The 71,898-nt window shown below is 45.8% G+C and overlaps 3 protein-coding genes across 6 annotated transcripts in view; 2 read left to right on the forward strand and 1 right to left on the reverse strand.

Moving 5' to 3' along the window:
• Positions 1–1,561, forward strand: part of PLA2G2E (phospholipase A2 group IIE) — a 3,971-nt gene extending 2,410 nt beyond the window's left edge. Inside the window, exon 4 of the mRNA XM_069575104.1 lies at positions 943–1,561. Coding sequence (XP_069431205.1) covers positions 943–1,085 — 143 coding nt within the window. The 3' untranslated portion in view covers positions 1,086–1,561. The remainder of the gene's footprint in view (positions 1–942) is intronic.
• A 10,201-nt stretch (positions 1,562–11,762) lies between these two features.
• OTUD3 (OTU deubiquitinase 3) lies at positions 11,763–40,918 on the reverse strand. 3 transcript variants are annotated; one of them, XM_069575102.1, is made up of 8 exons: positions 40,548–40,918; positions 32,304–32,452; positions 26,993–27,105; positions 20,817–20,939; positions 15,959–16,090; positions 15,181–15,277; positions 13,008–13,186; positions 11,763–12,135 (listed from the first exon to the last, which is right to left on the reverse strand). In XM_069575102.1, exons 1-8 carry the CDS (start codon positions 40,766–40,768, stop codon positions 11,962–11,964), a joined length of 1,188 nt encoding a protein of 395 aa, XP_069431203.1. In that variant the 5' UTR covers positions 40,769–40,918; the 3' UTR covers positions 11,763–11,961. The 3 variants fall into 3 exon arrangements, with proteins under 3 accessions (XP_069431203.1, XP_069431202.1, XP_069431204.1); XM_069575101.1 differs by having other exon boundaries at positions 11,763–12,148; positions 40,548–40,916; XM_069575103.1 differs by having other exon boundaries at positions 11,763–12,148; positions 40,254–40,915.
• Positions 40,919–61,876: 20,958 nt separating this feature from the next.
• Positions 61,877–71,898, forward strand: part of RNF186 (ring finger protein 186) — a 34,236-nt gene continuing 24,214 nt past the window's right edge. Inside the window, exon 1 of one of the 2 annotated variants that reach the window (XM_069575105.1) lies at positions 61,877–62,070. The gene's annotated coding sequence lies outside the window, so the exon portion shown is untranslated. The remainder of the gene's footprint in view (positions 62,071–71,898) is intronic. The other variant, XR_011254126.1, reaches the window with a different exon arrangement.

The following is a 71,898-nucleotide window of genomic DNA, read 5'->3' on the forward strand; positions in this document are numbered from 1 at the left end:
GGGACAGCGCTGAGAGGGTGAGTGAAGGGAGGGGTCAGGTGAATGGGACACAGGTTCGGGGAGCCCCCTCCCGCCGTGTGGCTCTGGGCAAGCGATAGAGCCCCTCAAAAGCTCCTATTTCTTCATCTGTAAAAGGGAGACCTAACCTCGCACTTGCCAGCTTAGCCCAGCTCCTGGGAGCTGACATAGCTGTTAAGCCCCTGCCAAATCTGAGTTCTGCTGAAAGAGCAGGTGAGAGGAGAACCTGGATGGGAAATGAGGCTGACCTTCGCGAGAGATCCTGAGGAAGCCGGATATGTCTGAGCTGGGGGACGTCTTCGTGGGGACAAAAAGGAACCAGAGCCCCTGAGGGCAGACAGAGGTGGTAGAGGCAAGAGGAGGCTTTGGGGCCCCTGGAGTCCACAGAGCTGATGTCCGCGCCACTCCCCAGGCTGGGTGTGGGCGCACGTGGAGGGGGCGCCCTGAGATACATGCTGGGAAAGCGGGCTGCGTCCCCACTGAGGGCGGCAGGCGCAGGCCCCAGCTCCAGGCCCTCTGGGCACACCCAGGTCACCCGGGATCGGGCTGCTGCCGTTCAGTAGTTTTCCTCTCTGGTTCACGGCTGCCGGTACCATACGCAGTCCATTACGTGGGAGAAGGGTCGCCCAGAAACACAGCCGTCCCAGGGCTGGGACAGGTGGTCTCCCCGTGCGGAAGGGGCTCAGGGCAGTGGAGTGGGTTTGGGAAAGGAAGGAGCAGCAAAGATGAATCTCCAGGCTTCTAGCGTCCCTGGCCCCAGAAGGACCTCCGCACCCTGCCCGTTCCCTCACCCAACCCTGGAGCATCCCCCCGGGGAGCGTGGGCTTCCAGGTGGAGAATGTGGACCCCAGCGCGCTCCCCTGCACGTGGCTGGGAGTGGCGGGCCCAAAGTTCCCGGGCCCTGACTGCCCACGTCCCATCCAGCCGGCAGAACCAGCTGCCAGCGACGGACCTGCGAGTGTGACAAGAAGGCTGCGCTCTGCTTTCGCCGCAACCTGGGCACCTACGACCGCAAATACGCCCATTACCCCAACAAGCTGTGCACCGGGCCCACCCCCCCCTGCTAAGGGTGCGGTCTGCCTCCCACTGAGGCCTGCCAGGGCCCCCAGGCCTCGGGAGGGTTAGCACCAAAGGCTCTCCCCACCAGAAAACTCCTTTCCCGTAAGCCCATCCTTCCCTGAGAGGCCCCAGACTCAGCCCTGGACCATCCCTGGCCTCCCTGGCCACAGTGCCCTCAAAAAGAGCCACACCGGGGGCAGAGGGGCCCCTGGAACACCCAGAAGATTCTACAACCCATCCCCTGGGATCTCAGTCCCCTCTTCTGAACATGTGGATAATGTTTGCCCAGGATCCTAACACTGGCCCTCAGATTCTGTCCTAGGGTTTCACCAGTCTCCGGCTTCATTGGCTCCGGTGTTTCCTGAGCGCCCAGCAATGTGCTAAGCACGGGGACACAGCATGGGTCTGGCTCGGGTGGCCCCTGCAGACAGTTCCAACACTCTGTCCTTTGAGTTTTCCATTACAGTGAGTTTCTGTGATTCTCTTTTTTTCTAACGTGTTACTGTCTTATCCAAGATAATAATGGCAGTCTCTAGCAGAAATATTTCTGGCCATATGGCGTAATGTGAAAAGCACGCAAAATACCAGCCTAAAAATATTGTCCCCACCATGTCATCAGGCTTCAAATCCCTCCCATTAGAATTCTGGCTTAGAGGGAAAAGAGGCTCTCAAATTAGCTTATTCAAAGCCCTCCCTTGGCAGAGGGGCACCCCAGAGGTCAGAGAGGGAAGGTTCTACCTGGAGGGGTGTCCTCACTCCCAAGCCAGTGGCCCTTCTTCTTCATGAGTCGGTATCAGTCACTGCCCCTCTGCTTGTCAGCATGAACAACCCAGAGTGCCCAGGGAAGGTCAGCTGTGAGGATACCCATGCCAGGCCCGGCTCCAGATACGGGGAGGGGACAAGGAAAGATTTCTACATCCTACATCTGGCATCCTGAGGCTGACTTTGGAGCCAATTCAATGCACCAAAGGATTCCCATCAAATTGGAATGCAGCCTCCCTGGGAAGAAATAAACTTCAGCAGATTCTACTGCTAAATATAGACATGATACTCCACTGTAAGATGCTGATAAAATCTTCCAGGGTTGGGATAAGCCTACTCAATGAGATAAAGCATGTAAAAATGCACTGCACAGGCAAAGCTCACGGCGGACAGGGAATAAACGTTCACTCCCTCTCTCCATTTCTTGCCGTGTGTGCAACACCCAGGGCTTTGAGGGCAGGAAAGAGCCTGATGCCACCGAAAGGATAATCACCATAAATTTTAAAAGGTGAAGAAGTTCTGAGCTGGCCACACAAGAGAGGAGCAGATGTCTGTGCTTTGCTACTGTGACTGACTCGAATCCTGTGTGAAAAATCACCAGGAGATGAGGTCTTCAAGCGCAACGCGGGTGGGTGGGGAAGAGAGGACCGCGTTTGTTAGGCAGAGTGGTCCTGAGGCGCCCTCTGGTGTCCATTTTGTTCAGGCTGCCGGGAGGAAACAAATTTGGTTTAAACCTGGATTTCCCTTTGTCAGGGAGGGCAAAGTGTGCTTCAGGGCTGGTGAAATCAGTCCTCCCATATTTTCAGTAATAAACAAGCTGAGAAATACTAAGCCCTTAAAGACATCTCAGAATGACGGTGCCACTGCACGAGCGCAGGATGAAGGGTCTGACTCGGGCGGTGCTCTGGGCGGGACCTATCGCTGGGAGGAGGCCCCGGTGAAGTCACAGTTGTTTAACCATCTGACGGGGTGGAAATTAGAACTTGAGGACAAGCCTCGGCACAGCCCGTTTTCCCAGGAATCAATAAATATTTGGTGAACGAGTCGATGATTCCATCTAAATCCTGTTCGTGTGCCTCTATAGCCCATACCCTTGATTTCCAGCTGTAGACTTGGTAGGAAGGACTGAAAAGAGGAAAGCAGAACCCTGAACTTGATGTTGTTGGAGGTTCCAGGTAGAGCCCTCTGCTTTGCCAGTTAGCAGCAGTGTGTCATTCAAGACCTCACCGCTCAGGAAGCTTATTAGAAATGCAGAATCGTGGACCTGATCCCAGACCTGCTGGTTAACAAGACCCCCAGGTGGTTCATCAGTTCAGTTCAGTTCAGTCGCTCAGTCGTGTCCGACTCTTTGTGACCCCATGAATTGCAGCACTCCAGGCCTGCCTGTCCATCACCAACTCCCGGAGTTCACTCAGACTCACGTCCATCACATCGGTGATGCCATCCAGCCATCTCATCCTCTGTCATCCCCTTCTCCTGCCCCCAATCCCTCCCAGCATCAGAGTCTTTTCCAGTGAGTCAGCTCTTCACGTGAGGTGGCCAAAGTACTGGAGTTTCAGCCTCAGCATCAGTCCTTCCAATGAACACCCAGGACTGGTCTCCTTCAGAATGGACTGGTTGGATCTCCTTGCAATCCAAGGGACTCTCAAGTGTCTTCTGCAACACCACAGTTCAAAAGCATCAATCTTCGGCTCTCAGCTTTCTTCACAGTCCAACGCTCACATCCATACATGACCACAGGAAAAACCATAGCCTTGACTAGACGGACCTTTGTTGGCAAAATAATGTCTCTGCTTTTGAATATGCTGTCTAGGTTGGTCATAACTTTCCTTCCAAGGAGTAAGTGTCTTTTAATTTCATGGCTGCAATCACCATCTGCAGTGATTTTGGAGCCCCCAAAAAATAAAGTCTGACACTGTTTCCCCATCTATTTCCCATGAAGTGATGGGACCAGATGCCATGATCTTAGTTTTCTGAATGTTGAGCTTTAAGCCAACTTTTTCACTCTCTTCTTTCAGTTTCATCAAGAGGCTTTTTAGTTCCTCTTCACTTTCTGCCATAAGGGAGCCCCTAGCATAAGCTATGAACCAAGTGTTCAATCAAATAACTTGCTGAATAAGTGGTTAGAAATCAAATCACATTGGAATTTCCGAATTAAAGAGTTCAATTATGATTTCATGGACATTTGTCTGCTTCCTTAGGGTTCCTTGTAGTGTCTGGAGAACTGAATACTATATTAAATCTCATTCTCTCCCTCAATACACTTTCATACAAACTATGCCCCTGGCCCCGCACTGAATGCAGGAGGCAGAGACAAGTCTGCCGTGGCCAACCTCCAGACAGACACCACCAGTCACTCTTCACTGGCGAGTGTTGCAATGGAGCCAAAATCGGGCTCTCAGAACCAAATGTTCCTCAGCCCTTCATTTCCCATCCAGTCCACCAAGCCCAGCTTCATTTCCCAGTTTGATTTCTATCACATCACTCTTCCGCCCTGAACCATCTATGGCTCCCCATTGTCCACCAACCCCTGGCATTCAAGCTTGGTTTCAGGAGCTTTACCCAGCCACATGTATTTCTCTATGCTCCTCACCATTGCCAGAACAGGCCCACCTCCCTCTGCAGCTCCGCAGTAGCTTCCTTCAACCTAGAAGGCTCCCTCTTCCCAGACTCCTTATCGCCACGTTCACATCCGCACGCTTGGAGGCACATCTCAAATGCTGCCTCTTCCATCTTTTTCCACTTGGAGGAGGTCTTGCCCTCCTCTGAAGGACCAAGCAATGTGTTCTTACCTTTCCTAGGGATACTCACCCCAGTTATTTGGGCTCTCACTTTGGGTTCCTCCATGGTGCGGGCAGACTGCCCTGAACTCAAATCTGTGATCTTGGACCCATCATTTATTCCCTCCTGTGTAAGACGGGGACGTGACCATCAACCTCACCGGGTGGTATAAGGTTTAAATGAGACAACTTATCCAAAGTGCCTGGAGCCTCAGAGAGCTCCATCTGTGCTAGGTCACTTTGCATTTTTTTCTCCCCTATTTAATCCATCACATGACGGATGCTAAGTATCTGTTCAACTGAATCCACAGATACATGATCACGGTGATTTTACAGAAGTGGAGTCATACACATGATAAACACTGTACTAATTTGTTTGAACGGCCCCTTGGCTCACTACTCTGAGTGCTCATTTATCTTCAGTGGACATGTGTTTAGAAATCATTAACCTTTTGTGCCCTGAACATATGTCCTACAGAGGCAGTGAGGCAAAATTGGCTCGAGAGGTGGTGCGCAGCCTCTTCCTGGAGGGCCGCTACCTATGATGTGTGCCAAGGTCAAAAACACACACGGAGGCGGACTTGGAACACCGATTGCACGTGGTCAGGAGGCATTGGGAATGCCTGATGTTTGGAATTCATTCAGCAAGCGCAGCAATAGTTTTCTGTAGCAAAAGACATGTGACAAGCGTTTGAAGAAAGGAGTCCCCAGTCTGCCTCCAAATGAATTGTCCCTCCTTAGTAAACTCTGTCCCAAACTCATGGGACATCCCACTCTCCCACTCGAGGGGTTTGATGATGCTGGCCCTTCGATCCCAAAAACCTCACTCCCCATTTACACCTCCTATTTCCCTTTTCATCCCTCATCTAAACGACACTTCCTCCCATCCCTTCTGAACTCGCAGCCTTTTCCTATCAGTACCTCCTATCATGGCCTGTCTTCTCTTGGGTCATAGTTGTGTCCACTTTCACTGCTGGGCTGAAAGGTTTTTGAGGAAAGGTCCATGTCTGATTCAATGCCCAGAAATAAAGATTCCAACACAGCACAGGTTCAGTAAACGATAAATTCCTGGATGTTCGGATTGGTGAATAAACTGAACAAAAACCGAATATCTTGATACACCTAAGTCCCTCTACACAGGGAATTTCAGACAAGTTTCGCCAAGACAGAGAAGTTTTTCTGCTGCCAAACCAGAATCCATGAATCAGCAGGATTGGTCTCGATCCTATTTAATATACAAAGTTCTAAATCACTGCAACACTGCGGTCTGAGTGCCCGCTCGGTCCAGCAGTCTAGCTAAACCCATACTGGAGCAGAGCATTTATGACAAATTGTGGCTGTATCTCAAGGTTGACACACACTTTCTGCCTATCTGGGGAACAGGTAACTTTAATGCTGGGTTTTTCAACCCCTGCTTTCCTCTAGACAACCATGACCAGTTGCCAAGAGGGGACAGGGGAACAGCCGCTTTCCCCTTATGGCATCTCAGCCTTTGACACCATACACTGTCCCTCACGCGGAGTAAGCAACAGCCTGGAGGAAAACACAAACAGCAAACTGTATCCCTTTAATTGTCCCCTCTGAGGCCTGAGGACACTTCCGCCCTTGCAGACTCACCCGACCTCACAGGTCACCAAGACCCAGGCAGGAAGCCCCAGGACCACCATGCAGCCCAGCAGGCGGCCCCCGGCCCCCAGCAAACCACAGGACACCACCAAGGAGGCCATGGACGTTCTCCGCCCAGGGCTGGGGGGGCAGAACCCTACACTGGGGCAGCACTCAGGTCCTAGCAGATCTTTCAGAGAGATTCTCAGTCGGGTGAGCAGGGTCCGGCGTCTGGGCCTCGCGGGCTCAGGAACTGGATAGCATCTGTGTACCCCAAGGTCCCCGGGTCATGGGACGAGGCAAACATCACACAGGGAGGACAGTGATCAAGAGGGAAGGACGGCTCACCAGCTGCTGTGGTCTTCACCCACCCAGGGTGGCAGCAGAGCCCTTTCGGTGTCAAAGTACCGTGGGGCCCACCCACAGGCTGCTGGACGAGCACACAGGACAAGATCAGGCGGGAACCCAGAGGCCAAAACCACCGGCCGCACGGCCGCGGCCTTGGCCTCGGGACCGGCCCCGACGGTCTCACCCAGGGCCCGTGCCTCTGGCGCTCTGTGGCCATGTGCCCCTCCCCGTCCCGAGCACCTCTTCCAGGTAACCTGTGCAGTCACTGCTGCCCACGTGTGTCTGTGGGAAGGCGATCCCTCCTGTAATGGGGTCAAACCAAGCCCCAGAGCTCTAGAGAAACCCTCAGGGCTGCCAAAAGACAGCTGCTCTGTATTTAGACAACTGCTAACTATGAGAGATGTTCTTAAGACACCAGGCAGAAAGTGGAGGAGGCCTCCCAGGTGCGCGGCCACACTCACCTGGACAGAAGCTGCAATCAGCTACTGGAGCTCAGTGAGACCCCAAACGACTGTCCCTGGGCAGAACAGGCCCAGTTTCCTGCAAAGTCTCTGAGAAGGACCGGCAGGCTCTCCATCTCGTGCCATCAAACAGCAGTCAGACAGTGACATAGACGACTCGAAACTGTCTTTAAACTAGAATTTATTGGTATACAAAACTCCAGTTCATAGATAAAGTGGCACATCTCTGCAGCTTCTATTGCACCAAGTATTGAAGGTTAAAGACACAACAAAAGAAAACATTTGGTTTTGGAAACACTGCAAATAGCCAAGTACAGTACTTTGGTAAATAAAAAACAGAACGGTTCAGAGTAACACAACGCGAGGAAAGGAGGAAGAAATGAGCTACGGATGCCAGACAACGGCCACACTTCTCCCTGTCAAGCTCCACGGATAAGGCGAGACTTGCTAAGTCTCTGGGTCATGACCCCACGGAGGTCTTGGGTATCTCCGGACTGCAGCGAGAGCAAGTATAGTGCAATTAGGGGAAAAAGGGAAGGTGGCTGAGCCACAGGGGCTCCAGTATTCTCCATAGACCCACCTGCCCTCCCTCGTCAAGGGACTAACGCCCACCAGCGCCTCCCCGTTGGCACGGGGAACACAGAGGTCTGCCGTTAGGCTCCCAGCCCCTCCCTCCTCCTCACAGAGCTCGCTGCTGGTGGATGCTGGAAGGGTCGCTCCGGGGAGGCCGAGCGCCGTTCCCCCCAGAAGATGAACCATGGGAGGAGCCCACTCCTCCGCTGCGGCCGAGGGGTCGGCACGCAGGCCGAGGTCTGGGGCCACACGCAAACCCCATCACAGACGACAGGCAACGGTGCCCCGGTGGATGCCGAGCTGGGAGAGGGAGGGTGGGCCGCCGAGCTTTTGCCCAGCGGTCGTGACCGCCCAGCACTGCGGCACAGTGAGCACCAGCGGTTCTGGACCGGGGGACGCCCTGCTCACACAAGGTCACCACACACCCGTTCATGCTTTCACAGAAATTATTCTTCACTGGTATCAGCTCCTTCTTGAGTAACTTTGCAAGGATGCTGAACACTTTAATCGAGTTACAAAGTAGTCTGCACTACGAGAGCAGGACTCTAGAAGGTAATCCCTCCGAGGAAATGGTAAGAGCCTGAGGTTTTCACAGGGCACGTTACCCTGGACACACGGGGCCAGGCAGTGGACAGGGCCCCAGTCCTGCCCAGGGCCGGGCTCTGGGGCGCCTGCTGAGTTCAGTACTGGGCACGCACTTTGTGACTGGTGTCAGTGTCTCTGCTGCAAACCAACTGTCCGTCCCCTCTCTCGTAGGCGACGGCAGAAGACTGGCTATCATTTAAAATCGAGATCTTCAACTTAACGAAACATACGATTTGCTTTACAGTCAGAAAGACATATCTTGTAGAAAGTGCCATTATCAAATCACCTCAGAACAACTGTCAGAAGGCCCCAGAGTTTGAGCAACACTTGTTCTGAAAGCTAAGATGAACAAAACAGTGAACAATGAAAACATCAAAACAAACAAAAATAAACAAACTGCATCAGACTCTGAGTCTAAAGGTTTGCCACAGAGAGACAGAGCCTTGAGGTAAAAAGGTGAAGAGCTACGCGTCTACCCCAAGCGGAGTCAGAGGCCCACGGCCACGGCACCGAAACCAAGCTCCACCGTCACGCTGCCCACACTGGCCCTTCTGGCCAGGCTGAGTGAGTCAGCCCTGACGAGGAAGCCGAGTTTCCATCAACCGACTGTGCGTGCTGAGCTGAACGTCTCACAGAGGTAAATTGACGGCGTTCCACGTGGACCCGGTAAAACCCAGGCAGTCTGAGAGTTTCCCAGAAAGAGAGAAGTTGCACACTGACGACAGGGACTCCTACGAGGCGAGCACGGCCTCACGCCAAGTCTGCCTGATCCCCACCTACGGAACACAGGCGCGGCTCCCGCAGTCAGCATCTCCTGCCAGCAGAGCTCCCTGGGCGAGGCGGCGGCTCATCAGAAACCACCCCCTCAGAGCCCGGCCCCGGCTGCCCCACAGCAGAGCTCCCACTTCACCAGCCCTCGGAATCACACAGGGTGTGGAAGTGTGTTCAGAGCTTATAGGGGGAACCACAGACAAGCTCGACCCTTGAGACTCCTTTCTGCCACAATTCTTCAGCCAGACTTCACTCCTAAAAGCATATGCTATTATTGAAAAATCAAATATACACACACAACTTCTAACACCTCCTGGTGGCAACTGTGTTAATTTAGAAGTTGTGGCTCTGTGCTGTTCTAATACATCTACCTCTCGAGTACAAAGCTGTTGCCACTAAAATTTTATTTCTTATTTTGACCTTTAAAAAAAATTCATACAACTTTTATGTACAGCTTCTAAGACAAGTAAGCAGCTATGGACCACCACCCCATCCCCTTTCTCCTGACCAAAGCTACCGAGATAATCCCACAGAACAAACATCTAACAGCCGCAGAGGCTAAGAACGCTTCACTCCTTACTATGCAGTGCCCTGAGCAACGGCACCAGGTAACCACCACCAGGTGGCCAGGACCAATCAACACACCAGGCCCCCACTTGGCTGCCAATAACGTGGTTCTCCAGAGCCTCTCACGGAACCAACTAACACATGGATTCCATCTACCTCATACTTTGGTGGGACGGAGGCAGTGAAGTTTAAATTTAAACCCTTAGCTAGAAGATATCACTAAAGCTGGATACATGTACCCCATCCCTAATAATTAACATACTGAACACAGACCAATTATAACTGAAAAACTGTGAAATAGTAATAAGAGAAAATTACTGAAGCCACTAGATTAGTTTTTAAAACCAGTTACTTTACCCAAGAAAAGGTGAAGCCCATTCTCAGAATTGTGTAATTCATAAATAAATGCACCCAATATTCTATAGTAACTCTTTAGCAACTTCTAAAACCCAGCAGAGCCCAAGGCCACGTTCTTTAACCATGTGAACTAAAGCAATCCTACCACTCCTGACCATGGGTCTCCCTCAGCTATTTCAGACTCCTAACTGCTTAATCGTGTGAGAGGATCTGGTCTCCTGAATCCTCACAGTGCAAACATTCAAGAAACAGTGCTCACTCAGATGCTCGGCCACAGCGGAAAGCCAGGAGAACAGAGCCTGAAGCATTGGCCCGCGCTCCCTTGGAGACAGCGAGGCAACAGAGACGGCTCACCTTCTCACACTGAGCGCCAGAAGCTCTAACTCGGGACCCTGCGGCATGCAAAGAAGAAATGCTATGCCGTTTCTAGACCTGCTTCGTTGATGTACTATACCAGCATGTTCTGGGGGCACCTCCAAGAGGCTACTGAGGCTCCAAGCACAAAAAGTTACCAAAGCCAACAGAGAATTAAAATACATAATCAAAACCGAAGAAAGCAAACCACCTGCTGATAAAGACAACCCACTGAATCCAAAGGCAGCCCACACAATGATGTGTCTACACATGTCAAAACCTTCCTATTGCTTTCTTTTTGCCTTGGAACTCTTGTAATTTTGAAATCTGAGATGGAGGAGAAAACCAGTAGTTCACCTTTCAGTTCAGCATATATTACTTCTTCCAGTATTTGGTCCTCAAAAGGCAAAAACGGTCCAAGATTGGCCACTTCAAGGGTTAATTTTAAAGTTCACATCCATCTAACTCAGTTTGAGGAATGATGCCTCCCACTGCCCAAACCTGACTATTTCAGCACTGCGCAGCCACTGCAGGGCCTCAGCCACAGTGCTTTCTCGGCCCAGCTGGTCTAACCTAAGTCCCTAACGACTTCTAGAGGGTGCTGGAGAGTTTTTCCAAGAGCAAAATCCCAAACAGGGCTTAACTAGAAAGAAGAAAGTGCAGCATTTTATGGGATTTCATTTCCACAATACTAACAAATTAAGCAACAGCTCAAGATACTTTTCCTCTGAAGGACTCTCTCTAAATCTAGAATAGCAAGAAAGAAAGACACTCACTTAAAATGTGAACATGAAAAACCTTAGCGAGTCTTCCACTCTCTCCGTACAAAACAAAAGAACTCTTCAGACTCCTCCTGTGCAAAACCTCAGACTCTCGTGATCTTTCCCTTCACAACTACGGATTCTGGACTGCATGCTTCCAGAATCCCAGACCTGAATCATAAGCAGTCATGCAACACCTTCTTGCCATCAAGAAACAAGTATCAAACACTCAGCAACACTACCAATTTTCCAGCAAGGCCCAGGCCTAATTAACAGTCAGGCCTATTTATCATATGGCTTGAGTACAAATGAACCAGCAGTACCTGCAATCCCATCTGAACACCATGATCAGAGAGAGAAATGTGGTTGTTTAGTTGCCACCCTGACTACAGGCCACAACCTCCCTATCACATTACTTTGGAAAAACAATTCCTGAATTATTCTCTGATTAACCTGGAGTAGAAGAAAGTTAACTCTAAACATGTACCTGAGTTGGAGATCATTTATAAACTATCCTGCATATTAATGTCTGTTTGAAAATGAAACAGAAACAAAGGAAGCTTGTCCTCTGAATGTCTAGCAATTAATCTAAACTATCTCATCCGCAATTAGAGCAAAACGCACCCCGAGTGTTACGGAAAGATCCCAGGGTCACCAAACTCTAAATTCTCAGGGCAAATAAAACCACACTTAAAAGGTTTTTGTTTGTTTTTTACCTAACTATCCACCCCTCAAACTCGGTATTTTAAACACAGAACATGAACGGCTTCACTGCACTTTCATTAAATAAAACACATCACTGGACAAAACTCTGAACAAAAAAGAGGCAGCCGAAGGAAACTAACTCAGTGAGTGACTCTGTGGGTTGGGTTCTGTTCTGTAAAGGACGGCCTCACTGGGAAGCCTGGCACACAGCCCTGCACTTCCCACTCGCTGCGCGCAGCTCCCAGGGGGCCAGACTCAGATGCTGAGAGCCGCGAAGGTCCTCACCAAGGTGACCTGGGCGCCCGCGTCCGCGCCGCCCCTGCTGCTGTCCCTGTGGCCCCTGCTCTCCAGGGCCTTGTGCCGGTGCCTCTCCTCCTGTCGTTTCTTCTTCTCGAGTCGCTGCTGTTCTCGCCTCTGTTTGTTCGTGACCTGAGAAAGGAGACTGCCGTGTGAGTCAGTACAAATGTATATCCCCGTGCTAGGCTAGCAGATAAAGCCAATTCCATTCTCCTCATAAAGTAATTCAAAATAACCTAAAGAAACATGAACCCTAGGCCAGCTGGAGATAATGCTCAAAAATGCCACAGGATGCCTTTCTGTGCGTAATGCCCCAGGGAATCCTAACAGAATCCATACAAGCTTACTGCATCTCACCCTCTGCCTGTGACTTTTTACATTACGTTACATTCTGAGCTCAGAACTTCCTGGTAAAAATCTTAACAAGAAGTCCCAAGTCCAGTAAAAGCCATGGTGTCATATATTGCCTGCGAGAGTTGGGCTGGGAAGGGAGAAGCACAACCTTTCTTGGAAGCATCTTACAACTTTCCAGAAGATCTTAAAAAGATCCACATACCCATGCCCTTTAACCCTGTTAATTCTCCTTCTGGGACTCTAGCCAAGCAAATAATGCAAAAGACAAAGATTTATACACAAGGTGTTCACTGAAGGTGACGGCATCTACAACAAATGGGACGCAGTCACACGATCAGCCAAGAAAGCCACCCACATGCTCTGACATCAGGCAGGAGGAGGAGCCGATCTGTGTTTACAGAGCAGGAACTGAGTATACTTCCTTCCAAGCGTCACTGCAAAGTCCAAACGGGACAGGTGGGGTCTTCATTCCACTTCACCATATACTCCCATGACTCCCCATATTTCCTACAATAACCACTTTATAAAATCAAAATAAAATCACATACGAACACGAGCTCCAAGTTCCCGCCATTGCTGCCAAATTACAGAGCCCCGACTTCACTCACTCACTCACTCCCCATTTACCCTGGCAACCCCATCATGCCTACCTTTGGGAGCTGGTTTTTATTTGCTTTGTTTTCCTCAGTAGGGCTGGCCTTACTGTTCTCAGTCCTGCCTTCATTTACACCCTGATTTCCGAAGATTCTGGTGCCACTGCCACCCTCTTCCCATAAAGGACCACACTGCATCAGCACTCCACCACTGGACTCAAGGTTCTCCTCTGCATCTTTCAAAGAAAGACGGTTTGTTAAACTAAAAACCTAAGATAGTTACACACTGTGACAAGTGTTAAAAGACTCAAAGTACCTGGCTCCCTATATCATTGTCATTCAGAGAGCAAGTTTCCTTGAGGCAAAATTCCAGTATCAAGTCAATACAGTGGGGAACATAAGGAAAAAATTACTGGTAAAATTTGGAAGATAAATTTTAAAATAACCCGTTGACCAGTCCTCTCATCAGCTTCCTACCAGCTGAGTGCTTTGATTCATCAGTTTAAGCCACTTTTTAACATTAATTTTTAGGGGGAAATCTTTCATTTGTACCCCTAAAATAGAAAGGAAATAAGCTCTAAAACTGTACTCTCCAATACAGTGGCTACTAGCCACATGTGGCTGTTTAAATTAAAAATAAAGTTAAATAAAATTTTAAGTTTAGTTCCTCAGTCTCACTTAGCCACCTGTCAAGTATATTCCATACAGAATAGCACAGACTCTATATAGCGCAGCTTTAAAATCACATGGATTAGCTTTCTAAGAAGGTATAACATACATATAAGGAAGATAATAAAATACCCAATCAGAAAACTATTAATATAATGCCAGGAACAGTATCTGGCATAAAATGTCTGGCAATGAGTACTGAAATCATTCAAAATAAATAACTTGCAAAAACAGATATTAACATTTTTTTTTCCTTCCTCTGAATCACAGAATTAAAACTTAGTTTAAGATCATGTATGGATGCGAGAGTTGGACTGTGAAGAAAGCTGAGCGCCAAAGAATTGATGCTTTTGAACTGTGGTGTTGGAGAAGACTCTTGAGAGTCCCTTGGACTGCAAGGAGATCCAACCAGTCCATTCTAAAGGACATCAGCCTTAGGTGTTCTTTGGAAGGAATGATGCTAAAGCTGAAACTAGAGTACTTTGGCCACCTCATGCAAAGAGCTGACACATTGGAAAAGACTCTGATGTTGGGAGGGATTGGGGGCAGGAGGAGAAGGGGACAATAGAGGATGAAATGGCTGGATGGCATCACCGACTCGATGGACAAAGTGAATCTGAATGAACTCTGGGAGTTGGTGATGGACAGGGAGGCCTGGAGTGCTGCGATTCATGGGGTCACAAAGAGTCGGACACGACTGAGTGACTGAACTGAACTGAACTAAGCCAAGAAAAATTCTGAATTATCACCAGTTGACTGATGCTAGTAATGTAAATATTTCCACCAGAAAAGTAATTTTTCTCTCCATTTATCATTTTGGCATTATAATGGAATCTTCTTTCTAAAAGGATAGGTCTTCCCTGACACTGTCCACTCCTCCAAAACTGGCTAAGTGGCCTTCCCATGCACCCCCTAGCACCCTGTACCCCAACTTCATCACATATGATTACGCCAATCTACTCACCTGCCTCCACCATGCCCCTCCACCCCCAGACTACACGCTCCCTGATGCAGAGCTAGCACCCAGTAAAACCCACCTGCAAACACAAGGTACTCAGTAAGCAACTGCTAAATGAGTAAATGACAATATAGTTAACTCCCTGCCAGTTGATTAAAGATGAAAACTCGATACCATCTATTAATGCACATGCATGGAATCTAGAAAAATGGCACTGATGACCTAGTTGCAGGGCAGGAATCGAGACAGACACAGAGAATCGACTTGTGGAAGGGCGGTGGGGCAAACAGAGAGTGACACTGATGTATACACACTAGCTGTGTAAAGAGACGGCTAGCGGGAAGCCGCTGCACAGCACAGAGAGCTCGGCCTGGTGGCCTATGATGACCTATGACCTAGAGGGGTGGGGCTGCGGAGGAGAGGCCCCACAAGGGAAGGATATATGCATACTTACAGTTTAGTCATGCTGTTGTGCAGCAGAAACCAACACAACATTATAAGGCAATTATTCTCCAATTATTAATAAAAATATTAAAATCAAATATTTGAAAAATCACCAACATAATCATCTTGAAAGCTTAAGAATATCAATCACAGACTTACTATTTCTTCTCCCCTGGTTCATCTGCAGCATGGCAATTATCGCAGATTCAATATTATAATTTTCAGCTTCCAGGTTCTGAACTATCAAATTAAAATCCTATGAAAGAAACAAAGGAACACGTCAGAATCTGGGTATACTTTCCTGTCCATCTCTACATCAACAATTTGATACACAAAACGATGTAACTGAGGCAAGGTTTCAAGACTTTCCATCTAGAAAATGTCTTAATATTCTCAGTAAGGTGAACACCTGAAATAATTGTTTAATAAAGTGAATTCATACAAAACTGCACTAGTCAGAAAATAATAAATCCACACACTTTCTTAGGATTTTGAACAATACTGGGTAAAGTGGGGAAAACAAGAGAGAAATGAATGAACAGCTCTCAGTAAGTTACACTACATAACTAAATCAAACTACAAATATCCATGGGCCTGCTTTGGTTCAGCAGGTGTTGGCATGCTAGAGTGAGGCCATAATAGTGTGGCAGTTTCTCAATAAGTTAAACCTGTACAGACGGGTTTTCAACAATGCCTGTCTATAAACCTGGGATCACCAACCTCCAGGCCACGGACCAGTCCCTCCTATCAGATCGGCGGTGGTGTTAGATTAGAAATAAAGTACACAATAAATGTAATGAACTTGAATCATCCCAAAACCACCATCCCCCAGGTCCCCTGGATCTGTGGAAAAACTGTCTTCCACGAAACCACTTCCTGGTGCCAAAAAGGTCAGGGACTGCTGCTAAATCACAGTTACCACATGACAAATACTAACGGAACACCCAGTTGCGTTGCAAACTTTCTGGACAGCATCTTCTACTTCATCTCGCAGGTCATCTTCAAAGTCGACTCCCTTTGCCTTGCTCTTCTCTCTTTTATTTGATTCATCTTGATGAAGCATCTGAAACTGAAGGACGCAGAAAGAGTGATAATCATGGAACTCTAGCACACTATCTTCACAATCTTGAATACAGGAAAACACTCCATCATCTCAAAACATTCAAATATATGAAAAAACATTCAGAAACAATCTTAAAGGAACAGCAAGCACTAAGCTAAATTTCATTCACACAGAGATTCCAGGCCACAACTTGAAGTATTTAAGAAGAAAGGCCCAGGGACTTCCTTATTGGTCCTGTGGCTAAGACCCCGCACTCTAAATGCAGCAGGCCCAGGCCTGACCCCTGGTCAGAGAACTAGATCCCACATGCCACAGCTCAAGAGTTCACAGCCACAACTGAAGATCCTGCAAGGCGCGGTGAAGATCAAACATCCCACGTGCCACAGCGAAAACCTGCACAAATAAATCTGTTTTTTTAAAAGAAGGCCCAGGATATGGGATAAACTGTTCAGTATGGCATTAGAGACCAACATTTTGGCAATGAGTGCTGACTCGGGCAGCACACACCTGTCTCAGCTGGATTCCAGAGCTGTGAGCCTAGTAACAGAATCAGTCTTCTACAGGAGCACCCAAAGAGCTCTTCCAGCAGGACAGCTCACCTTGAAGAGACACACACCCAACTCTCACCTGATTCCCGAGGCCCTGTCTGTTCACCAGCAAGCTGTGGCATGCTGGAGCTCCCGTCCAGACCAGATCATCACAGATGAGCATGACTCCGGAAACTTCCCGTGCTACCACCACACTCCTGGGAGCCTGTAGGCCCAATTCTAAAGCCACCAAGAGCTGCTCACTTGGTATCCACAAGACTGTATGACGTTAGCCCATTTCAGAAAAGCTAAAGTCATCCGTCCATGGCTTCCAATCACTTTATCTCTCTGCTTGCTATTATTAATGCAGTGAGTGGAACATAAGCAAGGACACTTTTGCTTTCTGTCTATAAAAGGGCAAGTGGAAGCCAGCAACGTGCAGTATATTCCATGGAATGTGTAATAAAAAGCAAAACCTATTCTAAAATTTTACCCTAACAGTTTGGCTATGTGTATCAAGATTCTTTGAAATTTATCCAAAGGAAATAATGTCACAGATAGAAAGAATTTATGTAAAAGTGCTCATTCCACTGCCATGAAGGGTGGTGAATAACTGGAAACAACTACAGGTTTCTGAGTGTGGGTGTAGTTAAATTACCTACAGAACAGAGCTTCATTCCCACTCAAGTAAGGAACACAACAAGGATTTTCACTACCACCTTGATTATTTAACAATGTCTTGGAGAACAGCAATGCAATTAGCCCCCCAATAAAGAAAAATTAGAAGTACAAAACTGGAAAGGAAGAAAAGTTATCACCATTTGCAGATAATTCTACACCTTTAAAAGAGAGAGAAAACAAACAAAAAAACACTACTTCAAACAAGAATAATTCTGGAAAGTCATATAAGAGTCTAGTGTCCAGAATAAAGAGCTCTTTAGAACTCAACAACCAAGTCACAAGAAGTCCAGTTAAAACACGGGCAAAGGACTTGAACAGACATCTCTTCTAAGACAAGCAAACGGCCAATGAGCACACGAAAAGGTGCGAAACGCCATTAATCACTATGGAATGGAGACCAGAACTACAAGGTGCCACTCCACATCTTGTAGGTTGGCTGTGATTTTAAAAAGAAAGAAGGAAAAACAACAAGTGCTGGTGAGGATGGAGAGAAAGTGAAGTCCTCCATACACCGCTAGTGGGAACATGAAACCAAACAGCTACACACTGTGGAAAACAGTGCCGTAGTTTCTCAAAAAGCTAAAGACAGAGTCACCACAGGACCCAGCACCTCCCATACACAGCTGACAGACCGGGACTGCGCAGGCCCACTGACACAGACGCTCCCAGGAGTAATGCCTTAGCACTACATGATTCACGACTGGCCAAATCTAAGGACGCAGAACTGTAGATACAGAAGCTCAGATCTGCAAGTGGACTGTAAGTTACACACAGAGTTTCAGCTGTGCATCACTGGTACCCTGACCCCTTGTTCACAGGTCAACTGTACACCCAAAACGTTGAGAACAGGTATTCAAACAAATACTACACCCAAATAATCACAGCAGCACTATTCACAAAAGCCAAAGAATAGAAACAATTCAAAGGCCCATCAAATGAAAGGATAAACAAAATGCGGTGTATCAGTAAAATGGAGTACTGCTCGACCCTGCAAAGGAGCTAAGAAATGGTATGTGCTACAACATGGATGAACCTAAAAACATCACGCTAAGGAAAGCCAGACATGAAAAGCCACACAGTGTGTGACTCCCTTTATAAAAAAAGTCCAGAAAAAGTAAATCCAGAGAGACAGAAAGTAGACTGGTTGGGGCTGGGGCTGAAAAGGAATGGGCAGTAACTGCTTAATGGGCACCAGGCTTTCTTTCAGGGTGTTGAAAATTATTTAGAACTGGATGAAGTGTTTACTCAGCTTTGTGGGTGTATTCAGTGCCACTGAATCGTACACTTGAAAATGGTGAATTTTACATTATGTGAACTTTCCCTCAATTAAAAAGAAAGAAAACTCTGTAGGATAGCTGAGTATATACATAACATAATTTTGTTATCAAATTTCATACATACAAATGTAAAGGGAAAAAAAGACCCTTTCCTTACAAAAGGAACAGAAAACACAAAACATCTAAGAATAAAGTCAGCAAACAATGGGATAGAACTATATGAAAAAACGCTCCTGCAGATAACCGAAAACAGTCAATTAAACAAACAAAAAGATTAGCAGGTTCCTGGCTAGCAAGATTCAACATCATACAGATGTCAACTTTTGCTTATTAATTTAATGAGATTACAATAAAAGGAAATATTACCAGGACTTTTTAGCTACACAAACTTATTCTAACATTCATATATAAAACAAAAAAGCAAAAATATACAGGCAACCATAAAAAAAGAAAGTAATGATGGGTGAAAAATTCTACTAGATTTTTTAAAATATACTTTCTTAATTAAAACAATGAACACATGAACATCTGAACAGAAAAAAACAGTGGACTAGAATCAATGTCTAGAAACAGACCCAACTACATATGGGAATTTAGTATATGAAAAAATCAGCAAGCTAAATCAATGGAGAAAAAGATGTATAATTATAAAAACAAACAGTTTGGGTTCAAGTAAGTAACAACAAGGAAAAATATAGTTGAATCCATACACTCACATCTGTATATCAATTTAAGTACCAAATAGAGACATGACCTAATTTTCTTTTAAAAAATGAACATACAGAAGTACTAAAATAAACTATGCAAGAATTCTTTTAAACTCAGAATGGGAAAGAGCTACCTAATTATGACCCAAAACTCAGAAGACATTTACCTGATGTCTTGAAAATGAGATAAATTTAACCACATAAAACTCTAAAATTCCTTCATAGGAAAGACAATATGAGAAAGAATAAAAAGACAGATAACAGACTGAAAAAATTTTGCAACTCATACCACAAATAGAGGCTAATTTCCCTAGTACAGAAAGGATTTCCCAAAAATCATTAAGAAGACTGAACAGAAAAAAATAAAGAACAAGCATACAGTTCACACACAACAAAGTACAAACTGGTTTTAAACACAAGAAAAGATACATAAGCTCATTAATAAGAAACACAGAAATTAAAATTATGTTAAGATTTTTTCCCTAAGTGACACAGATTTAAAAACTGGATAACACACTGCGCTGGCAAAGGTACAGAAGAGACACATTGCAAGTGGGAGTGTGAACTGGCAGGACTGCTACAGAGAACAACCTGGCGACACCTACCAAGTTACAGATGCACACAGCCCCTGATGCGGCAAGACTCTTCCAGGAACTTATTCTACAAATACACCCGCGCATGTGTGAAAGGACATGCATGTAAGGCACTGTATGTTGCTTGTAAAAACGAAGTTTGAAAGTCATCTAAAAGTCCATCGAAGGGCCTATTTAAGCACATTATAATGCATCCACACACTAAATAACTATGGAGCCATTTAAAAAGATGTAGGAAGTTTCTTATGTCCTGCTATGAATTAAACTCTTGAGATATGTTCCATTGTTGCAGTGCAGAATGCTATGTAGAGGATGCTACAACTGTGGGTGAGGAGAGTGCATTCCAGCAAAGCCAGACTACACGCACAAACCCACACAATGCTTGATACGTAAACATCTCTAGGTAGTTTTATGATAGACTAATAACAGTGGGTGCATCCACTGTTTACCAGAGGTAAACAAGGGTGACAGAGTGACTTTCACTTTATTTTTTTAAATTACAAAGAAAGTGTCTAATCATGTGAGGAAAGACACATGAAATAGGAAAAAGCTATATAATATGAAAACAGTAACAAAATGTTGATTCTGTGTTATGTTTTATTTTCTTCTTTACTTTTTCTATAGTTTCCAAATTTTAGATATAAAGCATGAATCAATTTCAAAACATGGAAATAACTTTAAATGTTTATATAAATTATATTATAATTTATATATAAATTATATTATAATTTATATATAAATTATAAGCCATCACTGTGAGGGAAAGCAGAAGAATGACAATTTTATCCGCTGCCTTCCCCCAAATGAACAAAGTTTAAAAATAAAAACCAAGCCCACAGATTCTTAGAGGCCCCTTTCTATGAAAACCTGACTGGCTTCTGGCTCCAGGGCACAGCCCCGGCTGGGTCCCTGCGGGGCTGGGAGCAGAGGGCGCCGGCCCCGCCCACCTCCGTCCGCAGGCGTGCGGGCGCCTCCGAGTCGTCGTTGATCCTGCGCACGCTGTCGTAGTGCTCGCCGTGTCGGTACGCGATGTGCAGCTCCCGCCCGTTGCTTTTGTCTGTTCCTCGGATCTGCAGGCAGAGGGAGAGGAGATGCCAGCGAGGATCTGCAGTGCCCACGTTGCAAGAGCAAGGCCACCTGGCTCCCAGGACGCCCAGTCCACAGGCTCTCTGTAACAGCGCCTGGGAGCATCACTGTGATGTATCCTAAGCAAGGTCTGAATTATCTCTCTCCCACTCATGTGTGTATGACTGCATGTACTTAATATGCAACTAAATGGAAATAAAGCCATTTGAAAAGGCATGTTCAAACACCAGGGGCAAATTCACCACAAAGTTAAGTAAGTCTAAGTTTCAGGAGGGTCAGGACCCCTCAGCCCCTCAAATGCTCAGGCTCCTTCCAAGAAGGCAGGCCCAAAGGCAGATGCAGATGTGTGAGCCTTGCATCTCAGACAACTGGGGGACTCTTTGAGGGAAAAAAAATAAAAAATTACAAACATAAAACTGCTATCACCCTTCCCAAGACCTTGAAAGGGGGCCATAAAATTGAAGGACCTGATACTTAGGCTTCACAGAAAATCCACCCTGTCTTTAAAACAAAAACAGGATTTTTCACCAAACACATACTGAGAAACACACAAACGTCCCATCTGTATCAATTTCAAAACAAAACTACGCACAGTCGAGCAGCACTATTGTACTGCACACCCCAGAGGTACTGCTCACAGAGTGCTGGGTGACCATGCCCCTGGAGCACCACCCAGCCGGAACAGTGCTCCCAGGAGTCATGCGAAACACACGCCCAGCGATGGAGCCTGGGCACTTCCCCCAAACCACCACCTCCACACAAACTCCACAGTAATCCTCACTCTGTCCTTTAGAAAGCTGAGACTGTCTGTTAAATCCCCCAAATATCAGCACCTCCTTATCTTTGTGCAAAGTCATAGGCAGTTAAGACATTATTACTAAATAGTATCTGTGGTCTAAAAACAGAGCAAAACCATGGAACAAACAGGAACCACAAAGGTCTAGAAGTCAGAATCACAGAAGTTTTCTCCAGGTAGAGTATCTAGGTCTCAAAGTGCAGAGTCTGGTTTTGACACATACAAAATAGAGAGCACTGCTCATCTCCCAGGAAGACTACTGGAAAGGAAATTAGCCAACAGAATCTGTGAGTGACATCATCCCTACAGCACTTACATATTTAAATAACAACACACTATGTATTATCCAGAGGAAAAAATAACTTGAGCACCAGTCACCAAATTGTTAACGGTGCTGCTCAAGGTGCGGAAGATCACAGAGGACTTTCATTTTCTACCTTACACGTGTCTATACTGTTTACAGAAGCATATATTCTATCTGCAGCCAAAAAAAAGAAAAAGTAGGCTGAGTATAAACCTCCTCATTATTGATATAAGAGCTCCTACTCATGACTTCATGAAGTGAAGTCGCTCAGTCATGTCCGACTCTTTGCCACCCCATGGACTGTAGCCTACCAGGCTTCTCAGTCTATGGGATTTTCCAGGCAAGAGTACTGGAGTGGGGTGCCATTTCCTCCTCCAGGGGATCTTCCTGATCCAGGAATCGAACCCCTGTCTCCTGCATTGCAGGCAGACGCTTCACCCTCTGGGCCACCAGGGAAGCTGCCTACTCATGAGAGTAGCAACCAATTCAGTTTTAACTCTCAAATTTTATAAGATGCTTCACAGGGGTATGGGGTGATGGGGGAAACCTAGTGGATAGTTCCAATATACAGAAAATGTATTTATTTTGAAAACACATACTTTGACTATTAAGCAATTCATAACAGGGAACACTATAGAAATACATGGATTTAAGAGAAAAAAAAAAGTCTAACTATGAAGAGTATCTTCCACAACTACCTAGAAAATTAAGAAACTTTAAAAAAGCTATTGATGGAGCAATAGGCAAGCTGTAGTTACTAAGTTGGCACAGAGTATACTCCTTCAAGAATAGGATCGTTATGCTGTATATTCAAATGATTTTGATGACTTCTGCTAAGCAGTAAAGATTTAAGGACAAAAAACTGGGACAATGAAGGAGGTAACCAGTCTTCCTCACTCAAAGGCATCCGGAGGAAGAGCGTGCCTCAGTAAACACGATGGCTCTCCTGGGAGGACGCGCGACGACACTGCCCCAGAGAGCGAGCAGCACGCGCAGATCCCGTCTCCTCCAGCTCGCCTCGTCCCTGGGACGTGAGAGTCCTCACCTGTCAGGCAGTAGCTACTTTACCCTGTTGGAGTGTGACTGTCAGAAGGACACTATGCCAGACACAAACAGTGATATATTTCTGCTTATATGGCATTCCGAAAAGGCAAAACCGTGCCGTGCTGTGCTTAGTTGCTCAGTCGTGTCCAGCTCTGCAACACCATGGACGTTAGCCCGCTAGGTTCCTTTCTCCTGGGGATTCTCCAGACAAGAATACTGGAGTGGGCTGCCATGCCCTCCTCCAGCAGATCTTCCCAACCCAGGGATCGAACCCAGGACTCCCGCATCGCAGGTGGATTCTTTACTGTCCAAGCCACCGGGGAAGCCCAAGAAGACTGGAGTGGGTAGCCTACCCCTTCTCCAGGGGATCTTCCAGACCCAGGAATCAAACCAGGGTCTCCTGAATTACAGGCGGATTCTTTACTAGCTGAGCTACCAGGGAAAACCCAGAGGCAAAGCTACAAGAGACAAATGAGATTAGTGGTTATAAGAATCTGGGGAAGAAGAGAAGGGACCAGTGACTACAAAGAGGCATGAGGCACTTCATGGGGCAGTGGAAATATTCAATATATAAGTAGTGGTATATTCTATATGTAGGTAGCAGACATACTGGAATGCGAAGTCAAGTGGGCCTTAGGAAGCATCACTATGAACAAAGCTAGGGGAGGTGATGGAATTCCAGTGGAGCTATTTCAAATCCTAAAAGATGATGCTATGAAAGTGCTGCGCTCAGTATGCCAGCAAATTTGGAAAACTCAGCAGTGGCCACAGGACTGGAAAAGGTCAGTTTTCATTCCAATCCCAAAGAAAGGCAATGCCAAAAAATGCTCAAACTACCTCACAACTGCACTCATCTCACACACTAGTAAAGTAATGCTCAAAATTCTCCAAACCAGGTTTCAGCAATATATGAACTGTGAATTTCCAGATGTTCAAGTTGGTTTTAGAAAAGGCAGAGGAACCAGAGATCAAACTGCCAACATCTGCTGGATCATCGAAAAAGCAACAGAGTTCCAGAAAAACATCTATTTCTGCTTTACTGACTATGCCAAAGCCTTTGACTGTGTGGATCACAATCAACTGTGGAAAATTCTGAAAGAGATGGGAATACCAGACCACCTGACCTGCCTCTTGAGAAACCTGTATGCAGGTCACGAAGCAACAGTTAAAACTGGACATGGAACAACAGACTGGTTCCAAATAGGAAAAGGAGTACGTCAAGGCTGTATATTGTCACTGTGCTTATTTAACTTATATGCAGAGTACATCATGAGAAATACTGGGCTGGAAGAAGCACAAGCGGGAATCAAGATTGCTGGGAGAAATATCAATAACCTCAGATATGCAGATGACACCACCCTTATGGCAGAGAGTGAAGAGCAACTAAAAAGCCTCTTGATGAAAGTGAAAGAGGAGAGTGACAAAGTTGGCTTAAAGCTCAACATTCAGAAAACGAAGATCATGGCATCTGGTCCCAACACTTCATGGCAAATAGATGGGGAAACAGTGTCAGACTTTATTTTTTGGGCTCCAAAATCACTGCAGATGGTGATTGCAGCCATGAAATTAAAAGACGCTTACTCCTTGGAAGGAAAGTTACGACCAACCTAGATAGCATATTAAAAAGCAGAGCTGTTACTTTTTTGGCAAAGGTCCGTCTAGTCAAGGCTATGATTTTTCCAGTAGTCATGTATGGATGTGAGAGTTGGACTGTGAAGAAGGCTGAGCACCAAAGAATTGATGCTTTTGAACTGTGGTGTTGGAGAAGACTCTTGAGAGTCCCATGGACTGCAAGGAGATCCAACTAGTCCATCCTAAAGGAGATCAGTCCTGGGTGTTCATTGGAAGGACTGATGTTGAAGCTGAAACTCCAATACTTTGGCCACCTGATGTGAAGAGCTGACTCATTTGAAAAGACCCTGATGCTGGGAAAGATTGAAGGTGGGAGGAGAAAGGGATGACAAGAGGATTAGATGGTTGGGTGGCATCACCAACTCAATGGACATGAGTTTGGGTGAACTCCGGGCGTTGGTGATCAACAGGGAGGCCTGGTGTGCTGCGGTTCATGGGGTCGCAAAGAGTCGGACATGACTGAGCAACTGAACTGAACTGAACTGAGGTAGTGTAACATTTACATGACTATGTCCAAAAAACAAACTATACACCAGAGAAGGGTGAATTTTGATATATGTAAGTTATATCTCTATGATTGACTTTATTTTTAAAGAGCAACAGCTAGGCAAAGGAATAAGCAATTTACAAAGGCATATATATGCAGGTGGTACAGGAAAATGGGGTTCCCTGGTGGCTCAGACAAAAAAGAAATTGCCTGCAATGCAGGAGACACAGGTTTGATCCCTGGGTTGGGAAGTACCCTTGAAGAAGGAAATGGCAACCCACTCCACTATTCTTGCCTGGAGAATCCCTTGGACAGAGGAGCCTGACGGGCTATAGTCCATGGAGTCCCAAAGAGTCGGCCATGACTGAGCAACTAAAACTTTCACTTTTCACAGGAAAACAATGAAGGAAAAAAGGTCACTGTTACCTGTGTAATAATATGATATATAGGGATATGTAGTGTGTGTAGGTATATATGTACGATGTATCTATCTATGTGTGTGTGCATGCTCAGTCACTCAGGCATGTCTGACTCTTTCCAACTCCATGGACTGTAGCTGTCAGGCTCCTCTGTCCATGGGATTTCCCAGGTAAGAGTACTGGAGTGCGCTGCCATTTCCTCCTCCAAGGGATCTTCGCGACCAAGGGATAGAACCAGAGTCTCCTGTAGCTCCCATGTTGCAGGCATATTCTTTACCACTGAACCAGTTCTTAAAATGTGACACCATGATATGTCTCTTCGCAGTTATATACGAATGTTTTTATATTGAAGAGTGTGTGTGAATAACAGATACACACTAAAATGTTAACAACAATTATCTCTAGGAAGTGTGATTGGGTGATTTTTATTTGCCTTTATGGGCTTTTCTGAATTTTCAAATTGTTCTATAATCATTATGTTTTACTTTCTAATGTAAAAAGAGCTAGAAATGGTGAAGTAGAAGAGAAGGGGAAGGAGGAGGTCTGATAGGAACCACCTGACCAGTCTCCAGGAGCTGAGCGACAGGATGAAAAGTGCAAGGAGGGCAAGCAAGGGGTGGTCTGTGTATATTTTCATCCTGACCTTTAACCTTCCATGCTCCAGAATGTTTGGTTTGATGGACTGTTTGGGAGATGGGGTTAATTTAGAACAGCAATGGTAACTTAGAATACCAACGGCAAGGGCGAAGGGGTATGAGGAGGGGAAGGGAGGCCTAAGCGGCTCAACATCATGCTCTGCCATCCCACAGCACAAACTGAACACTTGAGAAGTCTTACTTGCTGCAGAAACACCATCAGAATGCTATGGCTAGCTGGGGAGAGCACAGACATAGAGCTTGACGCCCTACGCCATGAAATTTTGTTGTTCAAAAGTTCTTTTTTAGCAACAGTTTATTATAGTCAATTTGGTCTTTGTTTCTCTCCATCTAAAAAACAAAAATATACACATGGAACAGGTATATTCAAACTAGAATCTGTATGCAAATCCTCTGAATTCTCATTCAGAGATTTTTACAAAATTTTCTATGCTATTTCCACATTAGGGTCTCTGCCCCAAATCACCCAATTAACTAACTGTTGAGTAATATTTCTGGCATTTTAAGTCTCTGAATTATATTTCAGACTCCATTTGTAATGCAGGGTTTAATTCCAAGCCACCACAAGCTTGGTGACGTTCACAGTCCAAGCTACCCTGCATAGTTCAATATCATCAGTCAAGCCCCATTATCTTAGGATATCCCCAAAGATAATTTTTAAATAAAGGTTTCACATAAATTCCTCAGCAGATGACCTACCTGCCACAAAGGGGCATTAAGTTGATGAATCACCACATTCAACTGATGATTTCTTGCAAACGCTACAATTGCATCATTGCCAGCAAATGTTCCAGGCTTTGCCAAACTGGCCACTGTACGGAAGGAAATAGGAAAGAAAAACAAAGTCTTTATAATGCTTTGGTATTTATTTAGTTCCAAAAATGAGAAATCAGGGTATATGCCTGGAGAAGTCCAATAGCTTTGTCAGAGTCTAGCAGTCTGTACATGTCCACAGTTCGTTCTCTAAGTCTATCTCATAGATCACCTTTAACCCTCAAAACAGCCATCTGAAAAAAGTGAAAGAGGTATTGTCACACACACCATCTTACAGATGAGGAAACTAAAGCAGGGGGCAGTTTGTAACTGGGTCCTAGGTCACCAGTCAGTACACAGCGGAGCTCAGTTTTATCCCAGGCACCCTGACTCCAAGATCGTGGCTCTTGGCCACTCCATCATACAGCCTGTCACAATCTGCCCTCAAGGAGTTTACAACCAGTGGGGGACAAACAACAAGAAGACAGACACTGCTGATATGCAGGCGCTTCAGGAAAGAAACACGCAGTAAAGCATCTGGCCTTACACAGAGAGAAGTCTGACCTTTGCCCCTGGCTCCTGGGAGAGAACCTCTAAAACCCTGGCATTTCCCAAGTGACAGGGGTGTCTCTATTATTCACAGTGGGCCCCTCAGCCACATCTAACTGTTTATGCTAAGTTTATGCATGAGGTGACTTTCGGTGGACCTCTCTGGTCAAGTGACCCTAGAAAGACCTCAGGGACTAGAGAATGACTTCAACCACTTAGGCCATCAATCAATAACATCTACATGATGACACCCTAATAAAAATGCTGGACACTGATGTCTGGGTGAGGCTCCCTGGTTGACAATACCGTGTTTTGTGTAACCTTCCGATATTTTACCACTGTACAACCTTCCAAGATTCTCAGTCCAGGCGCTCAGTCGTGTCCGACTCTTCCCGACCCCATGAATCGCAGCACGCCAGGCCTCCCTGTCCATCACCAACTCCCGGAGTCCACCCAAACCCGTGTCCATGGAGTCGGTGATGCCATCCAACCATCTCATCCTCTGTCGTCCCCTTCTCCTCCTGCCCTTAATCTTTCCCAGTTATCAGGGTCTTTTCAAATGAGTCAGCTCTTCACATCAGGTGGCCAAAGTTTGGAGTTTCAGCTTCAATATCAGTCCTTTCAAAGAACACCCAGGACTGATCTCCTTTAGGATGGACTGGTTGGATCTCCTTGCAGTCCAAGGGACTCTCAAGAGTCTTCTCCAATGATTCTACCCTTTGGCTAACTTGACCTGGATCTTTTCCTTGTAATACACTATGTAACTGTGAGTATAACAGACTTCAACGAGCTCTGTGAGTCCTTCTAGCAAATTATCAAACCTGAGAATGGTTCTGAGAAACCACAAATTTGCAGCTCGTGTCAGAAGTCAGGGGAGTCTCAAGTAAGACTGTGTCTTCAAACCTTGCAGCTTGGCTAACTCCAGGTGGGGAACATAAGCCAGTCTGAACAGGGGGAGGGGAGGGGAAGGGACGTGTACCAGATAAGCTTCTCAGCTGAGACAACTACAGTGCTTCCCAAAGGGCAGGTAAAAGACAAACAGAAGAGGAATGGATGATGTTCCAAGCAGAAGCAAGAAACAGAACACGGTGAGTTTACGGACTGCACAGTATTGGCAGGAACTTAGAATGCTGAGATGGCAGGGCAGGGGAGCAAGAAAATATACTGGGAAATATCAAGAAGCCAGGCAAACAAGAAAATCACAGATCGTAAAGGCTAAAGAGTTGGAACGTTCTTGAGGTCAATGGGGAGCTGCCTACAAGTGTTAGACAGGGGAAGACCTATCTGATATATGTTTAGATCACCTCTCTGGCTTCCACATGGAAAGCAAAGTGAAGGGGTCAGGAGGCAATAAGACCAATCCAAAGTACTGGAGAAATCTAGACAAATGGTCAAAGAGGCCTAATTCTATGAGGCGGTAGAAATGAGGAAAAATACATTGGAGGAAAAGTGACTAGACTTCACAAGTAAGTAGTATGAGAAGGCATTGAGAACGTTCAGGTTTCTGGTGGGTATCTGTTTAGTTAGGGAAAAGATGATGCTGATTCTCCAAAGCCATAGACCAAAGAAAAGACACAGTCAGAGGCAAGGATAACCAGGTCCTGAAAAGTTAAGTGAGCACTCAACTATTCTATCAACAAATATTAGTGTCGACTATGTGCCAGCCATTGTCACAATGGGGAACAGACACAGTCCCTGCCCTCAAGAATCTCACAGTGTAACGAGGGAGACATTAAAAACACATAACTATAAGAGCAGGAAATGTAACACGTCTAGGCTTCCAGTGACACACAAGGAGAACGTGCAGAATTCCAGGTGTCATTTCTGTCTGCTGTGGCAATCAGAGCCACTACCCACTGGGACACTCAAACCGTGACACAGCACCTGCACATCTAAGGTCCTGCCACACCCCTAAACCTACCACGTGGTCTTCACTGAAGAGGGTCAAAGCAGAATTCCTACTCACAAACCAAAGATTCTCTTCACATAAAACATTTATTGAATCAATGACTCAACTCATTTTATATATCATTAAACAACAAAACTCGCTCCATATATCCATATTTAATCTATAAACTGGTGACCATCTAATTAACTGGTGCCTGCCGGACAAAAAATGATCCAGGAAGAGGACCGTGAGAACTCAGTGACTAGAATAAACTACTCAGTGGAGTTTCACTGCTGTGTCTCTCTTGCTGCTTGTCCCTAATGAATGAGTGCTTTCCCAGTGATGAATGGGAAAAGCTCCCTGCTCAATGTGTTCCTCCTGCTGCCTTTTACTTTATTAAAGCACAGCTACGCTAGCCATTCCTCAAGCACAACTTCAAAATCATCTTTGTCTCTACCAACACCGGCCCTGGCCCCCGCCACCTCCAGTGAGGCCTGTCAATTACACTACCAAACTGGGGGCTGGTCTGGACTCACTCATCATCCCCAGAACAGCCCTGGTGGAAACGTGCTCATCCCTTCACCAATGTGCAGAGCCCTCCACCTCAGCCCCTTCACAGTCTCTCCCCCCACCCACTCCTGACTGGTTCCCAGAGTCAGCACTCCAAAACACAGAATGATTCTCTTTCCTGAGACAGATAAGACTGAGCCCTGCAATGAAAACATAGATATATTAGCACCTAGCACAGCAGTCTCAGTAAATAATTGTCAGAATCAAAGCTTAAAACTCATAAGTATTTTCTTACTAGATTTGAGCCTATTAAAGTACTAATTTAAATCCCTGACTTGCCTCAAAGAAATCAGATTGTGTTTGGGTTTGGGGGAGAAATTAAAATGACCTTACTGATTTTTCTGATTATAAAAGTAATTCATGATCACTTAAAACTCAGAAAATCTACAGAAGATAATTTAAATACTCAGTAGTCCCAGGATCCCCAGATGGCTGGCACTAAGAACTTATTTTAATTGCATAATCTAGTTTACTCTTTACCAAAACTCCCTAGAAATTAGGTCCTATTATCTCCCCTTAATAGAAGTTGTTGAAAGACAGAAAGTGGTTTCTGAAAAATAACTGGAGCCAAGAGTTATAAACCATAACTAACAACCGATGGCTGGATGGCATCACTGACTCGATGGACATGAGTCTGAGTAAACTCCGGGAGTTGGTGATGGACAGGGAGGCCTGGCATGCTGCGATTCATGGGGTCACAAAGAATCGGACACAACTGAGCAACTGAACTGAACTAAACAACCATAAACTGTGAGCATCTTTCCAAACTTGCAGATGATATCACTCTAACGGCAGAAAGCAAAGAGGAACTAAAGAACCTCTTGATGAGGGTGAAAGAGGAGAGTGAAAAACGTGGCTTAAAACTCAACATTCAAAAAACTAAGATCATGGCAACCGGTCCCATTATTTTGAGGCAAATAGAAGGGTAGGAAAGGGGAAATAGTGACAGATTATATTTTCCTGGGCTCCAAAATCACTGCAGGTGGTGACTGCAGCCATGAAATTAAGCCATGAAACTGCAGCCTTGAAATTCAAAGACACTTGCTTCCTAGAAGAAACACTATGACAAATGTAGACAGTGTATTAAAAAGCAAAGACATCCCTTTGCCAACAAAGATCCTTAGAGTTAAAGCTATGGTTTTTCCAGTAGTCATGTATGGATGTGAGAGGTGAACCATAAAGAAGGCTGAGCACCAAAGAATTGAGGCTTTCAAACTGTGATGCTGGAGAAGACTCTTGAGAGTCCCTTGGACTACAAAATCAAACCAGTCAAACCTAAAGGAAATCAACCCTGAATATTCATTGGAAGGACTGATGCTGAAGCTTCAATATTTTGGCCACCTGATACAAAGAGCCAGCGCACTGGAAAAGACCCTGATGCTGGGAAAGACTGAAAGTGGGAGGAGAAGGGGATGACAGGGGATGAGATGGTTGGAGGGCAACACCGACTCAATGGACATGAGGTTGAGTAAGTTCTGGGAGGTAGTGAAAGACAGGGAAGCCTGGCATGCTGCAGTCCACGGGGTCGCAAGGAGTCAGACAACAACGACAGACCTTTCCTAATTTGTTTTGTATAAAGACACCTTTTAAAAATAGGGTCAATCTTGGACTGCGCGAGGGGCGCAGTAGATGGGAATCCACCTGCCAATGCAGGGGACAGAGGTTCAATCCCTATTCTGGGAAGATCCCACATACTGCGGGGCAACTAAGTCCGTGCACCACAACTACTGAGCCTGCACTCCAAAGCCCTCGAGCCGCAACTACCAAGCCTGCACGCTGCGGCCACTGAAGCCTGTGCGTCCAGAGCCCGCACTCCGCAACAAGAGAAGGCCCTGCAGTGAGAAAGCCACATGCTGCAGTGAAGAGTAGCCCCCTTACTGAAACCAGAGAAAGCCCGTGTGCAGCAACGAAGACAAGGCACAGCCAAAAATAAAACTTTTTGAAAAACAGAATCAATCTAAACACACTGTTTCATAAGCTGCTCCCCCCTCCTCCCTTCCCCTCCACCCCAAATAGAGAGTCACTTTTCAAGTTAATTATCATCACTTTTACTAATGGCACCTACATCTAAACGTACTGATTCTTAGCAGCCTGACATGCTGCCTGTTACAGAACAGACAAACAAATATTTTTTGAATAAAAAAATGTCATAATTTACGTAATCAAACCCCTAGCTGGGAGGGTCGGGGATGCTAGCGGATTACCCAATGCGTCACTCCTGGAGGATCCAGTGTCCCACGGTGAACCTACCATGTTTCTCAAAAGGAATGTCATCTTCCACAAAGGGTTCAAAATCTTCTCGCTGCTTTATCATGTAGTCCACTGTCTCCTGTCGGTGCTTGAGATGATTTCGTGAGTGTCCTTCCAACTGATCACCAAGAGCTCTGAATAGGCAGTTGCTATCAAAACAAAAATGCTGGTCAAGACCTTTTAAAAATGAACTTAGTTCATCTAAAACAATGATGCTTCATGGCAGGCCATCCAAGGTAATCTTTCACACAGAGAAGAGATAAAGCTTCAGCTCTCCGACTGTCCAGGATTCTTCCCAGATACCAGGGGCAGGAGAGCACCAGGGAAGATATTCAACCACCTTCCCTTTTTGAGAGGCAACAAACAAGAATCCTACTCCCCATTTACGAGCTGGCTGACTCAGGAAAGATACTGAACTTCTCTGAGCCTCCACTGCCTCAACAAGTGGAGCTGGTGATTTACTAACCACCTGAAGACAGGGCCCAGACACCACGGCCACTCCACATCTAAGGGCTCTCTATGATGCCCAGATCTCCTTCCAAAATGGTAAATCGTATCTACTATCTCTTTTCTGAAAGCCCTTCCACTATGGCTGCACAGCTAACTAATCATTCACCTAACAAGTATCACAAACACAGCAATTTGTCAAGCTCCCAATAGAAGCAATCAAACTTTCCATCCTGTTTTGAGTCCTGAGGACACAGTGGAGAAAGGCGTGGGAAGGAAAGCACTGGGGCTGCCCGCAGGTGCAGCTCACAGCTCACTCTCCCTCCCGGTGCCTCTCCTCTCACTCAAGGAGCCACAGTGATGTTTCTACTTCTGCCAGATGAAAATTCTCCTAGCTTTCCTTTTGTTTTCTTCCTAAAATTAAAATGCTGGTAATAAATCTTAAGAGTTTACTTTCACACCCCTTAACAGCTTCTAAAATTCCAAACTACATCACAAACACAGAGCCCAGATACACAGAGACTGAAACACAAGCTGGCATCCTCAAAACTAAGGAAAGAGCCCTTCTGAAGCCAGACAGTTGCCCACTTTCACATCAGACTGTTCACTCTTCCAAATGAAAATCTATGACATTCTAATTCCAAAATATAAACTCATCACTTCTCAAAGGACTTTAGACCTAAGTGTTTGGTGACAGAGGTTTTTTTTATTTTCAACTTAGAAAAGTGAGTTTTCAACAGAAAGTTGGAGAGGCAGGAATCTCTTCAAACGTATAAGGATTTATACTTCTTTTTTTGGCAGGTAAGAAGGGAGATTTAAAAGGCAACAGATTCTATAAACAAAAGAATCCAAGAAACTCTGCATCTATCTAGGGCAACATTCTAGAAGGAACTAGAACATAAGAGTTCTATACACTAGAATGAGGGGTCTGTTGCTAAAATCTAACAATGGTGGTCTTTTTTCAACCACAGGGGGGAAAAGGAAGCCAATGGATAACATGTTCTCAATTTTAAGCTTCTCTCTCAAACTGTTCTTAAACCTTTACCAACTGCTACCACTAGTTTACTCCTAAATTCCATTTAAGAGGTACGATTTGGCAAAAAATTACATACAAAGTTATTTTACATTTGATATCTCAAAATTCATGGTATTCTAAGAAAGTAACATGTTTCCTAAGAACTTTCAGTAACAGGGGCAGATATTCCACACACAAGTCAAAAAAGTAGGCGTGAAACTGTACACTGCATAAGCTCCACCACCTTCACCTGCACACTGTCCACACACATGCAGAAACGCACACAAACGCACGCGAAGGAAAAGCACTGAAAGCGGCACTTAAGCAGCTCTGACAACGTGCCAGGGGCTGTTCCAAACACTTTATTCGTATTAGAAGCATTTAGTCCTTACAGTTAACTCTATGAGACAGACACAGTTACTATCCCCCTATGGTAAAGTGCCCAAGGTCACAAAATCAGTAGGTGGTGCAACCAGGATTCAATGCCAGGCACCAAAATGTTAGTGAAGTTATCCCTGGGTAGTTAGGAGTATGTGTCAAACTTACTTAAAATGTTAAATATACTTTTCTATATTTAAAAAAAACTTCCTCGAGCTCACTAAAAATAGTCAAAATGAAAAATCAAGATAGATGAATCACTTCCTTTTCTAACAGTTATAAGGCAATGACACAGGAAATGTGAACAACACTGCAAATGACCTGGGTTCCCTCAGGGAGCCCAGGAAGAGCACTCACCATCCTCATGAGAACAGTGCAGCCAGTGCCCGAGGGCCTCAAGGAGACCCCCGCTGCTTTCTGGGCCCACGCCTCGCCTACTACGCTAGAGCAGCGCCTCTCCACCCTCACACTGCTGATACTCTGGACAATCCTCTGTCCCACGCACGGGATGGTGTTCAGCAGCATCTCTGGCCTCAGCCGACTAGAGGCCGGTAGCAGCACTGCCACTGCTCTCCCTGCCAGCTGTGACGGCCAACAACATGCCTAGCCGCTGTCCTCCCCACTGCAGAGCCACGCCACTATCCCCACAGATGCACATACAAAAGTCATCAATCACACAAGTAGCACCCAAGGGCTTTGGGTGCTCAATAATTTAGCATGAGACAATACTGCAACACAGACATGAAAATAATTGACGGGCTCTTAGGGTGCAGTTGGGCTTCCCAACTGGCACTAGTGGCAAAGAACCCGCCTGCCAATGCAGGAGACAGAAGAGGGCTGGGTTCCTTCCCCAGGTCGGGAAAAGCCCCTGGAGGAGGCAATGGCAGCCCACTCCAGTGTTCTTGCCTGGAGAATCCCAAGGACAGAGGAGCCTGGTGGGCTACCGTCTATAGGGTTGAAGAGTTGGACATGACTGAAGTGACTTAAAACACAAACAGGGGGCAGTAATAGTACAATACGCAGAAAAATGGGCGGCGGGTCAGGTTTTGTTCCCTTGTAGCTCAGCTGGTAAAGAATCCACCTCCAATGCAGGAAACCCTGGTCCAATTCCTGGGGCGGGAAGATCCACTGGAGAAGGGATAGGCTACCCACTCCAGTATTCTTGGGCTTCCATGGTGGCTCAGCTGGTAAAGAATCTGCCTGCAATGTGGGAGACCTGGGTTCAATCCCTGGTTTGGAAAGATCCCTTGGAAAAGGGAATGGCTACCCACTCCAGTATTCCGGCCTAAAGAATTTCACAGACTTTATAGTCTATGAGGTTGCAAAAAGTTGGACACGACTGAGTGACTTTCACTTTGGAGGTCAGACCACTGCTAGAGTACTAGATGTAATTCTGATCGGTACATTTTAAGGTATGTTCAAGTGAGGTGATGTGGCTTTAAACCTAGTGACCTTCAGCCTGAAGAAGGCTCCAGGGGACATGAATGCTGCCTCCAACTGTTATGGTGAAAGGGATATTATCCTTGTACAATAAAACTAAAACCAAAACAAGGAAGCTACAGAGACAAGGACAAACAAAAGGCAACTTTGTGTTAGTTTTACACAGACAGACTGCACAGACTAAGGATTCTGTACATTTCTATTGTCAAGCCTCAGGAACTGTCCACCTATGTGCTATACAATATGGTTGCCACTATCCACAGGTGATTACTAACCACTTGAAATGTGGTTAATCCAAATTCATGTGTGTTTAAGTGTTGAATACTGGATTTTGAACAGCATTTTTTAAATGTAAAGTATCTCATTAAAACTTGTTACATTGACTATATGCTGAAATGACATTTTAGATACAGTGGCTTGCCGTATATACTAAAATTAATTTCATCTGTTTCATTTTACGTTTTTAATATGGCTATTGAAAAATTTTCAAATTATACATGTGGTTCTGACTTCGATCAGGCAGCGATGGGCTCAATCACTGACTCTCAAAAGTGTGATCTCTGACTAGCAACTTGAGCATCACCTGAGAACTTGTTCAAAATGAAAATTCTGAGCCCTCCGCCCGAGGCCTGCTGAGTCAAACTCTCTGGGGTTGGGACCCAGCAATCTAGTCTCACTAAGGATTTAATTAGCCCTCCAGGTGATTCTGTTTTATGGTAAAGTTTGAGCAACACCAGGATCTAGACTCTAAATCAGCAGTACTCAATAAAACTGCACTTTAGAATCCATGCGGACTTTTTTTTTTTTCCAATTATTCACAACCAAGCCCCAAGGCCCAAGGTTCTGGTGCGGCTGATCTGGGGCAAAGCCCATTCATTGTATTTTTTTCCAAAGCTCCCCAGGTGATTCTACTGTGCCACCAAGGTGGAAAACCACTGAGCAAGACCCAAAAGATGAGGCTGCTACACACGTGAGGCAGGAACTAATGGATATTGTAGATACCCTTCTGTCATTAAAATCCTACAATTATAAAAACAAGGTAAACTTTAAAAATAAAACAACTTGTCTGAGACAGAAATAAGTAGCTAAAATTAATGATTCTTCAATGCTTTGATATTAGAACACTACTAGTTAGTCCTGTAATTTGAGGCTACATTTAGGAAGATACAACCGGATAGAGTTCAGAGAAATGTTAATATTGTACTGCCTAATCCAATTAGAGATTCTATTCATGCTACATTCAATCATGTTTTTAAGGACCACATCAAGGTTAAAATATTTCCTGTTTTGAAACTGAATCCAATTTATGTGGGTCCATCCCCTGGAGAAGGAAATGGCAACCCACTCCAGTATTCTTGCCTGGAGAATCCCATGGATGGAGGAGCTTAGCGGGCTACAGTTCATGGGCCGCAAAGAGTCAGACACGACTGAGCGACTTCACTTTCACTTTTCACCTTCAGACAACACAATAAATATGAAGGTGGCCCATGAAGCATTACAACACCCTATAAGCGGCTCCCTGATTAACCCATGCTACACTGATCCAGCTCACATAAAGGCTACGTTACAGAATACCAGCTGGTTTATTCCCAAGCACCCAAAGGCTCTAGCATGCTACAAATGCCACACTGCCAACAATGAATACATTTATATAGCGAGATGCTATCTCAGGCTATTCAATATTCTTATCAGACCAGAATGGAAAGTCAGAAGAGTGGAGACTTGATTATTTTTTCATTACCTAACTTCATATTTCACCAAGAGTACTCAAGAAATATCAACAAACAAAATAATCCACTGATATCTACTAACCCGTAACAAACAGGAAGCACCATCCACTGCACAGTGATAAAGCCTGTCTTCACCATATCCAAAAGTGACACAATACTACAGAGGACTAACAGCCCACCACATGGCACCCATGGGAAGAACTTGTGAACGGAAAGGGGTTCGCTTCATGCAGCCCACAGAGGAGGAATTACCATTACCATTTGACCTAACACTGTCCAAAGAACAGGGATGTCAGAAGGGAGTGACATAAGCACTGCAGTCAAGCTGGCCTCCAGCCTTGTCAGACTCAACAATTTGCAGATCTCTCAAAAATAAAGTGCTCCTGTGCCTTTACACATTTTACCCCTCAGTCCGGAATGCTCTCTTAGCGTATTTTTATTGGCCCTTCATGGCCCAGTCTGAGAATGACCTTCTCTGAGAGGCACCTAGCACAGAGTAGGTTTCGATGAACATGTGCTGAATGAACGCGGTTTCCCTGGCCACTTCAGGGAGTGTTGGCCGCTTTCTTCTCAATAGTATGCTATAATCAGTCACTGTAAAGAATCTATCAACTTGTACTTTAAGTATTTATACCATTCACTCTTAAAGCATGACCCAGTTTGGGAAGGGAGGGTGTCTCTGAGACCTTTTCAGAGTTCTGACTCCGAAACTAATGTTAGTTATCCTTTTCACTCTAATTCTCTCACAAGTGTACAATGGAGTTTTCTAGAGGCTACTTGATATACGATATCTGTTATCACTCTGAAAGCTAATATAATGTTTGCGTACCATGTTTTTACTTTACTTTACTTTCTCATATAGTAAACATTGATAACCATAATCCACATAAGCCAAAGCTCTTTGGAGCCCTCATTCATTTTTAAGAGGGTAAAGGGATCCTAAGACCAGAATGTGTGAGACCTGCTGTCCTGTTTCTTTCTTACTAGGCAATGTATTCCCAGCACCTTCCTCAACCAATGTTTCCCGAATTAACTAAAGAAATACGCTCTCTTCAGGGGCAGGGGAGCAGAAGTAGCACTCCCGAAGTCCCCACGGCATTATGAGAACTAGCTCAAGACTTCACAGCTCCCTGAGCTCCAATTCCTGCTCACAAGCAACCTTCTGTTGAGTATGTCAGTTTCCTGGACACACTGACAGTGGGAATACCAACCCCAGTATAGCAGACAGAAGCAATCCAATCATCTGCAAGGAAGAACCAGACACCAGCTCAGACCCACCAAATTCAACTGATACTTCGGTTTATAAACCAATGTCTTGTGCTTATGAGTGGCTAATGCCCAGAATATTTAATAAACTATATTTGACAAAAATCAAGTATTAGGCTAAAATCAAGACCCAGCAAAGCAACCTTTGAACTGTAGCGACTCCACTAAGAAAACACCTCTTTGAGGGGCCCTGCTAAGGGCCTAGCTAGCCTTCCTCTATGATATTCTTATCATCATTTATTCAACAAAAATGCACTGAATGCCTTTAATGTACCAGGCACTGTGTTAGGTGGTGGCGAACAAATTGCAATCAAGCTCTAAATCCAATCTGCCTAAAACACTGCACATATGTAGGAAAACTGGGAAAGGTAAATCAAGGCCAGGTCATACACAGTCTTGATTAATAAGGTGCAACATAATGGAAACCAAACAACATTTTCTTGCCCCTCTTCCACAGTTAAGGCTAAGGCAATTCTGTATGGTCTTCAGCTTCATCTTATTCTTGCCTCTTTGCCTAGCTGAGCCCCCAAATGAAGGAAGAAACAATAGCCAGGCTGTTATTAATACTGCCTCTTCCACAGTGCCACACTCTTGCAACCAGACTCCCTTTTACCTACCCCCACAATGGGGATGCTAACTGATCTCCTCGCCTCTCCCTACCCTTTTTATTCTTTCCTCCACACTCCTGGATCCATATCCCTCTTCCTGGGGTCATTTTTCCTTCCCATCATCCACTCTCTCCCTCCTACTATCCCAAGTGTTTACCCCGTGTTCTTTCAAAAAGCTAGACCTACAAAGCTGGACTTAGATTCCTGTCTAAACCCCCCAAGCAATGCTAGGTAAGCGCCACTGCTTACAGAGGAGAAACTGAAGTCCATACAAGGAAGAATTAAAGAGAAACTGCCTTCAACTTAGCAAACGACAGGCCCTCTCAGGCCTAATTTCCGGAGTGTGGCAGGAGGGCAATACCCAACAGTAAGGGATCAAAGGAGTCCAAGCATCCTGTCAAGTGGGGCTTACACCTCCTTGCGCCTGTCTGACTGCTCTTCATATGGCCCTGCTCTCTGACTGACTGGCTCCATCTCATTTCCTCAGGTCTTGGCTTAAAGTCACCTTTTTTGGGGGGCGGGGGGCGACTGGCTCCATCTCATCCCCTCAGGTCTTGGCTTAAAGTCACCTTTTTTGGGGGGGCGGGACTGGCTCCATCTCATCCCCTCAGGTCTTGGCTTAAAGTCACCTTTTTTTTTTGGGGGGGGGGTCCGGCTCCATCTCATCCCCTCAGGTCTTGGCTTAAAGTCACCTTTTTTGGGGGGGGTCCGGCTCCATCTCATCCCCTCAGGTCTTGGCTTAAAGTCACCTTTTTTGGGGGGGCGGGACTGGCTCCATCTCATCCCCTCAGGTCTTGGCTTAAAGTCACCTTTTTTTTTGGGGGGGGGGGGTCCGGCTCCATCTCATCCCCTCAGGTCTTGGCTTAAAGTCACCTTTTTGGGGGGGGGGGCGGGACTGGCTCCATCTCATCCCCTCAGGTCTCGGCTTAAAGTCACCTTTTTTTTGCTGGGGGGGGGTGGGGCGGCTCCATTTCATTCCCTCAGGTCTTGGCTTAAAGTCACCTTTTTTGGGGGGCGGGGGGCGACTGGCTCCATCTCATTCCCTCAGGTCTTGGCTTAAAGTCACCTTTTTTTGGGGGGGGCCCGACTGGCCCCGTCTCATCCCCTCAGGTCTCGGCTTGAGAGTCACCCTATTTTTGCCCGGGGAGGAGGTGCTTCCGGGGCACCGATCTCAGGGAGACCTTCTGTCGGGACCCCCGACAGTTCGCCAGCACGAGGGCCACGGGGGAGGCCGCGCGCGTCTCGAGGGGGGGCGCCGGCGGGCTCGCGGTCCCGCGCTCCGCCGGCGCAGGGAGACGGCCGCCAAGCCCCGGCGCGAACCGCGGCGCCGCCCGCCCCCGCGCTCCCGGGCGCGCCTCACCCGTCCCCCGGCACCTCCCGCAGCTTCAGCCCCAGGGCCTGCAGCTGGTTGGCGAAGCTGACGAACTCCTCCTCGCAGCCCCCGCCGCCGCCGGACTCCGGCCGGTTCCGCCGCTCCCTGGCCAGGGCCCGGCGCGCCGCCCGCTCGTCCCGCTTGCGCTCGGCCTCGGCTTTGCGGCTGCCGCTGCCCGGCCGGCCCTTGGCGGCCTGCTTCCGGGACATGGCCTCGGCCCCCGCGGCCCGCAGCCGCAGGAGGAAGAGCCGCAGGACCGCCCGGGCGGCCGCCTCAGGGGCCGAAGGAGGCGAAGCGGCGCGGGCTACGGAGCCCGGCGACGGCGACGTGACCACCGCGCCTGCGCCGGCCTGAGGGCGGGCGGCGGGGGGGCGGGGGGGAGGGGCGCCTCGGTCACGTGGCGGGACCCCGCCCCCCTCGGCCTGGCCGGGCTGACGAGCGCCATAGAGAGCTCGTCGGGGAGAGCTAGAGGGGCAGCCGTGTCGTTTGCGCCGCTCCTCCCCCTAGCGGTGAGCGGTCCTCCCAACTGCGGCGCCGCTAGGACCGGAGGGAACAGAACAGGGAAAGATTCCAAAGCCGATGAGGAATTGCTCAGCCGTGTCCTACTCTTCGCGACTTCATGGACTGTAGTCTACCCGGCTCCTCCGTCCGTGGGATTCTCCAGGCAAGAGTACTGGAGTGGGTTGCCATTCCTTTCTCCAGGGGGATCTTCCCAACCCAGAGAGGGAACCTGGTTCTCCCACATTGCAGGCTGATTCTTTACTATCTTAAAGCTGAATGCCGAAAAATTGATGCTTTTGAGCTGTGGTGTTGGAGAAGACTCTTGAGAGTCCCTTGGACTGCAAGGAGATCCAACCAGTCCATCCTAAAGGAGATCAGTCCTGGGTGTTCATTGAAAGGGCTGATGTTGAAGCTGAACTCCAATACTTTGGCCACCTGATGGGAAAAACTGACTCATTTGAAAAGACCCTGATGCTGGGAAAGATCGAAGGAGGGAGGAGAAGGGGACTACAGAGGATGAGATGGTTGGATGGCATCACCGACTCAATGGACATGAGTTTGCGTAAACTCTGGGATTTGGTGATGGACAAGGAGGCCTGGCGTGCTGCAGTCCATGGAGTCCCAAAGAGTTGGACACGACTGAGCGACTGAACTCTTTGCTATCTGAGCCACCAGGGAAGCCTGATGGCTCAGCCCACACCCTTTATTTAATCCTGCCCTTCTCTCCTTCTCTGCCTTCTCTCATAACTCAGAGAGAAGTAGCCCTTGTCCAGAACCACTAGCTCCTCTAATAATCTGGATTCCACCCTAACACCACCAACCTAGGTTTGCCTGAACCAAGGGTTTTCATTGGACACAGGACTTTCAATTTTAAAACGGGGACAGCACCAGGCAAACCAAAGTAGCTGGGTAACCCTAATCAACATCTGCTGCTGCTGCTGCTGCTGCTGCTGCTGCTGCTGCTGCTGCTGCTGCTAAGTCGCTTCAGTCGTGTCCGACTCTGTGCAACCCCATAGACAGCAGCCCACCAGGCTCCCCCATCCCTGGGATTCTCCAGGCAAGAACACTGGAGTGGGTTGCCATTTCCTTCTCCAATGCATGAAAGTGAAAAGTGAAAGTGAAGTCACTCAGTCATGTCCAACTCTTAGTGACACCATGGACTACAGCCTACTAGGCTCCTCCATACATGGGATTTTCCAAGCTCCCCTAAAAGCTAACTCCATCAGTAATCACCTCTCCCCTGCAGAACCTCTCTTCTGCCTCATTCTGGGCCCTCTTTCTTAACACTCTCTCCCCCCTGCAGAACCCCTCTTCTGCCTCGTTCCGGGCTCTCTTTCTTAACGCTGTCTCTTCCCACAGGTGTTGCCATGGTGTTGCCTACCTCTTGACCCTCCAAACAGCCTCTTTCACCATTTCTGGAAATGTTCCTAAAGTTTCTGGCCTTAATCATTTTATTTTTGCACTCTGCCTACAAGTTCCCCTTTGGGAATAGCCTCCGTTTCCTCAGTTTCAACTAGCGTATTTATCTTCAGCTCTTGTGTTAGATGCAGGTATAGCAATGAATCAAAGAGGCGCGGCTATTGTCCTCAAGGAGTCCAGATTCCAGTGAGATATATAGGCAAGGATACAGCAGTTTCCATGCTGCATGACATATGTTATCAAGAGTGCAAAAAGTGGAGTGAAAAACACAAAAAGTTTTCCCAGAAGAGCTGCGTTCTGGGCTGAAGCTCAGAGGATCAGTAGGACTTGGCCAGACTAAGACGGTTAAAAGAGAGAGGATTGTGTGTCCAACACCAGAGCTCTATTTTGAGGAACTGAGGGAAGTTCAGTTTGACCAAGGAGCCCAGAACTTGAGTTATGAGATAGGAAATGAAAGGAAGGGTCCGTTCTGAGCCCAGTCTTGCAGGCTAGAGGAAAGGGTTTAGTCCAAGACCTTAGAGCCATGGGGAGACGCTGAAGCATCTTCATCCAGAACTGACATGAGTGGGCTTACCTTTAAAATACATCTTTGGCTTTAGTTAGGAGAATGTGTTGAAGGTAGGATGCCAGGCAGAAAGTTCCTGTGGCTGCGCAAAGACAGGTGGTGGTGATGCGATGCTGAGCCTGGGATGGAGAGAAAGAGGAGTGGTAGCCTGGGAAGACGGATTCACGTGCTGGGAAAAGCTCGTGAAACAGAGTGGGACTGAACTGTTGCGGAATGTTTCACATGCTTCTCTGAAGTTCCTGAAATTCCTCCTCTACGGATCCCCCTTTCATTCTCAGAGAGAACGTGAATTATGCCTGGCCCTGTCTTTAATTGCAACAGACATTCCAAGGCCTGCAGCAACCCCTCTGCTTACATTTAGTTAAGTTGGGAGGCAGTGCTAGGAGTTGGAAACCCCTGGACAGGATGGTAGAGACCCAGATTGTGGTCCAAGTCTATCACTGACTCACTCCATGATCGTGGGTGAGTTGCTTAACATTTTCCTCACCTATAAAATGGGAGTAACAGTGAAGACCACATACAATCATAATGATAGTAATGATAAACTTTTATAGTGCTTACCATATATAAGGCATTATTCTATTGCTTTCCAAATACTACCTTATTTAATCATTACAACAACCCAGTGAAATGTGTGGGGGGTTTTTTGAAACTGGACTTTTTTAAAAAATTGTATTGGAGTATAGCTAATTTCACACACTAGCAAACTAATGCTCAAAATTCTCCAAGCTAGGCTTCAACAGTACATGAACCAAGAACTCCCAGATGTTCAAGCTGGATTTAGGAAAAGCAGAGGAACCAGAGATCCAATTGCCAACATCCGCTGAATCACAGAAAAAGCAAAAGAATTCCAGAAAAACATCTACTTCTGCTTCATTGATTACACTAAAGTCTTTGACTGTGTGGATCACAGCAAACTGTGGAAAATTCATCAAGAGATGGGAATACCAGACCGCCTGACCTGCCTCCTGAGAAATCTGTATGCAGGTCAAGAAGCAACAGTTAGAGCCGGACGTGGAACAACAGACTGGTTCCAAATTGAGAAAGCAGTACATACACCAATATTCGTTGGAAGGTCTGATGCTGAAGCTGAAAAAGCAATACTTTGGCCACCTGATGCGAAGAACTGACTCACTGGAAAAGACCCCGATGCTGGGCAAGACTGCAGGCAGGAAGAGTAAGGGACGACAGAGGATGAGATGGTCGGATGGCATCAGCGACTTGATGGACATGAGTCTGAGGAAGTTCCAAGAGTTGGTGATGGACAGTAAAGCCTGGTGTGCTGCAGTCCCTGAGGTCGCAAAGAGTCAGACACAACTGAGCGACTAGACTGAACCGACCGAGTATTCCTCATCTGGAGGAGGGCATGGCAACCCACTCCAGTATTCTTGCCTGGAGAATCCCCATGGAGAGAGCAGGCTGGCGGGCTACAGTCCATGGGGTTTCATACGGTCAGAACAGGACTGAGCGACTGAAGTGAACTGAACTGAGAGCTGATTTACGATGTCATGTTAGTTTCAGGTACACAGCACAGTGAGTCTGTTATCCATATATGTCTGTGCACTCTTTCTTAGGTTCCTCGCCCGTTTAGGCCATTAGTGTGGAGTAGAGTTCCATGTGCTATGCCGCACGTCCTCACGTTGTCTGCCGTATATTTTGCAGTGCGTATGTACCAACCGCAGTCTCCAGTGTATCCCTCTCCTGCCTGACTCCCTGGTAACTATAAATGTGTTTTCTCCATCTGTAACTCTGTTTCTGTTTTGTAGAGAAATTCATTCATACCCTTTTTTTAGATTCCACGTGTAAGTGATATCATCTGATATTTATCTTTCTCTGTCTGACCTACTGAAACGTGTGTTATTTTTAATCCCCACCTTGTAGGTGAGAAAACTGAGGCACAGAGAGGTCGAGTAACTTGCCCAAAGTCACACAGCCAGGAAGTGGCAGAGGTAGGATTTGAAGCCAGGCCACCTCTCTCCAGAGTATATGCTCTTAACCACGGTGTTATACCACACATGTAACTTTTCCTTAAACTATGGAGAGCGCTCTACAAAACACCTGAATTTCTTTCATTATTAACTCCCTTACCCTGCCCATAATTGTTGTCGATACCGGCTTTCTACTGTATCTGTTGTCAGATAAGGCTACTATCTGCACTTTCTCTGCATTAAAATGCAGCATAAAGGTTTAGGGCCTGGTAGGCCTGGGTTTCTATCCTGGTTTCATTTTAGATGAGTTATTTAACTTCTGAACCTCAGCTTTCTAGTCTGCAAAATGACTAAGATAACGTTAGAATGGGAGGAAGCGTTGTAAAAATGACATAAAAATGTAAAGCCCCAGGTCAGCAGTAGGTACCAGCATAGTTAAGCTGTTTGAATTGCCTCTCTGTTTGTGGAAAACTCCTGGGCTCAGGGCAAAGAGTGACACTGCAAACCTCAGAAACCAGGAAAGAAGAATTTCCACAAAAGAAGAGTTCCACCAAACACGCGGGAAGGCAGAACCTATGGAAATACTGGCAATTGCAAAGACTTGCGCATCAAGCACAAGTTCCTGCGCCCGATGCATCGTGAGGCCAAACAAACCAAGGCATCAGAGTCTGGAGCAGAGAAAGCTTCATTGAGGGCCATGCAGGGAGATGGAAGTGCGTGTGCGACTCTGTCGTGTCCCGCTCTCTGCACCCCCATGGACTAGAGCCCACCAGGCTCTTCTGTCCCTGGAATTGTCCAGGCAAGAATGCTGGAGCAGATTGCCACTTCCTATTCCAGGGGATCTTCCCAGGGATCTTCCCAGTGTCTCTTGCCTCTCCTGCTTTGGTAGGCAGGTTCTTTGCCGCTAATGCCACCTGGGAAGCCCCAAGGAGATGGGTGATTTGAGCCCCCAAAACTCCAAACTCCATTTTCAAAGACAAGGTGAGAGAGGGTCTTAGTTGGTTTTTCCAGACTTCTTAGTGTAGAAATCCTTTGTTCTTGCGGCTGTCCACACAGGTCAGGTCACAATATTCCTGTAAACCATCCATATGACAAATCTTATTCTCTGTCCTGTGAATTTTTTTCTCTGTATGAGTAGAGAAGTGGTGTACCCTTAAATGTCAGAGCCTTGAGAATGGGCTGTCTTGTGTATTTCAGGCTATAGGCAATATTCTTAACTGGAAGCAAAAGCAACTGAATCAAAGGTTAAAGTAAAAAGCAGATCTAATATGCAGTCAGGTTAGTTCTTCCCTATTACAGCCCTTCTTGTAAAATCGTTTCTTGCAGAAGCCCTTGACCTATCAGGCCATGCCTAGAATTTTGAACGAGCTTGTCTTTCCTCTGTCATCACAGGCCTGTATTTAACAATGTCTCCCTTTGAGTGAAAGTCAATACTGCTTATCAATTGTATCTAAAGGCCAAAGAAGGGAGGACTAGTGAATTAAAATGAATGTTCTAATTCTAGCTTCTCTAGAATTAATTAAAAGAATCATTGAACCTCATTGACTGGCATTTGGTCCAAATTAGTTTTTTTTTAAGTGTGACTAGGGACTTCCCTGGTGGTCCTGTGGCTAAGCCTCCATGCTGTCAATGCAGGGGCCCCAGGTTTGATCCCTGGTCAGGGAACTAGATCCCGTATCCTGCAACTGAAAATATCCCTCATGCCACAAGGAAGATTGAAGAACCCATGTGCTACAACTAAGACCCAGCACAGCGAAATAAAATTAATTATAAAAAAAATTTTAGTGTGACTAGTCAGTCCTAAAGGAAATCAACCCTGAATATTCACTGGAAGGACTGATGCTGAAGCTGAAGCGCCAATACTTTGGTCACCTGATGCGAAGAGCTGACTCATAGGAAAAGCCCCTGATGCCAGGAAAGATTGAGGGCAAGAGGAGAAGGGGACGACAGGATGAGATGGTTGGATGGCATCACTGACTCGATGGACATGAGTTTGAGCAAACTCCATGAGATGGCGAAGGGCAGGGAAGCCTGGTGTGCTGCAGTCCATGGGGTCACAGAGAGTCAGACATGACTTAATGACTTAACAAGAAAGTAGAATTTTAGTGAAGAAATGCAGTTTTAAGACTTGCAAGAATATACACTGAAAGTATGGGGAAATGAGAAATCTCACACACTACTCTAGGGAGGTAAACTAGTCTGGCCACTGGGAGGGCAATTTGGGCAGTCTCTGGTAACATTTAAATGCCTGGTGACTAAGAAATGCCCCGTCTCGTTAACTGTTCTAGAACAAATCTCGCACCCAAGCACTAGGAGGTGGCATAGCAGTGAGTAAAAGAAAGTAATCAGAAATAGAGTAAAACCCATCAGCAGGCAAAGAGCTTCTGCAGCTATGAAGCAGCCATTGGTGAAATACGAGGCAACCATGTAAAACAACGGCGAAGGGAAAATGAAGTAAGCCTAGATGAGCTCACATGGGCGGCTTTCCCGAGTGTTGGCAGAACGAAAAGGCGGTGGCAGAGCAATCCGTTCCACTAATCTTTGCAGAAAACAACGAAACAGAAGAACTAAATGTTTTCTACTCTACGTGTGTACGGTCACTCCTCGGAATATGGGGAAGACAGCTCCAGGACCCCCGTGGCCCCAAGCCCACAGGCGCTCGACTCCATCATATCACGCGGCTGTAACGCAGTCCTTCCCGTGTAACCGCGGACTCCCCACTCGCAGATCCAACCAGCCTTGGATCCGCCGTTGGCCAAATTCATGGGTGGGAAACGCCCGGATACAGAGGCTGACTGTTCCCTCTTTATTTTATTCATTTACATTTATTTACTTTGGGCTCTGCTGGGTCTTTACTGCTGTGCTTGGGCTGTCCCTCGTTGCTTCTCCTGGCGGTAGCTTCTCTTCATACGGAATGTGGGCTCGAGCGTAGTTACTCTAGAAGCCTGAACACAGGCTTCAGTAGGTACCGCACACAGCCCCGAGAGCATGGGCTCGGGAGTGAGGCACAGGCTTAGTGGCCCCGTGACATGTGTGGGATCTTAGCTCCTCCACCAGGGATGGAACCCGTGTCCCTGCATCGCAGGAGGATTCTTAACCACTGCACCGCCAGGGAAGTCCATGCTGGCTCTTCTTAAATATGTGGGGACAAGGTCTGGAAAGATAAAGACCAAATTGACAGGAATGAGGAGGGAGGAAAGAGTGGTAGTGTACTTATCTTGATATGTTATTTTTTTAATGAGTGCAATATGGATGTATATTTTGTATATAAGAAAATTGTTTTTACTGAACTAATAGAATCTATTCTTTCCTTCACACTGAAGCTCAGTAGAGTTTTGGGGGACCTGCTCTATCAGGTAAGATGAATTGGTGATAAGCATATTGCGTTTCCCTAAGTCTTCTAAGCGTTCTTAGCATCTTGGTTTCTTGCCTTTCCCATTGTACCACCTCCAGGTCAATCTCATTGTATTGTTAATTTGCTCTTCCTGTGAGGACCTGGCTTTTTTGTTTGTTTTTAATTTTTACCTCTCAATAGCGTGCAGCATCTTAGTTCCCCAGCCAGGGATAGAAGCCATGCCCCTTGTGTAGGAAGGGCAGAGTCTCCACCACAGGACCACCACGGAAGTCCCAGGACACGGCTTTCTAAGCAAAGTCAAGTGTCAACTCACCCGTGTCCAAACTAACAGATTTTTTTTAGTATTAAATTTAATGACACGTCATTCCATTTGATGGGCATACAGCGGATATGTAGACATCGAATACTCTGAACAAAGAACGGCCCCTCACCCCGCCCCCGGAACCACTCTGCATGTTCACCTGGGCAAGGTGGCTGCTCTGTGCAGTTGGCTGGTTGGCAGAGTCTCAAAGGACAAGTTCAGGGAAGAGAGCACCAAGGCCAGGTCTTTCATTTCACCCTTTGTGCTTGATGTCGCAATGCAGCACGGTTTGACTTCTGTTCCGTCTCTTAGCAGGCCACAGGGAAGAATGTTATTCAGCAAAAGTCTTAGAACGTCCCTAACAGCCCCACTCCAGTGTTCTTGCCTGGAGAATCCCAGGGACACGGGAGCCTGGTGGGCTGTCGTCTATGGGTCGTGCAGAGTCGGACACGACTGAAGCGACTTAGCAGCAGCAGCAACAGTCTCGTGGCTAAGACTCTGCGCTCCCAATGCAGGGGGCCTGGGTTCGATCTCTGGTCAGGGAACTGGATCCCACACGCCACAACCAAGAGCCTGCATGATACAGTCAAATCAATGTTTTGTCTTTTTTTCCTCTGTCTCTTTTGGGCGTCCTCTGTGTCTGTTGGTGGTGGTGGTGGTGTGCGTGTGTGCAGACATGCGTGAAGCCTTGTCAGCCCTCTGCCTCTTTTTCATTGTGGCCCCTGTTCTTGGTGGTGGCTGCTCCCCTTGGGTGCCTCCAGTCCTTCTTGTTTTCCTCTCTCGTCATCTTTCTCTGAATCTCCAGCGCCTCCTTTGTCTCACTCCCTCAGCATAGGGTAGATGAAGAATAAAAGACTTTCGGAGTGGTCAGGCTGAATTAAGTCCCGATCCCGTGTCTGCTGCCAGCCGCCTGTGTGACCAGCCCTGCTTTCCGTCATCTTCCCAAGCTGCGGTTTCCTCATCCCACAAATGAGGGCAACGCTGGCTCCTTCTCTGAGTTTGTCTGAGATGGTAATATCACAACCCTAAGAAAGTTCCCGATCAATTAAATATTAGTTTCCTGCCTCCTCTCTCCCTTACTTCTCCTTTTTTTCCACCTCACCACTACTGACTCTCTCCACTTTCCCTTAAATGGCTATAAAACTGATATAAATAAATAAATACGTATATGTTATATATACAAATTTTTATATAAAAATATATTCAGTTCAGTTCAGTCGCTCAGTCGTGTCCAACTCTTTGCCACCCCATGAACCGCAACACGCCAGGCCTCCCTGTCCATCACCAACTGCCGGAGTACACCCAAACCTATGTCCACTGAGTCGGTGATGCCACCAACCATCTCACCCTCTGTCGTCCCCTTCTCCTCCTGCCCTCAATCTTTCCCAGCATCAGGGTCTTTTCAAATGAGTCAGCTCTTCGCATCAGGTGGCCAAAGTATTGGAGTTTCAGCTTCAGCATCAGTTTTTTCAATGAATATTCAGGACTGATCTCCTTTAGGATGGACTGGTTGGATCTCCTTGCTGTCCAAGGGACTCTCAAGAGTCTTCTCCAGCACCACAGTTCAAAAGCATCAATTCTTCAGCGCTCAGCTTTCTTCACAGACCAACTCTCACATCCATACATGACTACTGGAAAAACCATAGCCTTGACTAGACAGACCTTTGTTGGCAAAGTAATGTCTCTGCTTTTTAATATGCTGTCTAGTTTGGTCATAACTTTCCTTCCAAGGAGCAAGCGTCTTCTAATTTCATGGCTGCAATACCAAATTACATTTACATGTAAAGCAAATAGTTCAGTATCCTACATTGTTAATTTTTCTGGCAATTAAACAGAATATTTTGCCTGGCCCTTGAGGGGATTAAAGGACACAGGTTTTTCAGCCTGAATGGGAGGGGAATTGGGGTGAGAACAGATACATGTATATGTATGACTGAACGCCTTTGCTGTCCGCCTGAAACTATCACATTGTTAACTGGCTATGTGTATGTCAGTCACTCAGTCATGTCCGACTCTTTGTGACCCCGTGGACTGTATCCCACCAGGCTCCTCTATCCATGGAATCCTCCAGGCACGAATACTGAAGTGTTGCCATCCCCTTCTCCAGGGGATCTTCCCAACCCGGGCATCGAACCCGGGTCTCCCGCACTGCAGGCAGGCTCTTTACCATCTGAGTCACCAGGGAAGCCCGTTAATCAGCTATACTCTGATATAAAATTTAAAAAAATTAGAGGAAGTAATACTGACTCTTAAACAGTATTTCACTATTATAATGTAGACCAAATTGTCCCAATTTCTTTGAAAAGAACATTTCCTTAATACTAAAGTGATATTCTAAAAATAAAGAATTTTAACAGAGAAAAGTTTTTATTTCCACGCGCCCCTCACTTGACTTCTCCATTTTATCAGTGCCCCTTGAAGGTGATGAAAGGTGATGGGTGTGGGAATGGGAGCCCCCATTCCTGGAGGAGATGCTCATACTCATTCAAAATGACTCTGCTAAGCCCTTGAGCTGCAGGACTTATCTGTACGGCTCCAGAACAATTTCTTTGTTTGGTGTCCCTGTGCCAACGATCCTAATTGCCCGCAGTGTCCGTGGTTATCATCAGACACCTTGGCAAACCACCTGAAGCCACCTCATCCCCGCCTGTGCCAGGACCCCACCCTGTGGCGTGGATTAACTCGCTGGCAGGCGCTGGGCAGAGGAGCCCTGTGCTTCAGAGCCCACAAGGGGGCAGCAGAGAGACATCTTTCTCTCTCTTTCCAGACAATCCGCAGGGAAGTTTTTCTGATAGGAAAAATATAACCTATAATGGGAGAAAACCTAAAAAGACGTTAAAGAATTTTTTTTACTCATCCATAATCCCGCTCTCAGAGATAGTGATTGTTGCAGTTTCAATGTGTCAGGTTGACTCATATGAAATTGCTGACAATTGACCATTTTATAACCTGCAAAAATAAGAGTTTCATGTGGTTTAACCTAACATTTCCTCCCATCTTTTCTCTCTGATGAACAAAATGCATTTTTAAATACAAAAGTGAGATGAGACTGTATGTGCATGTGTGTGGCATTTTTAAAAACTGCCTTTTAAAATGAAATATTGACGATTACAAACATGGATTAAGAATAATGCAATGTACATTAACATGCCTGACCCTCCTCTCTTGGGAAATAAAATGTCACATACAACTGAAGCCCACACCCACTGCTCCCCCAAACCTGCTCCCTCCCCAGTTCCTTGGGGTAACCACACTCGTAAATTTGTTGTTTATCACGCATAAGTTTACGTCACTGCACAATATGCAGTATGGTTTAGCATTTTTAACTTTACATAAATGATACCAAAGTGAATGCATCATTCTATGACTTGCTTACTGAACTTTATGCTTTCAATATATCATTTTTATTGAAGTAGTTGATTTACAACAGTGTGTTTCCAGTGTATAGCAAAGTGATTCAGTTGTACATATATTTATTCTTTTTCACATTATTTTTATTATGGTTTATTACAGGATGCTGAATATAGTTTCCTGTGTTATGCAGTAAGACCTGTTTATATATAATAATTTATATGTAATTTAATATATTTTATATAATATGTATCTATTCATCTGTTAGTTTGTATCTGCTAATCCCAAACTCCCAGTTTATCCCTCCCCGTCTCCTTCTCCTTTTGATAACCGTAAGCTTCTTTTCTGCGTCTGAGAGCCTGTTTCTGTTTTGTAAATAAGTTCATTTGTGCCATTTTTAGATCCCGCAAATAAGTGGTATCCTATGGTATTTGGCTTTCTCTTTCTGACTTACTCAACTCGGTGTGATAAACTCTAGGTTGATCCATGTTCTGCCAACAGCACTATTTCGTTCTTTTTTTGGCTGAGTAGCATTTCGTTACATGTATCCGTGCGCACACACACCGCATCTGTGCCCATCCGTCCGTCAGTGGACGCTCGGCTGTCTCCACGTCGTCACTGTTGTAAATAGCGCTGCACCCAACACTGCGGCGCATGTTTCTTTTCAAATTACGGTTCTCGCCATAGACATGCTCAGGAGTGGGTTTGTTGGGTCACACGGCAGCTCTATTTGCAGTCTTTTAAGGAACTACTCTAATGTTTTCCGTATTGGCTACACCAATTTACACTCCCACCAACAGGGTAGGAGAGGCCCCTTTTCTCCACACCCTCTCCAGCATTTGTTACTTGCAGACTTTTAAATGATGGCCACTCTGACCAGCGTGAGGTGGTACCTCATGATAGCTCTGATTTGCATTTCTCTAACAGCGATATTGAGCATCTTCTCATGTGCCTATTTGTTATCTGTATGAACATTATATTTTATTAACTTTATCCATGTTGATACTCGTCACTTTTGTTGATTCATTCTCAAATTTTTGCTGTTAAATATTCAGGGTTGCTATCAGCTGCTCTCCACTAGACTGGGCTCTTCCATGCTGGAACTCTGTATTAACCGCCTATGGCCTTAGAGGCCCCATTAATGGGTGTTGAGTGGAATGGACAAATGCAGGAAGTGAATGAGTAAGGACCACTGTTCTAGAAAATTAAGCCTGGATTCCTCTGCTGGGTACCCACAGCAGAGCGCACTGGTAATAAGAAGGCTCTCGTGTCTGGGAGAGGTATACATCAAGACTGCACATTTCATGGTGATGTCACATCTCCAGTGCCAGACTTAGGGTGCTGGAACCTGCCATCCAGAAGGGCAGAGCAGAAACATCAGGAAAAGCTCCCAGAGGATCCTGAGGCCATTCCTGTAAGGCGGTGGGTCCCTTTCACCATGGCAAGCAAAAGCCCACATTTTTAGATAAAGGCATTGAGAATATGTCAACGTGTCTCAGAATTCTCTGAGAATTTATCTCCAGTTTTATTGACAATTAAAATATATGATTGGTAGGAAATGGCATTGCTGGAACCTTCAAACACAAACAACCAAAAAAAAAAAAATCAATTCCTTTAGTAGCTAAAATCTTCTTAACTCTGAGGCGTTTATATTATCTGTAAAATGAACTGAAAAACCCAAGGATGACAATAAACCAGAGTAGCAACGAGGCATAGAGACAAGAGTTTAGGGGCTCTGGAATCAGAGTAGAGTTAGAATCCTGAACTTTCCACTTCTTGAACATGTGACGCTGGGTAAGTTAGCTAACCATTTAATTTCTGTCTTTTCATCTGCAAAATAAATACCAATGCCCACTTTGCAAGTTGATGGATGTAAACTGCCTAATCCATACTGATTATCCTATAAAAGGGAGCAGCTTTTATTGGCAGGCTGGTTTGGCAAGAAACTATTTCTGACACTTGAAGCTGGACCTGCTCACTGAGAGAGAAAGAAAAGTCCTCACAGTTACAGAAACCCAGAATCTCATGGTGCCAGCTGCTGCCAGCTGCTGGTCCTGGAAACGGCTGTCATCAACCCTCTCCCAGAACGTGTCTGTCCCTTGAGGAAGGTACACCTCTGACATCCCAGGAAGCTGCCTTTTGTTCTGTGTCCTTTCTCTTCTTAGAGAAGATGGAAGGGGGAAAGGGTGAGTATCAGTGAATCTTAAAAAAAAAAAGAAAAAAAGAATGTGCCCAAGCTCACCTAAGAATCCTATGTGAAATCTCCAGGTGTAAAAGCCTCCTGAAAATGAGACTTGTTGGGACCTTCGACCTTTTGCTGCAGTCCTGCAATGCTTTGCACCTGGACAAACGTCTCTGCCTGGAACTCGAAATAGAAAGAAACTATAAGCGACTGAAAATAACTGGGTGCAGGCACAGATGGGGCAAATTCGAACAACAAAGAGACTAAGAAGTCCAACAACCACTCCTGAAAATCTGGGAGCAACAGCAGGGTGCTGAGCACACCCCCTGCACACACGTCACCAGAGGGGTGGGCACACCACCCGAGCCCCGCCTCTGGCTCCACGCCTGGACGCCACGCATAAGGAACCAGCTTGCGCCTCCCTGGGGAGCAAGCCAGTAAGGGGAACTGTTCTCGGTCCACCCTGCTGCAGGAGGGGCCCCAATAAAGCCTTGCCTGAATTTCTTGTCTGGCCTTTGGTCAATTTCTCTTGATTAAGGAGGCCAAAAACCCTGGTCAATACCAAAAGGAGGTAAAATCTGGTGGTTCCACCTACCTACTCTTCCCCAGGCAAACATCTCCTTTTTTCCAGTTAGATGAAAAAGGAATCGGGGTCAAAATGATCCCTGTGGAGTAGATCTATTCAAAGAAATGAGCATGTAATCTTTGTATTTACCATTATATACAGACACACACTTTATTTAAATTAGCCTTTATTTTAACTTGTTCAGCTAGAGCCGCTAGGACTTCACTTTGCTGGTAAAGAACAAGTTATGCTTTTAAAATATGCACACCACTTGACCGGATGCTGAGCTTCGAAAATAATCATTACAGCCTTTGTTATCATGGGAAAACAATGATAAACAACCTAAATGTCCACCAAGAGTAGATTTGTCAAATGAACTGTAATGTTGTCAGACCACAGAATATCTGTGACGTTCCAAAGAGTCTCATCAAAGACGACCAATCAAATGAAATGGAATGGGATGGTGTATATGTAGTGTGTTATTACATGAAAAAGGCAGTTTGCAAAGAGAGAAAGCTCCCCTGGTAGCTCAGACAGTAAAGAATCTTCCTGCAATGCGGGAGATCTGGGTTCAGTCCCTGCGTTGGGAAGATCCCCTGGAGGAGGGCGTGGCAACCCACTCCAGTATTCTTCCCTGGAGAATCCCCATGGGCAGAGGAGGAGCCCGGTGGGCCACAGTCCATGGGGTTGCAAAGAGTCAGACAGGACTGAGCGACTAAGCACACGCAAAGATCCCATCTCTGTTTATCAAAGAAGACACACATATACGTGGGCAAAGAATGAAACAGTAGATACCAAAATGCTAAGCTGATTATCTCTGGGCTCTTGAAAATGGGGGTGGTTTTCACTTTTCTTTTGTTTGCCTTGCTGCATGTTTGTATCTTTCTGAGTTTCAGACATTGAAACTTTATTACAACGGTAATAAGAAAAACATTCCCAAAAACATGTCTTTAGGAGGCCTGGTTCCTTGCTCCTATCCTGTTCTAAAGCTTCCTGCTAGCGTCAGAACTCACAATGGAGCAGCCTCTTACTGGGAAAGGTCAAATGGTTCATTCTCCAGCAGCTGACCCTGACCCTTTGATTCCTGCAGGCGTGTCCCTCGTGACATTATCTAGCCATATTCATTTTATCAGATAATGAGTAGCTGTCATATCCACTGCCTTGATTTACCCAAAAAGAAAATTGGAGAGTAGCCACTCGGATTTCTAAGAAAAGCATTGAGTATCTGTCCTTGGGTTTCCCTGGTGGCTCAGGGGTAAAGAATCAGCATCCCAATGCAGAAGACGCAAGAAACATGGCTTTGAGACCTGAATAAGGAAGATCCCCTGGAGAAGGAAATGGCAACCCGCTCCAGTATTCATCCCTGGGAAGTCCTGTGGACAGAGGAGCCTGGTGCGCCATAATCCGTGGAGTCGCAGATTGAAGTGACTAAACAAGACCTCTCCTTAGGGACACATGCTTACAGCTGTGACGTTGTTGGCATTGCCGTGACGTCAGGGATTTGAGGTGGGCTGGCCATCATAAGGGGGGCTGCCGTCTGTGGGGTCGCACAGAGTCGGACACGACTGAAGCGACTTAGCAGCAGCAGCAGCTGCAGCAGGCCATCATAAGGATGACTGGGTCATTTTTATGTATAAGCTAAAGAAAGCTACCAACCCTTTGCTGTCAACCTAGAACCTGCCCCATCCCCTCTACGAGGCACAGAAAGGACAAGCCTACCTTGCCCCACTGTGAGTCCATTTTCTATCCTTTATATTGTGGAAGGGGTTCAGCTTTGCCACCATAAAGCGGTAGCCAGTCTGGCCTCCATGCTGAACGGTGGTAATTTACAAAGCCCAGGGGAGCCGTGTATTTGGTTACAGACCAAGTGAAGATGTGAAAGCATCAAGAGAAGTAATATGACACAGCCCTTTCTCTGATTCACAATTAAATATTCCCTCCAGCTCTAATATCACCTCCTACAGGAAGCCTTCCAAGGTTTCGCAAGTTACCCGTAGACCAAGGACTACCATCTCTCTATCCTCAGATTATTGTTGCTGTTGTTCAGTCAATAAGTCATGTCTGACTGTTTGTGACTCCGTGAACTGTAGCCCACCAGGCTTCTCTATCCTCCGCTGCTTCCCAGAGTTTGTTAAAATTCGCGTCAACTGAGTCAGCAATGATATCTAACCATCTCATCCTCTGCTGCCTTCTCCTCCTTTTGCCTTCAATATTTCCCAACAGCAAGGTCTTTTCTAATGAGTAGGCTCTACGCATCAGATTCTAATCCTCAGATTAGGCCCAGGCATTTGAGAAAGGGTGAATGAGTGAATGAGTGAATGACTGATATATGGCGGGAATGTGAGAATGAATAGGTGAGTGTGTCTGTGCCTCGCAGATAGACCTGCCCATTTTACGAAAATCTATGGGGGGTTTCCTGTGCGCCAGGCTCCCTGACGGGCACTGCGGTACAAAGAGAGCAAGACAGACCAGCTCCCTGCTTACAGGAAGCTTCTATTCTAATCAGGGAAATAGTCCATCCACAGGAAACAAGTACGTCCCTGATTTCGGATAACGAGAGTGCTATGGAGAAAATACACAGTTTTACAGGAGACAGAGTATCTGGGGGAGCAGAGGTGTTGTAAGGTAAGGGGAGCGGGGAAGGCCTCTCCGAGAAGGTGGCGTTTGAGCTCTGGATGACTGTGGGAGCACTTGTTCTCAAGTGCTTGTTCAGCTCATTTCAAAAGCTTTCTTCTTGCTTTTTGGCAGTGCTGCAGGGCATGCGGGATCTTAGTTCCCCAATCATGGATCAAACCCTCACCCCCTGGTGTGGAAACACAGTCTTAACCACTGCATTGTCAGGGAAGTCCCAAAAGCTTTATTTGTGAAAATAAAATTTCAAGAGCATGTCTGATATTTTCTTTTTCTTCACAGTGGTTACTGCATGCTATTCATCACTGTGAGACAGCAGATACAATGGCAAGCACATGAGATTTGAAAATGGACTACCCGGGTCCAAGGCCAGCCTCTATCACTTATCAGCTATGGACCTTAGGTAAGTTATTTAAGTACAGGAGCCTCCATTTCCCCATCCAGAAATGGGGATGATGACGGTGATGATGATATTTACAAAATAGATAACAAGCTGTCCACCAAAAGCCCACACTTCCTCTTCCATAGCGTGAACTGCCCGACCATGGTCTCTGTTTTCCAGCCCCTTTTGTATCCAGATGCAAAGACAAATTTTTACCACTGAGAAATGTGTCACTTCCAGACCAGGGTCCCTGAGCCGCCGCAAAGAGGAACACCACCCAGTGAGCAGGAACACCCGCAGTGGACTGTTAAAGGTGATTGTGTTAGACCTCTGAAATGTTAGGTTGTATTTGTGATATAGCATCCCGTACTATATCGCTAACTAATACAGCCTTAAAAGAGCTGTGCAAATGGAATGAGTGTGCCATGCAGTGCCTACTCAGAGTGCTTGCTGGATGGCCATAACTGAATACAGCGGCTTGCCATGAAAAGGAATGAGCTGAGTCATTTGTAGAGAAGTGAGTGGATCTGGAGTCCGTCATACAGAGTGAAGTAAGTCAGAGAGAGAGAAACAAATATTGTATATTAATGCATATATGTGGAATCTAGAAAAATGGCACAGATGAAGCTGTTTGCCGGACAAGAGTAGAAACACAGACGTGGAGAGCGGCTGTGTGCGCTTGGGGCTGGGGGTAGGATGAGTCGGGAGACTGGGATTGACGTGCATACACCGCGTGAGTTGAACCTGCCGTATAGCACTGGGCGCCCAGAGCAGTGTTCCGGGATGGCCTAGAGGGGTGGGAGAGTAGGAAGGGAGGCTGGATAGGGAGGAGATGTATGGATCCATATAGCTGATGGTCTTTGTTGTAAAGCAGAAACTAATACAACATTATAAAGCAACTATACCCCCAGTAAATAAAAATTAAATAAGTAAATACAGGGCTTTGAATCCTCTGAAATCAGCCTCATGAGATTTTTGACCCCCTAACTCCGGGAGTTGGTGATGGACAGGGAGGCCTGCTGTGCTGCGATTCATGGGGTTGAGAAGAGTCAGACACGACTGAACGACTGAACTGAACTGAACTGAACTGAACCCCCTTGACCTTACCCAAAGGAAATGGCTTTTACTATAATAGATACTTTTTTCTTAAAAGGTTAGTGACTATAGGGTGAGAAATCCTGGGACCATTTCTGACTTGTGTTGTCAATTTTTTAAAATTTCTTGGGGTACAGGAGGAGAGAATCTTGCTCAACCAAGTAATCTCTTTCCTCCTTGAGCTCAGAATTAGCAGTAGAACTTGAAGATCAAGAGCATCTCCCAAGATCTAAAACGTCTCTTCTCTCTTCCTCCTCCTCCTCCTCCTTCAGGACACTTCTGTGATGAGACCCCTGCAAGGCTTTTGGTTCTCAGACATCTAAGAGGGAAGAAGACAACTATATGTCTCATGTTTCCATCCACCTGAAAACGAGGTAATAAATATCATGCTCCTAGCGCAGCAAATGGCACAGGGTAGGAATTCAGCAATGACGTATCGTCGTCTCAGCCAAAACTAAAAACAGCTCTACTGGAGTGATTTTCCCCACTGGACTAATGTGAAAACAGAGGCTCAAAGAGCTCAAATATATAGCATTATTGTATCACTAAAGGCCTGGTATATGTTTTATCTAAATTTAATTTTTACAACCCTATACAGAATGCATGATATTGGTATTATTGTACTCATTTTCCATCAGGGCCACCCTGATGGCTCAAAGGCTGGCCACAGTCTGAGCTAAAGCTTGCTTATTTCTATCTTGCCCCATCTCCTAGAGTATAGCCCTTTTGAGTCTCAGCTAAAAGTGGGAATGGTTTGCCAGGATCCTTACCCTTGATGGGGTTCAAAATTCTACTTTAGTTCCACTAGCTCTGAGAGAGCTACTTATTGATATCAGCAAATGTGTGGAACAATCCAAGTGACCCTGCATGTAGGGCTCAGCTTTTTTGGATCCTGTCTTTTCTCAGATCTCAACCAATACTGCTTACTATCTTGTTAGCTGTTTGACACTTTTAGGATGTTTTTGCATGTTATACAGCTCAGCTAAGTATCTCTGTTGCCGGGGAGAACTGACTCCACTCTGGATCTGTTTCTTTTACATTAACCTTTGCTTCCTGTTGCCTTGTTCGCTGATAGGACACTGTTTATACATAATGGCCTGCCTTGGGGAATATTAAGGCTGAATATTAACGCTCCTTTGCTCAGGACCCTATCCACCTATGAATGGCTACAGGAAGGAAGAAATTAACACACATACCCCCTCGCAGAAGCTTGCCATTCTAGGGTGTATTGGCAAGATTAATGGCCTTTTTACTTTGCTTCCTCACCTCTCGCTTCTCACCCCTGTGCTATGAAAGAACCGGGCTTCCAGACCCAGACAGGATGGTTATTTTGAGACATTAGTCTGCCATCTTCTTGGGGCCAGCTTTCCAAATAAAGTTGTATGCCTTCCCTCAATGTGTTGTCTCTTGACAACAATGTGTTGGATTTATTGGCCTGTCACATGATGAGTAGAGCAAGCTTGGACTCAGGTAACATCTCCAGCTTCTAGCTATTACTGGATACAAAAACTTAGGAATAGTTGTACTCAGAGATCACAAAACTTTTAAATAGTACAGGCGGGATTGGGGTAAGAGATATATCTGTTTCAAACCCCAGATTCTGTCTTCTACATTGCACTGCTCAGTCTAGATAATGATATCAATTGACAGAAGATTGATAGATAAAAGATAGTTAGATAAAGATAGATCAATAGATGGATAGACAGATAGATACAGACAGATAGAAACTCAACATGTATCAAGATCCTGCTATGTCAGGCACTCTGTTCTAAAAACTAGATTTTTTTAACTCACTCAATTTTCACAACAATCCTGTAAGTTAAGGACTAGCATTATTCCTGTTTTACAGATGAGGAAATTCAGGCACAGAGATATTAATAAATTAGCCCAAAGCCACACAAGCAGCAAGAGTTGAGCTGTGAGGATTCAAACCTGAGAGTCCACTCCAGAGTCTGTGCTCCTACACAGAAAGTTTTAAACAGAACTTTTGTGTCGTCAAGGGTCTCAGAGTCACTTATCTTACCACAAAGATTCAGGCACAAATGTCAATCCAAGGACTCTTGGCTCTCCAAGATGGAGCGCCACGCTATTTCCACCTATACCTGCCCGAGTCTGTACAGAACAAAGTCTTCAGTTGCAGGGAACAGGAAGTGTTGCTCTGAAAACAAATCTTCAGTTCTTAAGCTGCAACCATCCTCATCGTTTCTGTCAGATGTTGTTCTCCAAGGGAGACCGGGACAGTTTACAGGCTAATCAGTGCTCTGCCAGCCTCATAAATTGGGAGACATGGGCGGGGCAGTGAAGGGGAAAATGTTTTATTGTCCCCATTTTACAAAGGCAGGTTTCAAGCCAAAGCAGGTGAGTCATCCACAGAGATCAGAATCCAGCGCCCATTCCATTCCGCTCCCCCCACCCCGAATTCCCTACAGCAGTGGGGGGACTTTACCCCAGTGGAGAGAAAGCCGCTTGTCTTCTAAGAAACATGCAGAGTAGACACTGGACTGCCAGGAAGAGGGTGACGGGAGACAGGTGCACGCCAGGCCCATGAGTCTCCCTAGGGATTGGGTGATCCCGCATCTTGAATTTTCAGGGCATTAATGACTCTCCAAGTTACTATTAACTGAGCATTCCCCACTGTTTTAAAAACCCCTTCATGTATTATTTCTTTAATTCTCACATAACCTTGTAATGAGAATTCTATCATGACCCTCACTTTCAGATTGGAAAACTGAGGCCTGGGGAGGTTAAGACCCTCGCCATAGCCATCTGGTTAGGAAGCAGCAGGACTTTGGTCCAACACTCTGAAGTCAGTGATCTTCCACTGCCTTTCCCTCGCCACGTACAGATGTGTCCCTAGATATCAAAAGACAGAGTGGGACAGACAGCTTCCCTGGGGCCCATGCTCCCTCAGTCATCTGAGGAAGCGAAAACCCAGAGCAAATGGCACTGGGAAGGGGAGAGGGTGTCCCTGAAAGTAGCAGGTGGTGTGTGCTTGTCCAAGTGGCAACCTGGACACACCTGGACACGCCTGCTCCACCACCCAGATGGGGCCAATGCCACTCGGGTCAGGCTCTTTCAACTGTTATTGTGTTCTCATGTCTTCAGAGTTGTACAAAGGTCACGTCCCATGAGGGGGGGGCTCCTGAGGATGCCTATTCCCACCTTATCTGAGCAAGAAGCTTGGAGAATGTTTAGCCACTGAGGCCCACGCACTAGAAAGGCTTCTCCAGGACAAGGTAAGTGCCACCTCAATTGCATGACTTTGGAAGGGTGTTTGTGCCTCCAGACAAGACCTTCTGTACTGACATGTTACACTAGCTTAGTGTTTTTTTAATATTAATTAACTTTTTTTCTTTTAATTGGCTGCCGTGGTTCCTCACGGTGGCCCTCAGGCTTCTGTAGTTGCAGTATGCTGGCTTTAGAGTGCTTGGGCTGAGCAGGTTCCCCTCAGCGTATTGGATCTTAGTTCCCTGACCAGGGATTGAACCCATGTACCCAGCATTGGAAGGCGATTCTTAACCACGGGACCACCACTAGCTTAAATTCCACAATTAAATCTGTCCTTTTTGGGTAAAAAAGAAGGGAAACTTCTTTCAAAATGTAAGCATTACCAGGAGGGTTCTAAATTTTGCCAATTTTAATTTTTTCTCACATAAAAATGTTTTCCCCTCCAAACTTTCATCTGCTGAGAATCTGACCCATAAAGGCTCCCCCAATAAGTATAGTATTTGTTTATGATCCGATAAGTGATCAAAAATTAGTACTCAAATAAAGAAGTCACAGTCTAAAGTTGGAGAGAAAACTCAAGGGAAACCATGTTTCAACCACTCCCTCTGTTTTTTTTTTTTAAATGAAGTGATCATATAGCTTAGTTGTATTAATTTGTTCTTTGAGGGAAGTCTATAAAGATAAAGATAGAGATAGAGATAGAGATAGAGCTATATAAGTTTTATAATGTTCCACAAACAGCGCAAAGTGCATGCGTGTGTGTGCCAAGTCGCTTCAGTCGTGCCCAACTCTTTGCTACCCTACAGACCGTAGCCCACCAGGCTCCTTTGTCCATGGGATTCTCCAGGCAAGAATACTGGAGTGGGTTGCCATGCCCTCCTCAGGGGGATCTTCCCAACCCAGGGGCTGAACCCACATCTCTGCATCTCCTGCATTGACAGGCAGGTTCTTTACCACCAGCGCCACCTAGGAAGCCCACTGTAACTAAAGATGCTTTACGTTCAACTGAACCATTTTTCTTTTTTTAAGTGGATTTTTTTTTTTTGGCCGCATCATGGGACTTGTAGGATCTCAGTTCCCCAAACAGGTATTGCAGCCAAGCCACAGCAGCGAAAGCTCCAAATCCTAATTACTGGGTCATCAGGGGATTCTCAGCACCTGAGAAATTTTTAAAACCACTGGATTCAGCTGACTGGCCTTGCTAGCATTCATCCATTCTTTAGAATACACTACCCTGTGAAGCTGTCTTTCATCAATCATCTTTCTGGGTATCTCAGCATCAGCAAGAAAAGCTGTCAAAAGGGCTCAGTACAGAGCCTGGGATACAGTAAGCCGAGACTATATTACAACTGGTATCACTGGTATTTGGGGACTTGAACTCAGAGACTCTTAACATCCAGTCTAGAGTATTTTAATATTACCCAACTCTGTCTCTTAAAGGTCAAGAACACTGACAGAGAGGTAGTAAACACCTCCACCGATGGAGGGATATAAATGTTCCCTGCAGTCTGAGGACACAGGGCACACGGCAGGCCAGCAGGAGAAAAAGCATCAACCAGAAACCTCCTACCACCGCCGGTTCATCAAGACTGTGGACAACTAGGAGAAAAGCAGCAGTGGGGTGTCAGGGGAAGACAAGAAAACAGAACAGAAAAAATAGAAAACGTGGTGGGAGAAGAGAGAAACCGCAGGTCGATGCTCCATCTGTAAAGCTGATGGACGATGTGGATGAGTTTTAATGTCCCTTTCTAGTACTTTATGATGGGAAAGTAGTGAAGAAAGGGTGAGGGAAGCAGAAAGAGGGTATGTGATGGTGAAGAATGATCCAAAAACCTAAAAGATAGTGCTGAGCCCTTGAGGGCTATGTTGCTTATCCCACTGTTCAGTCGCCAAGTCATGTCCACCTCTTTGTGACCTCATGGATTGCGGCATGCCAGGCTCCCGTGTCCTCCACTGTCTCCTGAGTTTGCTCAAATTCATGTCCATTGAGTCAGTGATGCTATCTAAGCATCTCATCCTCTGATGGCCCCTTCTCCTTTTGCCTTCAATCTTTCCCAGCATCAGGGTCTTTTCAAAGCAGTCAGCTCTTCACAGCAGGTGGCCAAAGTAGCGGAGCTTTAGCATCAGTCCTTCCAATGGTATTCAGAGTTGATTTCCCTTAGGATCGACTGGTTTGATCTCCTTGCTGTCCAAGGGACTTTCAAGAGTCTTCTCCAACACCACAGTTCAAAAGCATCAATTCTTTGGTGCTCAGCCTCCTTTGTGGTCCCGCTCTCACATCCGTACATGACGACTGCATATCCCATGAGTGGTATCTAGTCTACAGATAGTACAGCACACCGAAGCAAGAAAAATACCAAACTGTCGTCTCGGCCTGAATTTTCCACAAAGACCTCGTCTGTTCTGAATTCATGCCAAGCAACCAACACAGTCCCAGGATCTGGTGGGTGCCCGAGAAGTAATTGTTGTCTCAAATATTATTGTGCTTTCACTTTATAAAATATGGGAGAAAAGACCAAAGAGTATAAAGGAAAAAATGAGCATCATTCATGAGACCATCACCAATAAATACTAATAGAAAATGATACCTGTATTTCTCTGAGTGACTATTATGTGATAAGCATCTTTCAGGATCTTCCTCATCTAGTCATTTACTTAACCACTGTGCATATGTCCAATTTCCTTCCATTTTTTTCTTTCTTAAAATATTTAATATTCATTTGGCCGTGCCAGGTCTGACTCGTGGTATGCAGGATTTTTCGTTGCAGTGCACAGTCCCTCGAGTTGTGCATGGGCTCAGCAGTTGCAGTGTGGTGCTTAGTTGCCCCACAGCATATGGGATATTAGTTCCCCAACCAGGAATGAACCCATGTTTCCTGCACTGTTAGGCAGATTCTTGACAACTGGATCACCAGGGAAGTTCCTACTTTTTTTTCTGTGCATGATAACATAAGTATTTCCAACAGTTGTGCTAAGCCCTTTGTATATGTTTTCTTATGATCATTCCTTCCACTATTATTTCAATCCTCACAGCAAACTTGTGAGATAACCTGGTTTTTTCCTCCCATTTTACAGATGGAATCACTGAGGCTTAAGAAGTGCGTTACCTTAGATCACAGGTCTGGTAAACGTCAGGCCCAGGATTTGAACCAAGGTTGGGCTGGCAGTAATGCCGATGACATCATCCATCATTTGTTTTCTCTCTGTCTGTTTCTGTCCCTCTTTCTTTACTGTAAGATGTGACTGGGGAGTGGTGACCTGAATGTCCCCAGGAGGTCTTAAGGCAGGCTATCAACATAGCATAAGGGCTAAACACGGGAAAGCTGTGTTTATTGTTGTAAATGGCTCAACAGACCCTTGATTCATACCAGCTTTCTGCCGAAGAGATAGCCTCGTGATATCCAGTGATCCAACCAGCAAGTTATGGGTAGTGCCAGGGCCCATCCAGTGTTTCCTCTGTGGGAAGCAGAGACCACGATTCCAAGAGCTCTAATCTCATCAACATACTTTCATGACTGCGGGGACAGTTCGGCCAGGTACAGGAGAGACCTTTCTGATGTCCTGAATCTAGAATTGACAGATGAAATCGAGGAATGTTCTGTTGAGCTCGGATTTAGCCATCTATTTAACCGCTGTCAGCGCTATAGACATATTCATATATTTAATTATGGAGATATGCTTATGTTAAAATATTTTCTATTCTTTCTCTGAAATTGAGTTTTAACTGGGCATATTTGAAACATACTTATGCTGAAAATTATTATGTGTCTGAAATTCAAATTAAACTGGATGCTCTTTTTTTAATATTTATTTATTTGGGTGCATCATGTCTTGGTTCTGGCATGTGAGACCTTTCGCTGTGGTACAGGGGTTTCTCTAGTTGCAGCGTCTTTCTAGCTGTGGCTTGCAGGCCTCAGAGCCCGAGGGCTCAGTAGTTGCCACACATGGGCTTAGTTGCCCTGGAACATGTGGGATCTTAGTTCTCTGACTAGGGATTGAACCCACGTCCCCTGCATTGGAAGGTAAATTCCCAGCCACTAGGCCACCAGGGAAGTCCCTAAACTGGATGTTCTGTATTTTTATTTGTGAAATATGGCAACACTAATGAAAGTTCTTCTTTCAAAGTTTATTTTTTCTTTTCCCCTTCATCTTCTATTTCCTTTTCTACTCTTCACACTATAAGCACCTATGTTAATTTTATTTAAGAAGTCCATATAATTTACCTTCCATTTGTTTTGTTTGGATATATATGTAAATTTGAAGCTGTATCCTATTAATGTGTTAAATCCACACAAATGGAAATGTTTATAAATCTCATTCTGTTCCTACTTGTTTCCTTAACACTTTCTTCTTGAGATCTACCCGTGTTGCCATATATACATCTGGATCATTAGTTCTGCATTTTACGTAGTATTTCATTGAATGCGTAAACCAGGTTTTACTTAACAGTCCCCCGGTGGGGGCCGCCTTGGTGACCTCCATCTCCTGATTTCACAAGCATCTCTGGGTCACACTGTGTGCACATTTATTGTGTGTCAAGTCAATCATGTAGTATTTATTTGCATTTCTCTGGTTATCTTACAGACGTGCATGAGAGAGTTTCTGAGGAGCATTATTAAGCGTGAGAAAGCTAGTTCACAGAGTATGTGTGTGCTTAGCAGCTAAGTCATGTCTGACTCTTTGCAACCCCATGGACTGTAGCCCTCCAGGCTCCTCTGTCCATGGGATTCTCCAGGCAAGAATACTGGAATGAGTTGCCATTTCCTCCTCTGGGGGTCATACACATGTGTGATATTCAAAATATTTAACAATCACTGAGATGCAGACACTGGGAATTCCTTGGCGTTCAGTGGTTAGGACTTCACACCTTCGATGCTGAGGGCCTGGGTTCAACCCCTGGTCACTATGCAATAAAAAAAAAAAATGCAGACACTGACCACCCAGAACGGACACTCTCCATGAGCCATGTATCAATGCTCCTAAACTCAATCTCTGCCTTGAACATCCACTAACACTTACACCAGGCAACCAGCTTTGCTTAGTTGCTCAGTCGTGTCCCATTCTTGGCTACCCCACAGACTGTAGCCCGCCAGGGTCCTCTGTCCACGGGTTTTCCCAGGCAAGAATACTGGAGAGGGTTGCCATTCTCTCCTTCAGGGGATCCCAGTCCAGGGATCTAACCTGGGTGTTCCTCATTACAGGCAGGTTCTTTACCATCTGAGCCGCCAGGGAAGCCCAGGCAACTAGTTATTCAGAAACAGCTCTGCCAGCCTCCACACCCACCAACAACGCATGAAAACCCTTTTCCGCATGTCATCCTCATTTAAAACCATCTAACTTTTGACTTTTGCCGATTTGATAGGTATCAGGTTCTCTCATGCCCATACTTGTATTTCTTGGGTTGTTAGTGAGGTTGAACATTTATTCACATACCTTTTAGCCGTAGGAGTTTTCTATTGTAAATTGCCTGTTCATACCTTCTACCCATTTTTCTCTTGGATTTCCACTCTTTTTTCCTCCAGCTATATAGGAGTTTCTTATATATGCTAGAGTAGCTCTGTCCAATAGAAATATAGTGTGATCCACATATGCAATTAAAATTTTTTCTAATAGCCACATTTAAAAAATAAAAATAAGCAGATGAAATTAATTGGGGCAATATATTTATCATTGCCATCCATCCATGGAATTTATTACTCCATCCATGGAATTTTCTAGGCAAGAGTACTGGAGTGGGTTGCCATTTCCTTCTCCATATTTATTATAATATATCTAAAATATGGACTGTAGTCTGCCAGGCTCCTCTGTCCATGGAATTCTCCAAGCCAGAATGCTGGAGTGGGTAGTTATTCCATTCTCCAGGGGATCTTCCCAACCCCGGGATTGAACCCAGGTGTCCCACATTGCAGGCAGATTCTTTACCGTCTGAGCCACCATGGAAGCCCCATCTAAAATACTATCATTTCAACACGTAATCAATACAAGGATGGTTGCGATACATTGCATTCCTTTGTGTATGCTCAATCTTTGAAATCTGGTGTGTATTTTACAGTTATAGCACATCTTCATTCGTATTCAGTTCAGTTCAGTTCAGTTCAGTCACTCAGTCGTGTCCAACTCTTTGCAACCTCATGGACTGCAGCCAGGCCTCCCTGTCCATCACCAGCTCCTGGAGTTTATCCAAACTCGTGTCCGTTCGTATTAGTTACATATAAAGTGCTTAACAGCTATATGTGATTAGTGGTATATAGAACAGTGCAGATCTAGAACCTAGACTCCACGTAATAGTTCCTTGTTGGTTTAAGATTGAAAATACCTTTTTCTGCTTCATCCATCTGTTAGCTTTGTTTATGGTATCTTCTGTTTAGAAAGCATGTTAACTTTTACATGATGTTTAGTCGCTAAGTTGTGTCTGACTCTTGAAATCCCATGGACTGTAGCCCACCGGGCTCTTCTGTCCATTGGATTTTCCAGGCAAGAATTCTGGAGTCAGTTCCCGTCTCCTTCTCCAGGGGATCTTCCTGATCCAGGGATCAAGCTCATGTCTCCTGCATTGGCAGATGGATTCTTTACACTGACCCACAAGGGAAGCATAATTTATATACAGCTAAGTCCATTTTTCCTCCTTAAATTTGTGCTTCAGCTTGTTTTTGAAATCCCTACCCATGCCAATGTGTCCAGAAATAAACAATGGTACTTTTCTTCTATTAGTTTATAGTTTTTATCTTTCACTAATAGGTATTATGTTCACTGGAGGATTTTTTTTCATATTGTAAGAAATAGAGATTCAACTTTTTTTTTTAATAGAGTGAGCTGATTTCCCCAACACTATCAACAAAAAAATCCTATGCAATAGTTATTCCATGGGACTCACTTTGGGACACAGAGTTGCAAGAGCTAAACTTGCTATTATAACAATATGTCTAAGATCAAAGTCAAAACTGAGTTTCTGCTCCTGTGAATGTTATTTACTCATTTGTGTCCAACTCTTCTGGAAGCCGTGGGCTGCAGCCTGACAGACTCCTCTGTTCATGGGATTCTCCAGGCAAGAATACTGGAGTGGGTAGCCATTCCCTTCTCCAGGGAATCTTCCCAAACCAGGGATTGAACCCAGGTCTTCTTCATTACAGGCAGATTCTTTACTGCCTGAGCCTACTCTTGAGTAGGTACTAATACTCGAGTTGGGATTCACAGGTATACAACATAGATTTCCTTTTAACATTTATCTCACTTTCTCCTTAGAAATGGATGGAGAGCCTGGGAACTGTGTAAGGCAACCAAATAGGGTTAGGCAGAGAATAGAGACTCAGACCTGGAAAAGGAAGGGATGAATCCCGTTCTCTGACTTCTGTTGTGTGACCTTGGACACAGTTCTTGACCTCTCTGAATCTTAGACCCACCTCTGAAAATCAGACACAGGTATACCTCCCAAATGAAGTGCCACTGGGGAGTGCCTACCAGCATGCCTGACACAGGGGAGGTGCTCTTTATGCCTGTTAGATTGGAGTCACTTGTTGAGGCAAAAACAGAAGTGTGCCCTTGTTGAGAAGATTAGAACTGATGGGGATAACAGCCAGGCAAGGAGTACTGATAGAGGACAGAAAGAGAGCATGGGTAATCCCATGTGCGTAGGGCAAAGCCGGTCAAAGGAATGAGAGTTCGAGAGGCAAAATGTTAGCGAATTTTAAGACCAGCAGGAGCTCCGAGGCCAGAAGTGCTGGCCGCCAACCTCAAGGCTGAGTGGACCATCATGCGACCCAGCGCATGTCTCACAGGGCATTGGAAAGACCCACAAAGGACCCAATTGTGAATCAGCTTGCTTCCTAGGCTTCGGCAAATGAAACAATATTTCCCTAATTCACCATCAAAGTATAATGTGAGGTAAAATGACATTTTGTATGTGACAGGGCCTCACTGGAATCTCATAAATGTATCTCATTGAATGTATCCCATTCAGTGGGATACATCAAAGTTTGAAAGTAAAAGAGATATAAAGATTGTGGTGTGGATCAAAGTCAGTGTCTATATCGTGAGTCTGCAGCGAACTCCTTAACAACCTGGCATAAGAAAATGCTCATCCTCTAATGAGCATTAATTAATTAATGGGTCCCCCCGCCCCCCCGTCACCTGCCTGACTACCAAGAAATTCCATCTTGATCCTGTTTTGACCCTCTTCTCCCCAGGTTTGTGCACATGTCCTTGGGAGCTTGTGCAATCTAGAACATTTGAAGAGAGACTCTGATTATCAGCTCACACTGCCCTCCGCTAGGTCCACTGTCCCAGCCTCCCTTGAAGGTGACATTTACACTGCCTTGGAACCAGGCTTGAACACAAAAGGTCATTGCTCAGGCAGAGAGTCTTTCTGCCTGGAGTCAGAACTCTCTCTTCTCAGTCCATCAGAAGTCCTGCCAGTTCATTTTTCTGAAACCCATAAAATCCCTCTGTCCAGCCCTTCTTGGTCTCTGAGAAAGCTCTCCAAAATTCCCCCTCTCTCCACTTCTTGCTAAGGGCTACCTCTTGGAGACCTGTCCCAGAGAATCCCACTCCAGCCACCAGGGGAACTCAAGCCCTCTCTCAGGGGTTGTAGGGGCAGCTTTGGTTTAAGGGGGCCAGGGGACTTCTGCTCTGGCTACCATCTTGGGATGAAGGAGGGAAAATTCTCCACGGTAACGAGAACAAAAACACAAACTAGTATCTCGATGAATGATCACCAGTACACAAGCATTCTGTCCTTCACACTCTTTCAATAAGGATTTAAGGTGAATTTGGATTGAGTTTCACTTATTTTTAAGAGACCCATCTGTTTTGTAAGCAAACCGTGCCACCAGCAGAAAACGTACACCGCTGACCACGTGTTCTGACCTTGGCCCCAACACCAAATGGACTAAGGTCTCCCTAGCTGCTGGCTCAGTTGTTTCAGGAATCAGATAACTTCCTTGAAGATGAATAGGTACCACTGACCCCATATGTGAAGACAGTCCCCACAGAAGGTGAACAGAGAAAGGAAAATGCTCCGAAGCCCGCCCTCTGCCCCCTCACTCCCTTGCACTCTTTCTTACATTTGGAAAATATTCTCTCTCTCTCTCCTTCCTCCTCCTTTTGGGTCATAGCTGCCTATTTTAGAGCGCAGGGTCATTGCCAAGGAGCAGCTGAACAGCCCTGATGATTTTTCCTATGACGTGGGGACAAGACTGGGGCCAAGGCTACAAAGCAGGACTTTACTCTGAGATGGAAGTAAATGTTCTCGGGGCCTCTGTACAGAGGAGGGTGGCTTGATTGCTAGGGAGAAGGTTTTATGCTTTTTTTTTTTTTCCACGAAAAAGACCAAGAAAATCAAGGTTGGCGGAGAAAAAAGACAGAGGAAGTAGGTGGAGTTTATTCCCAGGGAAAACACAAATGCTCCAGGATTGTCAAAGTTGGCCATGAACTTGAAACTCGGTGTAGTTCAGAGGGAAACACAAATACATTGGAACAGGTCTGGAGGCTCCCCAGAAGCTACTCCCGTAGAGGGGATGGGACGGGGGCCTTAGGGGGGCTATAACGGGGATTGAGGGGAATTTAAGATTACCTGTAGTGCATTAAGATTTAGGGCTCAGCCGGTAAAGAATCCGCCTGCAGTAAGGAGACCCAGGGTAGATCCCTGGGTCGGGAAGATCCCCTGGAGAAGGGAATGGCTACCCACTCCAGTATTCTTGCCTGGAGAATCCCATGGACAGAGAACAACCTTGTAGGCTACAGTCCATGGGGTCACAAAGGGTTGGACATGCCTGAGCAACTAACGCTAGCATTCTAGTAGTATAGTCACGTGATTCATGTGCAATTAAAATTGTTTAGAA

Source organism: Ovis canadensis, chromosome 2 (assembly GCF_042477335.2).
Source record: "Ovis canadensis isolate MfBH-ARS-UI-01 breed Bighorn chromosome 2, ARS-UI_OviCan_v2, whole genome shotgun sequence".
Lineage (NCBI taxonomy): Eukaryota > Metazoa > Chordata > Mammalia > Artiodactyla > Bovidae > Ovis > Ovis canadensis.

Coding starts and splice junctions, on each gene's coding strand:
- OTUD3 (XM_069575101.1), bottom strand. CDS start 40,768: ATGTCCCGGAAGCAGGCCGCCAAGGGCCGGCCGGGCAGCGGCAGCCGC. Junction 32,453..40,547: donor CGGGAGGTGCCGGGGGACGG/GTGAGGCGCGCC, acceptor TTGTTTTGATAG/CAACTGCCTATTCAGAGCTC. Junction 20,940..26,992: donor TTAATGCCCCTTTGTGGCAG/GTAGGTCATCTG, acceptor CTCTGCCTGCAG/ATCCGAGGAACAGACAAAAG.